Below are 72,089 nucleotides of genomic sequence, written 5' to 3' on the forward strand. Positions count from 1 at the left end.
ATAGGATGAGATCTGATCTCTTCCACCTTAGAGTTGGTGCATACATCAAATCCTTCTGTTGAGTAGAGACGTCTGCATTTTTTCACCACAGCAAGGATACCCATAGCCAAGATGAAATCTCTTTTTGCACGTCTTGACAAATTTCTATATATGAACTCCAAATTTTGGAAGGGACAGCTACTCCTCATGTAAGATCCTGCATGCCTCTGCTCCTCAGCTATATTGCTCTATAAACCGATGCACTTTGTTGGAAACGGAGGCAAACCTAGGCTCGAAACCTCTCTAAAAAGACTGTTGTGCTGTGCTACGGCTTTCCACAAATTGTGAATGACCACACTAATTATTTTTGCGTAACAGTGTATGAAACCAAGCATAAAAGTTCACATCAGATTAAAATTACCCACAGATCTGAGTACCCGCTGTGTTTACCGTGCAGACAAAGCTCCAGGTTTAACACCTGGAGCTTATAAATTATTCTGCGGTAAACTCTGTGTGTAACACACGGTAACCCATAGATTCTGCAATAAGTGCCAGAACCTGCGGGTTTACCAACATCTTAAGTCCTATTAGTATTTAATTCAGAGTTTTTCTTCGCAGCCAAGCCCCTCTGGGATTTAATGTGTGGTGATGCAGCACATAACTGAATTGTTCAGGGCAGATTAATTCGCTGTAGGTAATTGAGGCCCAGATTTATCAAGACTTGGAGGGTGATAAATTGCACGGTGATAAAGTTCCAGCCAATCAGCTCTTAACGGTCATGTTTCAAACACAGCCTGTAACACGGCAGTTAGGAGCCGATTGGTTGGTAAATTATCATCATGCTATTTATCACTCTACAAGGCTCGATAAATCTGGGCCTGAATCTTTTCCTTAGGATATTGTAAATATTTACATGACATTAGTACAACAACAATTGTCCAACAATGCAGCTTTATTTAGTAAAGAACATAGGAAGGCAGTAATTCATATTATAACATTAATGGAACCTCAAAAAACTTAAACAATGAGGCTGCAATTTACATATTACATCATATGCTAATTTATGTTAATGCAAAGATACAGTGTGTGCACATCCCAGGTTCACAGCTGGCTTGGCGAGACTGGGCACACACGGTACACAAACACATCGGGGCAGCTGTTTTGCTTTCCTGACATATCTGTACGTGGTAATCAGCCATGAAATGTATTCAACGTTCCTTCATTTATCACCAATGCTACTAGTTATTGTAAATGCAGTATTTATAAATACAGAAACAGTTACTGGCGTTTTAAAACTACCCAACTCCAAGCATAAAATAGACCGAGTTATTAACCTCCACATATTACACATAGAATGATACAATGACAAAGACTGTATGGTCACAGTGACCGTCTCCGAGTGGACACACAAAAAATAACGTCTTTCTAATAAAAACGCCTTGAAATGGATTATTCAACTTTTTTAAAGCAAAGTTTGCCATCCAGTGTTATCCGAAATCCAGGAGACATCGTGCAAATTCCAGGGGTACTTCTATAGGGGTTGCTTGGTAAGTAAAGGATTCAAGACACAGAAGCGTCAAGAAACCATGCTCTAATGGGAACTGTTCATATTTCAGTGGAATGTGTTTTGTAGAGCGCCTTGTGCGGAAAAAGATAGATGACCTACTGTAGTAATACGGGTAAATCTGCATTCCTTCCTTCAGCAATAAATAATCTATACATAAACAACAATAATATAAAGTGTCTGCATATTAAAACACCTGAATATACACATTTGAATAACTTGTCAATGACCCTCAGTGAAGGAACGGGAATACCCACAATTAGCTTACACATGGTAGCATAACATTTATTTAGGTGATGCATGGTGTGGGTTTTTTGTTAATAAAAAGTAAACCACGATTACACGTTGCTTAGAGTCTCACCCCAGGTTATGTCAGTGGCTGAAACGGTCAATAACATCCTTCACATACCCTCAACATTGACAGGCAATCCATTATCTGAGATTAATATTATATTGGGGCTACTTAGTGTAAACATCCATTTCTCCATGAGAAGGTATATTAACATTAAACATTTATATTAATTAAAAGTCACTGTCCCAAAGCAGAACATAGGCGATGGAAGAAATAATAATTAAAAAAAGAAAGAAAAAAAAAAGTGTCTTCATGTAGTCTCCATATTACACGTTGCTACACCCCGACGAGCAGACACAAACACTAACATTAAAACTGAAAAAAAAAAGGTAAACATGTTGTACAGGGCCATCTTAATGTACAGACAGGCACACTGGGTGGCTGCCCAGGGACCCACAATTCTATGGGCCTTTGAGCAGGGGTGGCTGGTGGTTACACAATCAAGACGGCGAAGCATGATGCTCTAACTGCCTCCCAGCCAGACAGTGAATGGCTGTCAGCATGCCGACTGGTGGATGGCTGGAGCTAATCACCAATTAGAGTGTTGACAGCCATTCACTGTATGGTAGCACGTAGAAAGACAGCATGGAGCTGAAGGAAGGGCAAGTCGGGATCCCGTCAGTCGAAATGCTGACGCCGGAATCCCGACATTGATTACTATTCCGGAACCAGGATCCCGAATGAAGATTTGAGGCCCGCCAGAGAGATAAGCCACGGGGAGGGGGGAGTTAGGTTTAGCCATCACTGGGGAGGGTTAGGATCAGGCTGCGGGTAAGGAGGGTTAGGGATTAGGGATAACCTCCTTACCACCTTAGCGTGTTGAGTCTGACCTTAAGGATTTCGCTGTCTGTATTTTGACTGCCGGCATCCCAAGCACTGGGATCCTGATACCATCCCGTGTAGGGGCCCTAGTGCATTGCCCAGGGCCTATTATACGGTTAGGACAGCCCTGATGCTGTAGTGTTAGAACACAAATACAAGGTAAACATGCTGGACTGTTAAAACACTTAAAACCTATTCTTAAAATGATACAATCAGTTTAGATACTGGGATGTCCCTAGCAGAACCGAACTGTATTCGTTTCTATGCAACGCTGGGGAAATTAAACCCCTTACCCAGCACTGACTACAGGATACAGCTATGTGGCACAACCTATAAAATACAGTATGTGAAGGTTACTCCTTCTCTGGCTGTAGCCAATGACAATAACAACTATAGTTAAAGCTGGTGTGTTTGAGAACAGCGGGGCTGATTGTATATTTTAGCACAGCTGCATCTTTGTACCCAGCAGCTGTGCTAAAACATAGAAAAGCCTCAGGAGGAGTCTTATGTAAAAAGACGCCCACTGCCGGCTTCTGTGAACCGCTGCTGCATCTGAAGACGTAACATTGGATCAACTGCGTAAACGTCGGACATCTGAGTAATCGAAGGGTTACATGGGATGCCTTGTGAAATCATGTTACCAGGGCCTGTGAAGTATTGCCTACATACAGCTGCAGTTAGTGGTTAGATAGATATTTAATGAGATTAGTTTCTTGGTTGGAAAAAAAAAACCCCAGTACACATTTATATCAAAACCCATATACACCTAACAGAAAGTAACACTATTGGAAGCAGTGAGTGGAGTCTGGCACTATGATCACTTGAACTGACCCTGTGAAGCAGGGCTCTGGAACATAGTTATATGGACTGTGTATGAACGTGAGCTGGTAAAATAACACTAAGGGGTCATTTCAATTAGCTGTAAGTGCGGCTATATGCCAAACAGCTGTGTACACAAATCTGTGAGTCCAGGGTGAGATGGGGCGAGAAGAAGTGCCATTGCACCACACGCCCCTAACTGAAATGACCCAGAGAATCTTCACGCTGCAATCATTCTGTGAAGCTAGATCTAGGGAAGAAGGGAACGTCATACACCAAAACGCCAAAGACATCAGACACAATCATTAAACAGGCCCTGGAGATGTGCAGGAACCATTAATCCATTTTACGCACACAGAACACGTGAAGCACAGACATGACACACAGATCAGGAGTTGTGCATGGAGAAGCCTTCTTCATTGATAAACTCCTCCAGCACTTTAACCACACTGCTGGCCTCTGGCATCTCACCATGCTCCACCTTGACGATCTGCAGAAGAGTATTTCCGTTACCACAGTTCTTCAGGAAGGTGTAACAACGGAACAGTGCATAATGGCTGTTTTCGGCCTGGCGGATCAGTCTCTTCAGGTTGTTCATGTCTTGAATGGCCTGAGGGGTGACAGGACAATACCAACATTGTGAGTATTCAGTAACATTGCAGATACAGAAGAAGGATACTACAGATCTGCAGCTTCCAGAACCTCTTACTCAGATCTATTGCTGATGCAGCTTAAAAAACATTTGAACTGTCTGCATAGTGTCAATAAATACATCTATGTCTTCTCTAGAATCAGATATATATCTGCACACCTCTAATGTAGTATAAAATAGTGTTATGGGACTAATAGATGGGGAAGCGGTTACACTACTGCTAGTCGGGATCCCGGAGGTCGCAATGCTGATGCAGGAATCCCGACTAGCGATGAAATTCAGCCGCCGGAATACCGGCACCACAGGCTATTCCCCATCTGTGGGTGTCCATGACAGTGAGACCGCGAGGTGCTTTCTAGCGATTGCCCCGCTGCTGGCATACTGGTGGCCGGGATCCCGCTGTCAGTATGACTGCCAGGATCCCGGCTGCCGGTATTACATACTGAACTCAATGGATGAAGCAGAATGGTCTGTCTTATTACAGTAATGTGGGTTCAGTTGATCATTCTGTATCACTAAAGCTGGGCATACACTATACAATTATCTGGCAGATAATCTGTGGTTGGAATGAAAATCTGGTGATATATAAGCAAAATGACATTCGACCATTTGCTCCCAAACACTGGAAAATGGATAAAACCTGTCCGTGATGTAACCAATTTGTATGAACGACAGTTTTTGTATATTTTCCAGTGTTTGTGAGCAAATGGTCGATTGTCATTTGCTTATATATTACCAGATTTTCATTCCAACCACAGATTATCTGGCAGATAATTGTATAGTATATGCCAATTTTAAGGGCCCTACACACTGGGTGATTTTAGCGACCAACGATATTATTGATTTATTTTTTTTTGACAAAGATTTTTGCCTACACACTGGCCAATTTGGATGATATGACAGTACATACATGTATATTGTCCAAATTGACCTGCATGTATAAACGAGGATGGATAAACGATGATCGATTGCATACACACTGACCGATATGTACAGTTTATCGTTCATTTTTTAACAATATCGTTCATATCGATCATCATTATCGGCAGGTGTGTAGGGCACCTAAGGCCCATACACACTAGAAGACTTGAAAGAAGTGAAAGATGAACAATTTAGAAGATGAGTGATTTCCCTTTAACTCCCTGACAAACTATATTGAGTGTACACACTGCGCGATTTTACAAACGATCTGAACAACGAATGATCTGCTCTGCTGGGACTGAAGGGATTGAGCTGCATGCAAGGAAGACTGACGACCTGCTTCAAACGAGCACGGCTGCGCGCATCTTTCATCATTTGCTGTGTACACACTAGACGATTTGAGCGGTAGATCATTCACAACCATTGTTATCGCTCAAAACGATGTGGTATACAAACAAACAATCTTAATTTGTCTAGATAGGAACAAAGACAATGAGCCCGATTTGGCAGTAAAGCAAAAAAGAACAAGTAAATGCACCTGGACAAACAATGTTGCACTGCATGGGGTGCAAATTCATTTATTAACAGTTTCTTATATAGCGCTTCAAATTCCATTGCGCTTTACAACTGGAAATAACAATGATATAAAAAAACTGGGTAATAAGTCATAGAGGTAGGAAGGCCCTGCTCACAAGCTTACAATCTATAGCAACATAGGCATGGATACACAAGGATAGAAAATTTATTTTTTATGTTTTTTTACATGCAGGGTAAATACTGGCTGCTTTTGCATGTAGCCCACATATGATGGATAGCTTTATGTTTACACCACGATTATGATACGAGTTTGGACATTCCCCTACCAAATCTAAATCTCTCTGCATAATTTAAATCTGATCAACCTGGTTTTGCCAAGGTGCACAGTTACTTGTTCTTTTTTATTATCTACTCCCAAGTTAGAATAAAGCCCAATAGGAGTAATTATTATATAAGAAGGGTGGGGGTGGTGGGGCTTTTTGTTCACAGACCAATCTGATATAACTGCCATCAAGAATTCCGAAAAGCAAATGAAAAAGTCAGGTCAACACAAGATAGAAGGCTAAACTGCGAATGGGTAAATTCATTCTCCTACATATTATTATTTCTGGTGTAAACCCACCTTCAGCTTGAAATTCTCCAGTTTTTGCCGGAAGAGAAAGGGGTTGCCCCCATCATAACAATTAACGAACACGTGCATCCAGTCCTCACAGAAACGATTACTAACTGAAAAAGAAGAGGTGAGTGGTCTGTGAACCCTTAATGTTCTCCACACATCATCTTATATCTGGATCAACTATTTACAAAAATATAATTCACCTTTCCTTTTTAGATTTACAATCCTAGTAAAAAGTTATTTCCAGATAGTCCTGTGCTTTCGACCTGATCGCACGGCTGCGAAGAAGCGCAGCGTGCGATCGGGTCAGAATGACCCCCAATATGCACATGGGGAAAAAAATACAAACAATGCCTTGCATCTAGAGGATTGGTATATACTGAACTAGTATATTGGACTCTGCCTACCTCTTCCAACTATCTCCCTCTCGCCTCTCTCCCCTTCCTTTAATCTCTCTCATCCTCTTCTTCCCATCACTCTCTCTCCTCTTCCTCCTATCTCTCTGTCCAACTCACATCTTCCTCCAGTAAGGCAGCCAGTGAGAGATGGTCTCCCTACAGCTACTTATATTACACTAGATGGACAGTAGCCTGCTTAGGCTAGGGCCACACATAGCGGCCGGGAGGGGGGTTTTGTGTTCACAAGGATCCTGTTCTGCGGCATGCCGCAGACAGGATCTGGTCAGTGACACACAGGATTTCATAGAACACAGGGCCTAATTCAGACCTGATCGCTGCAGTGTGTTTTCGCACAGCGGGCGATCAGGTCTGAACTGCGCATGCGCCGGCGCTGCAGTGCACCGGCGCATGCCAGAGATGCGATCGGCATCTCTGCCCAGCGATCGCTTCTGCCTGATTGACAAGCAGAGGCGTTCGCTGGGCGGGCCGGCGGCGTTGGCCCGTCGTTTTAGGGGCACGGTCCAGGCAACGCAGGCGTACCCGGAACATGCTGGGGGCGGGCCGCGTCGGCTGCGTGACATCACACACAGCCGCTGCGACCCGGAGAGCGACGGGTAGCTCCCTGCTAGCACACAGGAGCTGCGCGGGTAGGGAGCTACTCTTCAGGCACGAAAGCATTGCCGCCGTGCGATGCTTTTGTACCTGTGCGGCGGGGGAAGAGCCAGACATGCGGGGCGGACTAGCCCTGTGCAGGGCGTCCCCCCGCATATCAGGGTGGCTGATCGTAGCCGTGCAAAATTTTGGTCTGAATTAGCCCCACACACAGCCGCACTGTGTGAATACATACATTGAATGTATGTGTTCACACTGGAATCCCGGCTTCCTGCCCAACCGCATAGGTGCCCATATGCAGTCTCCATCCGGCCAAGCGGGTCCTGCTGAACGGGACCCACTTGGCCGCTATGTGTGGCTCTACACTTATAGAATAGATACACTAAATGTATTTGGAATATTGGCACTAATGGTTTTATTTGTTGTAATAGGCAAGCTTAATGAACACTTATATGTAGTTCATTCTCCTCATTGTAGCAGGAGGGGGAACAGAGCTATCATTATTTATATTAGATTTTTCACGTGCTGCTCCCTTTCTCTGGAATTCTTTACCTCTCCCCCTCAGACTCTCCACAGAACTTCAAACGGGCTCTTAAAACCCACTTCTTTACCAAACCCAGCCAAATCTCATCCTAACCCCCTGTCCCATGCTCGGTCTACCCCATCTGTGTCACCCCTGTGTGTCTGCCCCTCCCCTTTAGAATGCAAGCTCTCACGAGTAGGGCCCTCTTCCTTCATGCGCTTATCCTTTTCTTACGTTAATAGTCCTCAACTGCCCAAATCCCACAGTTTTCGGCCACCTGGTACTTATCTCAGTGTCGTCTATTGATGTAGTTATGCTTAGTTACCCTGTACTTGTCCTATATTGTCTTCAACTGTAACTCACTGTTTTTCTGTTTATGTGCCTATGTACTCTGTAATTTGGAGCTGTGGAACCATTGTGGCACCATATAAAGGATAATAATAATAATTATTATTAACTATCCATTCCCCTAAGCATACTGTCTCTTTCTGTTTACCTACCTGCATTAATAAGTTCTATCTGATTATCCCTGAAATCCACGGTGACTGTTCGATGCTGTCTCTCGGTCATTGCGATGCACAGAGACGTCATAGTACCTTCCTGTACTAGGCCCTGCAGACTGGCTGAGCTCAGGAACCTGCAATGCATATCAGAGTGAATGGGATGAGGACACAGCTACAGAATAGAACAATAACTATCAGAAACCACAACTCTGATATAAGTCACACTTTTATCAAGAGTAACAAGAAGAGGATATCTGCTCACTTTGGCTCTTTTCTGGGACTCACTAAAATAACTTTAATAATACTAAATACAAATAAATACAATTTTAGCAAAAAATATAATTAAAATACAAATCATTAAAATGTTCTATACATTTCAATTGTACAAAATGTATTGTATTTTCTCTTACTGATAATAATGAGTTGCTCTGTAACCTTACGTGCCTAATAAAAACACCTTATTTAAAAAAATAAAAATAAATGTTCTATACAGTTGCATATCAGTCAGTCATCATTAAAAACCATAAACCAAGCACAACTATAAGCTTCAGGGACAAATTCCTTACAATTATGCAAACAACAGCTGATTGTAACAAAAAGGATGGGCTTAGGTGGGTTGGGCACCGCACTGAACTTCTGATTGCGGAGGATTGTATATATATATCTTCGCAAAGACCAACAATATGTGACAATCGATAGACCCCTGCTGGAGGTATCTGTTGTACATGTATGCGTTGGCGGTGCTCCCAGAGTCAGTAGTACAATTTGTAGTTTGAGAATAAAAAAGAAAGACTGTAAATATGAAATATGTTAAAAACTTAGCTTTTATTGAGGTTGGTCATAAAAAAGGATCAGCACAGGCTTTTGTATAAAAACAATCACCTTAGGTAGGGTTGAATGGTGTTGATATTGGGGTTAAAAATACCCTCAAGACACTAATCGTATTTCTTAGTGTGTAATACCAATTCAAATTCGCCTCAGGTGAAAAATATTAAAATCAGGGAGATATATATGATATCTTTATACATCAGGAGTGTTTTAACAGGTGACAAAAGGAAATTTCTCAGTGATAATAATTATTATATATATATATATATATATATATATATATATATACTTCCTCATGAACAAACCGCGGCATTCTGGAGACTTCTTTAAAGATGGTAAAGTGTAAAATTTAATCCATTTCAAACATCAGGTGACCAACGTTTCGGGGCCGTACACGCCCCTTCGTCAAGGTGATATAAGTGTAAAACAAAAAGTGACATACCTTATATAGTGAGGGAAGACCCGCGAACGGGACACACGCCGCGGGAGGGAGTTAGGAACTGCATCCGTCCCTCATCCATCGCGCTGTGCACACAGTCCGCGTCACTGAGCCGCCGCATTCGTCACTTCCTGGAAGCCGGAGTTTACTTGGTAACCTTGGTGACAAGCGCTCCTTAGCAACCAGGACTCGGCTCGGTGTCAGGGCTGCGGTGAAAAAAATGAAAAATAAAAGTAAACTAAGCAGTGCTGTGCCGTTCCAAAGTACAAGGAATTAGTGTGCAGATTAATGCAAGGGACATAACAAGCAATCACAATAGAAAATTATGGTTAGTAGAAACACAGCCGTCTAGCAATCAGAGACATTTGTAGTTTAAAATCCGGACTGTACAGCATTATGTGTACATAGCGCCGTCATGCACCTAGGTGCCCGTCATAGTGGGCACCCCTGTGCACGAAGGGGCATAGTCTCACATGATCTGAATAAGTATTAGCTTAATAAATGCTGTTCCGCCAAGGAACACAAACAACAGCAACAGGCAGATATGTGAGTATGTTCTAGTCCCATATAAAGTCCTTCAAGTACTGACGTTCATACAGGCTCAGTCCTTGGTATTATTGAAAGACGCTCCATTGGACCTTATCATTGAGGCCCTTGGGTTTAATAGTATCCAGGCTGTACATCCATCGTGCCTCCTTTCGTAGCAGTTGCTACGAAAGGAGGCACGATGGATGTACAGCCTGGATACTATTAAACCCAAGGGCCTCAATGATAAGGTCCAATGGAGCGTCTTTCAATAATACCAAGGACTGAGCCTGTATGAACGTCAGTACTTGAAGGACTTTATATGGGACTAGAACATACTCACATATCTGCCTGTTGCTGTTGTTTGTGTTCCTTGGCGGAACAGCATTTATTAAGCTAATACTTATTCAGATCATGTGAGACTATGCCCCTTCGTGCACAGGGGTGCCCACTATGACGGGCACCTAGGTGCATGACGGCGCTATGTACACATAATGCTGTACAGTCCGGATTTTAAACTACAAATGTCTCTGATTGCTAGACGGCTGTGTTTCTACTAACCATAATTTTCTATTGTGATTGCTTGTTATGTCCCTTGCATTAATCTGCACACTAATTCCTTGTACTTTGGAACGGCACAGCACTGCTTAGTTTACTTTTATTTTTCATTTTTTTCACCGCAGCCCTGACACCGAGCCGAGTCCTGGTTGCTAAGGAGCGCTTGTCACCAAGGTTACCAAGTAAACTCCGGCTTCCAGGAAGTGACGAATGCGGCGGCTCAGTGACGCGGACTGTGTGCACAGCGCGATGGATGAGGGACGGATGCAGTTCCTAACTCCCTCCCGCGGCGTGTGTCCCGTACGCGGGTCTTCCCTCACTATATAAGGTATGTCACTTTTTGTTTTACACTTATATCACCTTGACGAAGGGGCGTGTACGGCCCCGAAACGTTGGTCACCTGATGTTTGAAATGGATTAAATTTTACACTTTACCATCTTTAAAGAAGTCTCCAGAGTGCCGCTGTTTGTTCATGAGGAAGTGTGTATGCTGTCAGAGGGCACCGGAGCAATGCTATCCTTTTAAGGGGAGTGCCAGGTCGATAGAATAATATATATATATATATATATATGTATATATATATATATATATATACACACACACACACACACACACACACACACACACACACACACACACACACACACACACACACACACACATCACATACAGTGGGGTTTGAAAGTTTGGGCACCACAGGCAAAAATTCATTTTAATGTGCAAAAAGAAGCCAAGGAAAGATGAAAAAATCTCCAAAAGGCATCAAATTACAGATTAGACATTCTTATAACATGTCAAAAAAAGTTTGATTTTATTTCCATCATTTACACTTTCAAAAGAACAGAAACAAAAAATGGCGTCTGCAAAAGTTTGGGCACCCTGCAGAGTTAATACCCTGTACTGCCCCCTTTGGCAAGTATCACAGCTTGTAAACGCTTTTTGTAGCCAGCCAAGAGTCTTTCAATTCTTGTTTGAGGTATCTTCGCCCATTCTTCCTTACGAAAGTCTTCCAGTTCTTTGAGATTCCTGGGCTGTCTGTGACGCACTGCTCTTTTAAGGTCTATCCATAGATTTTCAATTATGTTGAGGTCAGAAGATTGTGAAGGCCATGGCAAAATCTTCAGTTTATGCCTCTTGATGTAATCCACCGTTAATTTTGAGGTGTGTTTAGATCATTATCCATTTGTAGAAGCCAGCCTCTCTTTAACTTCTGCTTTTTCACAGATGGCATCAAGTTAGCGTCCAAAATTTGCTGGAATCTTATTAAATCAATTTTTCCTTCTACTCGTGAAATGTTCCCTGTGCCACTGGCTGCAATACAACCCCAGAGCATGATTGATCCACCCCCATGCTTAACAGTTGGACAGAGGTTCTTTTCATTAAATTCTGTGCCCTTCCTTCTCCAAACGTACCTTTGCTGATTCCGGCCAAAAAGTTCTATTTTAACCTCATCGGTCCACAGAACTTTATTCCAAAATGCATCAGGCTGGTCTATATGTTCATTTGCAAACTTCAAACTCTGATTTTTGTGGTGAGGACGTAGAAGAGGATTTTTTCTGATGACTCTTCCATGAAGACCATATTTGTACAAGTATCTCTTTATAGTGGAATAGTGTACCACAACTCCAGTGTCTGCCAGATCTTCCCGGAGCGATCGTGCAGTCAAACGTGGATTTTGACTTGCTTTTCTCACAATCCTGCGAGCGGTTCTGTCTGATATTTTTCTTGGTCTTCCAGATCTTGCTTTACCTTCTACTGTTCCTGATGACTGCCATTTCTTAATTACATTCCAAACAGAGGATATTGGCATCTGATAACGCTTTGCTATCTTCTTATAGCCTTCTCCTGCTTTGTGAGCGTCAACTATTCTCAGTTTCAATGTTCTACACAACTGCTTAGAGGAACCCATGGTGCGGATTGTTGGAGCAAGGTCAGATGAGTCTGGGCTTTTAAAACCTTTGAGATTGACATCACCTGGTCTTTCCAGACGATGATTGAGAACAATCCATGACACTGCCAGGTCTCAGCTGTCCAAAGGGGGCAGTACAAGGTATTAACTCTGCAGGGTGCCCAAACTTCTGCAGACGCCATTTTTTGTTTTCTGTTCTCTTGAAAGTGTAAATGATGGAAATAAAATAAAACTTTTTTTTTTTTTTTTTACATGTTATAAGAATGACTAATCTGTAATTTGATGCCTTTTGGAGATTTTTCCATCTTTCCTTGCCTTCTTTTTGCACATTAAAATGAATTTTTGCCTGTGGTGCCCAAACTTTCAATCCCCACTGTACATACATACATACATACATATACTCCTTGATGGTGGCTCCCTTGGTACTTTGAAATGTTGTTCTAGCAGAGTTTTCTTTTACTGGTATCGGGAGATATCTTGAGGTTTAAATTCTTACGAGTGAGATAGAGGTAGAGACAATGTTTTCTCCACCACTTCTGCTTTTTGTTGATAAATGTGCATTAGAGCTACTGCACCTGATATTCCAAGGTAGTCACCTAACCTTGAACTAATCAGGCCTGTCACTGCTTTGCTTCCAAGATCGGACGGATTTGGGCGTAACCAGTGAAGTGTGGTCGTAGTGACATTGGGGATCATTCTGACCTGATCGCTCGCTGCAGTTCATTGCAGCGATCAAGTCAGACCTGCGCATGCGCCGCAGTGCGCCAGCGCATGGCTGACAGCCGACTGCTGTCGTTGCTTAGCGATTGCCTCTGCCTGATTGACAGGCAAAGGTGGTCGCTGGGCGGGAGGGGGCGGCACAGCGGCGTTTGGCCTCGGTTTTGTAGGCGTGGCCGGACTGTGCAGGGGGCGTGCCACAGCGGCTGCGCGACGTTACACGCAGCCGCTGCGAGCCGGGCAGCGACGAGTAGCTCACGGCCAGCACGTAAAATCTGCGCTGGCCGCGAGATACTCCTGAAGTACAAAAGCATCGCCGCTGTGCGATGCTTTTGTACTTCAGCACGGGGCAGTGACTGACATGCGGGGCGGGCTAGCCCTGCGCTGGGCGTCCACCCGCATGTCTGTGTGACTGATCATAGCTGTGCTAAATTTGGCACAGCTACGATCAACTCGGAATGACCCCCATTGTCCAAACAAATGAGAGAGTGTGTGGTTATGGCATGTGTATCAAAAAGGAATAATTAGGGGTAAGAATGGTTCCAGTTTTGTTGTTACTTAAGGTCACAGATGAATCAATTAGTAAGGTACATGAATTGGTTTGTCAATTAAATGACTTAATTGAACAGTCTCACCAGACTCCACAGGGAAAGTGGTATCGATCATTTGTACTAAAAACAGAGCGTCAACAAACAAGCTTCGTGAGTCTCTGCATATGGCGACTAGCAGTTTGCAAAAAAGATTCAATATTTGCTACAGCAAGATTTTATCTCACTAGCAACAATTTTATATTCAAGTGTAATGCTGCATACGTTGTTATGTGTGAACCCTCAATGTATAGCAACAGTGGGGGTAATTCCAAGTTGATCGCAGCAGGATTTTTGTTAGCAATTGGGCAAAACCATGGTGGTCATTCAGAGTTGTTCGCTCTGTAAATTTCTTCGCATCGCAGCGATTTTCCGCTTAGTGCGCATGCGCAATGTCCGCACTGCGACTGCGCCAAGTAAATTTGCTAAGAAGTTAGGTATTTTACTCACGGCATTACGAGGTATTTTCTTCGTTCTGGTGATCGGAGTGTGATTGACAGGAAGTGGGTGTTTCTGGGCGGAAACAGGCCGTTTTATGGGTGTGTGCGGAAAAACGCTACCGTTTCTGGGAAAAACGCGGGAGTGGCTGGAGAAACGGAGGAGTGGCTGGAGAAACGGAGGAGTGTCTGGGCGAACACTGGGTGTGTTTGTGACGTCAAACCAGGAACGACAAGCACTGAACTGATCGCAGATGCCGAGTAAGTCTGGAGCTACTCAGAAACTGCTAAGAGGTGTGTAATCGCAATTTTGAGAATCTTTCGTTCGCAATTTTACTATGCTAAGATTCACTCCCAGTAGGCGGCGGCTTAGCTTGTGCAAAGCTGCTAAAAGCAGCTTGCGAGCGAACAACTCGGAATGACCACCCATGTGCACTGCAGGGGAGGCAGATATAACATGTGCAGAGAGAGTTAGATGTGGGTGGGGTGTGTTCAATCTGCAATCTAATTTGCAGTGTAAAAATAAAGCAGCCAGTATTTACCCTGCACAGAAATAAAATAACCCACCCAAATCTAACTCTTTCTGCACATGTTATATCTGTCTCCCCTGCAGTGCACATGGTTTTGCCCAATTGCTGACCACTACTTTTCTCTCTTATGAGTAGTACAGTATGCAGTGCAGGCAGAGACACAGGAGTATCAGTTTTCATGAACTATCGATGGAGCTTCCCAGCCAGAGGAGAGATAGGAAGGTGGATAGAGCTGTAAGTGACACAGGGTGGAATCCCTGTGTCACTTACAGCTCTCTCCACACCTGTTGTCTGAATCCTGTGTAACTTGTTATCTAATGAAGAGAGCGAGAGCGAAAGAGAGCGAGAGAGAGCGCGAGCGAAAGAGAGCGAGAGCGACACACAAACACATAGTCCTCCTGAGTCCTGCCCCAGTGTGTAAGTAGTACAGAGGCTGCTGCTATTTTTACATGTGACAAGATAAATTATAGCTTTATTTTTTCTATGTGTATTTTAAGGTTGTTTAATTTGTCTTTGTTCCACTACAAGAACATTTTATAAAATAAATAGTTGTCTTTCAATTAGGTGCTTAGTTTAAATCTAATATACACCATTTGGCTACATTTAATATAAACAATCCATACATCCCAACATGACCCATTCCAGGAGGGACAAAATGCTCTCTACCTGGACTTACTCTTAAGTCATGATTGCAATCACCTGTGTTGAACACACCTCTTATCAATTAAATAGTTCAACACAGGTGACTACAATCATTTATTAAGAGGGAAGTCCATGTAAAGAGCATCTTGTCCCTCCTGGAATGGGTCACGTTGGGAGGTAAGCACAATCTTATGGCGTCCACACACTGAGCGATTCACAAACAATGCAATATAATTTGCGATTTCGCTTGAACTCCCCCCGGGAGCTCCCTGGCAGCCCCCTACTCACGATTTTGGAAAATAGTGGTTTTTAACGAACGATTTATCATACGATCTCTAAAAGACATTTACAGACATTGGCAGATCTTGACTACAGCAGGTAAGATCAGAGGATACATTATACGAGCTGCGGGGACGCGCATCGGAACGTTATCATTAGAAGAGAACATACGATTTCACTTTTGTGAACGAGAAATCGTTATATTTTATCGTTTTTGTCCAAATTGACAGTAAAATCGCTCAGTGTGGGAACCTTTATATACAGCCCCCCCCCCCCCCCCTTCCACCGGGGTCCCCCTGTCTAAAGTGCCCTGGGCACCCTAAAAGCTTAATCCGGCCCTGGCTACAGGCCAGCAGAAGCAGTGGGCCCTGGAGTAGAGATACAGGCCAGCAGAAGCAGTGGGCCCTGGAGTACAGCTAAGGGCCAGCAGAAACAGTGGGTCCTGGGGTAGAGCTACAGGCCTGCAGAAGCAGTGGGTCCTGGGGTACAGCCACAGGCCAGCAGAATCAGTGGGTCCTGGGGTACAGCCACAGGCCAGCAGAATCAGTGGGCCCTGGGGTACAGCCACAGGCCAGCAGAATCAGTGGGCCCTGGGGTACAGCCACAGGCCAGCACAAGCAGTGGGCCCTGGGGTACAGCCACAGGCCAGCACAAGCAGTGGGCCCTGGGGTACAGCCACAGGCCAGCACAAGCAGTGGGCCCTGGGGTACAGCTATAGGTCAGCACAAGCAGTGGGCCCTGGGGTACAGCTACAGGTCAGCACAAGCAGTGGGTCCTGGGGTACAGCCACAGGTCAGCACAAGCAGTGGGCCCTGGGGTACAGCTACAGGTCAGCACAAGCAGTGGGCCCTGGGGTACAGCCACAGGTCAGCACAAGCAGTGGGCCCTGGGGTACAGCCACAGGCCAGCACAAGCAGTGGGCCCTGGGGTACAGCCACAGGCCAGCACAAGCAGTGGGCCCTGGGGTACAGCTATAGGTCAGCACAAGCAGTGGGCCCTGGGGTACAGCTACAGGTCAGCACAAGCAGTGGGCCCTGGGGTACAGCCACAGGTCAGCACAAGCAGTGGGCCCTGGGGTACAGCTACAGGTCAGCACAAGCAGTGGGCCCTGGGGTACAGCCACAGGTCAGCACAAGCAGTGGGCCCTGGGGTACAGCCACAGGCCAGCACAAGCAGTGGGCCCTGGGGTACAGCCACATACCAGCACAAGCAGTGGGTCCTGGGGTACAGCCACAGGCCAGCAGAGTCTGGGACTCCGAGACAGGGCAGTGCCAAATGTCAGCAATATCTCAAATGGTAATTTGCTATTTTCGCAAGATGCAGCCAAGAGAAAGTGCTGGGTCTGTATCTCTGGACAGTTACACTGCCGGCTGGTCATCAGATAGATAATTTCCTCTGTCTTTTAAAAACGTCTCCCTGGCAAACAGGCACCTAATGCCAAGAGCTAAATCAATAACTCTCTCTTACAGAGGATGACACATGGTAACATACAATACCAAAAACCTGCAAAGGCACACTTCTAGGGGAATAACATTTGGTGGAGAAGGGTGGAGGGAAAAATAAGATTTTACTCACCGGTAAATCTATTTCTCGTAGTCCGTAGTGGATGCTGGGGACTCCGTAAGGACCATGGGGAATAGACGGGCTCCGCAGGAGACTGGGCACTCTAAAGAAAGATTAGGTACTATATCTGGTGTGCACTGGCTCCTCCCTCTATGCCCCTCCTCCAGACCTCAGTTAAGGAAACTGTGCCCGGACGAGCCGACATTACAAGGAAAGGATTTTGGAATCCAGGGTAAGACTCATACCAGCCACACCAATCACACCGTATAACTTGTGATAACATACCCAGTTAACAGTATGAAAAACAACAGAGCATCAGACAACCCGATGCAACATAACATAACCCTTATTTAAGCAATAACTATATACAAGTATTGCAGAAGAAGTCCGCACTTGGGACGGACGCCCAGCATCCACTACGGACTATGAGAAATAGATTTACCGGTGAGTAAAATCTTATTCTCTCTAACGTCCTAGTGGATGCTGGGTACTCCGTAAGGACCATGGGGATTATACCAAAGCTCCCAAACGGGCGGGAGAGTGCGGATGACTCTGCAGCACCGAATGGGCAAACACAAGGTCCTCCTCAGCCAGGGTATCAAATTTGTAGAATTTTACAAAAGTGTTTGATCCCGACCAAGTAGCAGCTCGGCAAAGCTGTAATGCAGAGACCCCTCGGGCAGCCGCCCAAGAAGAGCCCACTTTCCTTGTGGAATGGAGTTTTACTGATTTTGGATGCGGCAATCCAGCCGCAGAATGAGCCTGCTGAATCGTGTTACAGATCCAGCGAGCAATAGTTTGCTTTGAAGCAGGAGCACCCAGCTTGTTGGATGCATACAGGATAAACAGCGAGTCAGTTTTCCTGACTCCAGCCGTTCTGGCTACATAAATCTTCAAAGCCCTGACTACATCAAGTAACTTGGAATCCTCCAAGTCACGAGTAGCCGCAGGCACCACAATAGGTTGGTTCAAATAAAAAGATGACACCACTTTTGGCAGAAATTGCGGACGAGTCCGTAATTCTGCCCTGTCCATATGGAAAACCAGATAGGGGCTTTTATGTGACAAAGCCGCCAATTCTGACACACGCCTAGCCGAAGCTAAGGCCAATAGCATGACCACCTTCCACGTGAGATATATTTTAACTCCACGGTTTTAAGTGGCCCAACCCAGTGTGATTTCAGGAAACTCAACACCACGTTAAGATCCCAAGGTGCCACTGGTGGCACAAAAGGGGGCTGAATATGCAGCACTCCCTTTACAAACGTCTGAACTTCAGGAAGAGAAGCCAGTTCCTTTTGAAAGAAAATGGATAGGGCTGAAATCTGGACCTTAATGGACCCCAATTTTAAGCCCAAAGTCACTCCCGGCAGTAGGAAGTGAAGGAAACGGCCCAGCTGGAATTCCTCTGTAGGGGCATTCCTGGCCTCACACCAAGCAACATATTTTCGCCATATACGGTGATAATGTTTAGCCGTCACGTCCTTCCTAGCCTTTATTAGCGTAGGAATAACCTCATCCGGAATGCCTTTTTCTGCTAGGATCTGGCGTTCAACCGCCATGCCGTCAAACGCAGCCGCGGTAAGTCTTGGAACAGACAGGGCCCCTGTTGCAACAGATCCTGTCTGAGAGGCAAAGGCCATGGGTCCTCTGTGAGCATTTCTTGCAGTTCCGGATACCAAGTCCTTCTTGGCCAATATGGAACAATGAGTATTGTTCTCACTCCTCTTTTTCTTACGATTCTCAGCACCTTGGGTATGAGAGGAAGAGGAGGAAACACATAAACCGACTGGAACACCCACGGTGTCACTAGTGCATCCACAGCTATCGCCTGAGGGTCTCTTGACCTGGCGCAATACATTTGTAGCTTTTTGTTGAGGCGGGATGCCATCATGTCCACCTATGGCAGTTCCCAACGACTTGTAATCTGTGTGAAGACTTCTTGATGAAGTCCCCACTCTCCCGAGGTGGAGGTCGTGCCTGCTGAGGAAGTCTACTTCCCAGTTGTCCACTCCCGGAATGAACACTGCTGACAGTGCTTTTACGTGATTCTCCGCCCAGCGAAGAATTCTGGTGGCTTCCGCCATCGCCACTATGCTCCTTGTGCCGCCTTGGCGGTTTACATGAGCCACTGCGGTGATGTTGTCTGACTGAATCAGCACCGGTTGGTTGCGAAGCAGAGGCTCCGCTTGACTTAGGGCGTTGTATATGGCCCTTAGTTCCAGGATATTGATGTGCAGACAAGTCTCCTGACTTGACCACAGACCCTGGAAATTTCTTCCCTGTGTGACTGCTCCCCACCCTCGGAGGCTTGCATCCGTTGTCACCAGGACCCAGTCCTGAATGCCGAACCTGCGACCCTCGAGAAGGTGAGCACTCTGCAGCCACCACAGAAGAGACACCCTAGCCCCGGGGGATAGGGTGATCAGCCGCTGCATTTGAAGATGCGATCCGGACCACTTGTCCAACAGATCCCCCTGAAAGATCCTCGCATGGAACCTGCCGAAGGGAATGGCTTCGTATGACGCCACCATCTTTCCCAGGACTCGCATGCATTGATGCACCGAAACCTGTTTTGGTTTTAAGAGGTCTCTGACCAGAGTCACGAGCTCCTGAGCCTTCTCCGCCGGGAGAAAAACCTTCTTCTGGTCTGTGTCCAGAATCATGCCCAGGAAGGGCAGACGCGTCGTAGGAATCAGCTGCGACTTTGGAATATTCAGAATCCAGCCGTGCTGTTGCAACACTTCCCGAGAGTGTGCTACGCTGATCAGCAACTGCTCTCTGGACCTCGCCTTTATGAGGAGATCGTCCAAGTATGGGATAATTGTGACTCCTTGCTTTCGCAGAAGCACCATCATTTCTGCCATTACCTTGGTAAATATTCTCGGTGCCGTGGACAGACCAAACGGCCACGTCTGGAATTGGTAATAACAGTCCTGTACCACAAATCTGAGGTACTCCTGAGGAGGTGGATAAATGGGGACATGCAGGTAAGCATCCTTTATGTCCAGACACACCATAAAATCCCCCTCTTCCAGGCTTGCAATGACTGCTCTCAGCGATTCCATCTTGAACTTGAACCTTTTCAGGTATATGTTCAGGGATTTTAAATTCAATATGGGTCTGACCGAACCGTCCGGTTTCGGTACCACAACATGGTCGAAAATAACCCTTTCCTTGTTGAAGGAGGGGAACCTTGACCACCACCTGCTGAAGATACAATCTGTGAATTGCAGTTAACACTGTTTCCCTCTCGTGGGGGGAAGCCGGCAGGACCGTCGGTGAGGGGGCATCTTCTCAATGTCCAGCTTGCATTCCTGAGACACAATATCTATTGCCCAGGGATCTAACAGGGAGTGAACCCACTTGTGGCTGAACTTACGCAGGCGTGCCCCCACCAGGCCTAGCTCCGCCTGTGGAGCCCCAGCGACATGCGGTGGATTTTAGTAGAGGCCGGGGAGGACTTCTGTTCCTGGGACCTAGCTGTGTTGTGCAGCTTCTTTCCTCTGCCCCCGCCTCTGGCAAGAAAGGACGCACCTCAGACTTTCTTGTTTCTTTGTTATAAAGGCTGCATTTGATAATGTCGTGCTTTCCTAGGCTGTGCAGGAATATAAGGCAAATTATCAGAATTACCAGCTATAGCTGTGGAGACCAGGTCCGAGAACCCTTCTCCACACAATCCTCAGCCTTCCATATGCCTCTTAAGTCGGCATCATCTGTCCATTGCATATTCTACAGGACACGTCAAGCAGACAGCATCTTTAATATATATATATATATATATACATATATATATATATATATATATATCTACATACAAGGGTCTCAATCTCTGCTGATAAGGTACCTGTCCACGCTGCCACAGCGCTATAAACCCATGCCGACACAATCGCCGGTCTGAGTAGTGTACCAGAATGTGCACGCTATCTGCAGGATCCCTGAGAATAGCTGTTACGACAGGGCTACCTTTTGGGCAAACGTGACACCTCTAGGGGAAGATTCCCATCGTATCCTGGCCCTAGTGGGGAAAGGATACTGCCTGAGAATTCTTTGTGGGAAACTGCAGTCTCTGGTCTGGAGATTCCCGCTCTTTTTCATTCTGAGAGGAGGGAAATTTACCTCAGCTTTCTTCCCCTTAAACATGTGTACCCTTGTGTCAGGGACAGATGAGTCATCAGTGATATGCAAATCATCTTTTATTACAATAATCATATATTGAATACTTTTCTGCCATTTTGGCTGTAACTTTGCATTATCGGAGTCGACACTGGAGTCAATCTCCGTGTCGACATCAGTGTTTATTATTTTGGATAGTGAGCCTTGAGAGATACTGAAGGTCTCTGCGACAGAGGGACAGACATGGGTAGATTTCCTGTCTGTTCTCTAATCTTTTGTGCAATAAATTCACCTTAGCACTTACACATATCCAAACAGGTGTCGGCGTTGTCGACGGAGACACCCTCTCACACACATATTAGCTCCATCTCCTCCTTAGGAGAGCCTTTTACCTCAGACATGTCGACACACACGTACCGACACACCACACACACAGGGGATGCTCTATTTGAAGACAGTTCCCCCACAAGGCCCTTTGGAGAGACAGAGAGAGAGAGTATGCCAGCACACACCCCAGCGCTATATGACCCAGGAATCACACAGTAACTTAGTGTTAACCCAGTAGCTGCTGTATATATTGTTTTTACGCCAAATTTATGTGCCCCCCCTCTCTTTTCACCCTCTTCTATCGTGCTTCTGCAGGGGAGAGCCTGGGGAGCTTCCTCTCAGCGGTGCTGTGAAGAGAAAATGGCGCTGGTGAGTGCTGTGGAAGAAGCCCCGCCCCCTCAGCGGAAGGCTTCTGTCCCGCGATTTTGTGTACAATAATGGCGGGGGCTCATGCATATATACAGTGCCCAGCTGTATATATGCCCTATTTTGCCAGGGGGTACTCAATTGTTGCCCAGGGCGCCCCCCCCCCCTGCGCCCTGCACCCTACAGTGACCGGAGTGTGTGGGTGTAATGTGGGAGCAATGGCGCACAGCTGCAGTGCTGTGCGCTACCTCATATGAAGACAGGAGTCTTCTGCCGCCGATTTTGACGTCTTCTTGCTTCACCCGCCGGCTTCTGTCTTCTGGCTCTGCGAGGGGGATGGCGGCGCGGCTCCGGGAACGGACGACCAAGGTTAAGTTCCTGTGTTCGATCCCTCTGGAGCTAATGGTGTCCAGTAGCCTAAGAAGCGCAACCTAGCCGCAGTTAGTAGGTTTGCTTCTCTCCCCTCAGTCCCACGTAGCAGAGAGTCTGTTGCCAGCAGAATCTCTCTGAAAATAAAAAACCTAACTAAAATACTTTATTAGCAAGCTCAGGAGAGCTCACTAAAATGCACCAGCTCCGTCCAGGCACAGATTCTAACTGAGATCTGGAGGAGGGGCATAGAGAGAGGAGCCAGTGCACACCAGTAGTCCTAATTCTTTCTTAGAGTGCCCAGTCTCCTGCGGAGCCCGTCTATTCCCCATGGTCCTTACGGAGTCCCCAGCATCCACTAGGACGTTAGAGAAAATTACTATCACCATATCCTCTATGTGACATGACAAGTGTTTACCTGTTGATATCATTCAGAGTTCTCTCATCAGAATTTATGATTTCGACAGTACTGTAACTCAGCGCCTGCATATAGAGAGCAAGTTGTAAGTGTATAATATGCACACATTCAGCTGTACTAAAAGTCAACTAAATATTGAAGTTCACTTATACTTTATATATTATGGGCAACAGTTTTCTGCACTTATATCTGTGCTGTACTTCCTATAGATTTACTGACAGGAAGTCTGCAGTTCACACAAATTATTGCTATGCTTTGAACAAACCCTTATCCCAAATCTAATCTCATTTAACTTTTGTATGTATCCGTTAAAAACAGATATCTAATATAATAAAGCATCTCTGTAGGGTTTAGTGACCACTTTACACTTTGAATAAGAATAGCTTACCGCATGCAACAAATATGCAAATTTTTCCTGGAACAGATTCACCACTCTGTGGATTGGCAACACAGAATCTTCAAACCAACTGCTCAGATAAGGTCTGATGTCAGACTCCAGGTTATTCATCTAGATGAAAAATAAATATTCAAATGTGGATTGTACATGTGACTCTAGCATCAGAGCTGGCTGAAATAAGGAATAATAATCAGTAGCAGGCGATACCTATAGTTCTAGAACCAGAATTGAATGCTCCCCCTCCACATGTAAGATCATGACACAGCATGTGCCTGGGAAGCAGCAGAAGAGTTGGAAGCTGGGTGCTGCTTTGATAGAACAGGGTGGTGCTGTGCTGTCGGGGCAGTGACCATTCCCCACCCTCAGCCTTGTGGCACCAGGCAAATACCCCTCGTTATGGTCCTGCCAAAGTGGCTTATAATGAAAGAAGGGTTGCAGTATCCAGGAGGATCATTGATACATAGGGGTAAATTTACTAAGATCGGAGTTCTATTTAAGATGGAATGTTGCCCATAGCAACCAATCAGATTCTACTGCTCATTTATCTAGCACTTTTGAGAAGATAATGCATAGAATCCGATTGGTTACTATTCGCAACATTCCATCTCAAATAGAACTCCCATCGCAGTAAATTTACCCCATACTCTTGTTTCGTGGCCCACAAATTTTTACACTAAACAGCTTAGTCTTAAAGGCCTAGGGCTGGTTAACAATTTCAGATTGGAAGCCCCCCACACCTTTTCTTTTCTTTATTTTCTATTTAGTTTGTTTACCTTTTCTTTTCTTAAGGGCCTGCACAGATCGTTGGGACCTGTGCAGCACTTGTAAACTGAAGCAGGTTAGGGATTTAGAAACAGATTGGGATTTACAATGTGTTCTGTTTAGAAGGTCAAAACAATCTTTAAGAGATGCTGTATATTAGGCATAGAACTGCGGTGGGTCCCATCGGTTTGCAAAACTCTGCAAAACCAATGTTTAGTGAATTTCCAAATACATATAACTCTAAACATGGATCTGGCTGAATTGTGGGATCATTTTTTAAATACAGATAATACATGTAACACTGGAAATGGAGTTACTGGAGAACAGCAGACAATAGATGTTGACACTCCAGCACAGTCATCTTACCTGAGGCTTCAGCTTGGTCTTCAGGCCTTTTACATGTTGGTCCAGCTCCATTCTGAAGGTAAAGTCTTAAAGAAGCAAACTGAGGAAACGCAGGGGACGTGTATCACGGAAACTGCACTGTTACGTGATATACTATGAGTAGCAGATTTGAAGTGGTTCATACAGAGGTAGTTAGGAAACAAGTGAAATACAGACATTTACATTTTGTCAATGGTGGGGCAGGGTGTGTGGGGTGGTCAAAACAATGGCACAGATAAAAATGGGAGGGTGGTGAAAAAGGAAGGGTATAGTTAGAGAGAAGGTACCCAGGACGGTGTCTTACAAAGGTGGAATGACACGCTATTTGAGGGAGGCAAGTAAATGCATACTGCTGTATTCCCTTAGATGTTAGATATATAGGGGTATATGCAATAGCGGGCGAATCGCGGCATTAGATCCGCCTCTGTATGATTCGCCCGCTATCGCCAGCCGCAGCCCTGTCGCCGGGACCCTGGTTTCACTATATTCAATGTAAAACAGATTCGCCCCTCCCGCAGGCGGATTCCGGCCAATCGGCGAGCAGTGGGCGTGCTGAATTCGCCTTCCTGCCCAATTGCTGGAACGGTAAAATCTGTGAAAAAAATGGCGTGGGGTCCCCCCTCCAAAGCATAACCAGCCTCGGGCTCATTGAGCTGGTCCTGGTTCTAAAAATACGGGGAAAAAATTGACAGGGGATCCCCCGTATTTTTAAAACCAGCACCGGGCTCTGCGCCTGATGCTGGTGCAAAAATTACGGGGGACAAAACGAGTAGGGGTCCCCCGTATTTTTAACACCAGCATCGGGCTCCACTAGCTGGACAGATAATGCCACAGCCGGGGGTCACTTTTATGCCGTGCCCTGCGGCCGTGGCATTAAATATCCAACTAGTCACCCCTGGCCGGGGTACCCTGGGGGAGTGGGGACCCCTTCAATCAAGGGGTCCCCCCCCCCCAGCCACCCAAGGGCCAGGGGTGAAGCCCGAGGCTGTCCCCCCCCATCCAATGGGCTGCGGATGGGGGGGCTGATAGCCTTTGTGTAAAAAAAAAAGATATTGTTTTTTCCATTAGTACTACAAGTCCCAGCAAGCCTCCCCCGCAAGCTGGTACTTGGAGAACCACAAGTACCAGCATGCGGGAGAAAAACGGGCCCGCTGGTACCTGTAGTACTACTGGGAAAAAAATACCCAAATAAAAACAGGACACACACACCTTGATAGTAAAACTTTATTTCATACACCGACACACACATACTTACCTGTGTTGACACGCCGACTGCAACGATCTCCGACGATCCGAGGGTACCTGTCAAAAAATTATACTCACCTTCCAGCGTCCGTCCAGAGGTCCAGGTCCAGGGGTATATCCACGTACTTTGTAAAATAAAAAAACGATCACGGTCCACCGGACTAGAAAGGAGTGTAATGTTTTCACATTACACTCCTTTCTCCCGAATGTCGGGACGTCACGTGACTCCCTGTCACTGACGTCCCTTCAGCCAATCAGGAAGCGCTACTGCCGTGGCGCTCAGCTGATTGGCTGGACGCCGTCTGTACACTGACAGCGCCTCGCACAGCTCCCTCCATTACTTTCAATGGTGGGAACTTAGCGGCTAGCGGTGGGGTCACCCGCCGGTCAGCCGCTGACCGGCGGGTGACCTCACCGCTAGCCGCTAAGTTCCCACCATTGAAAGTAATGGAGGGAGCTGTGCGAGGCGCTGTCACAGCGAGCAGCCAATCAGGTGAGCGCAATTGCGCTTCCTGATTGGCTTAGAGACCTGTCAGTGACAACTGTCACTGACAGATCTTAATCGTGGAAAGGTGTCCCATGTGTCAGCATGGGACACCTTTCAGTCCGTTATGGAGCGGGTAAATGCGTTTTATTATTTTGCCAAGTCCGTGGATTTATCTCTGGAGCCTGGTTAAGGTGAGTATATTGAACTTTGCTTTTCAGGTACCCCGGGATTCTACATGGAGAAGAGGACCGATGTCGGCGTGTGAACATAGGTAAGTATGTGTGTGTCGGCAGTGTGTAATAAAGTTTTACTGTCGACGGTGTCTGTGTCCTGTTTTTATTTGGGTATTTTTTTTCCAGTAGTACTACAGGTACCAGCGGGCCCGTTTTTCTCCCGCATGCTGGTACTTGTGGTTCTCCAAGTACCAGCTTGCGGGGGAGGCTTGCTGGGACTTGTAGTACTAATGGAAAAAACAATATCTTTTTTTTGAACACAAAAAGGCTATCAGCCCTCCCATCCGCAGCCCATTGGATGGGGGGGGACAGCCTCGGGCTTCACCCCTGGCCCTTGGGTGGCTGGGGGGGGGGACCCCTTGATTGAAGGGGTCCCCACTCCCCCAGGGTACCCCGGCCAGGGGTGACTAGTTGGATATTTAATGCCACGGCCGCAGGGCACGGCATAAAAGTGACCCCCGGCTGTGGCATTATCTGTCCAGCTAGTGGAGCCCGATGCTGGTGTTAAAAATACGGGGGACCCCTACTCGTTTTGTCCCCCGTATTTTTGGCACCAGCATCAGGCGCAGAGCCCGGTGCTGGTTTTAAAAATACGGGGGATCCCCTGTCATTTTTTTCCCCGCATTTTTAGAACCAGGACCAGCTCAATGAGCCCGAGGCTGGTTATGCTTTGGAGGGGGGACCCCACGCCATTTTTTTTTCTGATTTTACGTTCCAGCAATAAAAAAAAAAAAATATTATTTTAAAAAATATATAAATAATATTTGTGCCTCCCCCCCAAAAAAAAAAAAAACCTAATCCCTTCTAATATAAATAGATCTGCTATTCCTAAAAAAAAAAACACAAAAAAAAACATGTTTAAAATTTTTTTATTTGTTTTCACCCTCCAAAGTGTGGCGGAGTGAAAATCGCGAATTTGCTGTCTAAAAGCACTGCAGGCGAATTTCCAAACTTGAATTGAATATGCTGGAGGCGAATTGCAGCATCTGTACCATTGCAGAAAAGGCGAATTCGGAAAAACGCGAATTGAGAAAAGGCGAATTTTGACGGGCCGTTTTTTTTGCGATAAAGTACTGCACTGCATAGGCGAATTGATTTTTTGCGGCGAAAACGGCCCGCAATTCGCCTTTTTCTGAAATTCGCCCGCTATTGCATATACCCCATAGCAGTAAGAACATTAGGGGCCGGATTCAAATCTTAACGCGCCCCCTATCTCCCATCTAAAGCGACGGGAGATAGAGGGTCCATATTCAAATGGCCCGTTATTGCCCCTATTGCGCTCAGTACAGTCGAGTTTAGGCGCGCAAAGCACCTACACCCAAACGGGTCTTTGTACGCGCATTTCAGTTCGCTACCTCCGGGAGTAGCGAACTGAAATGAACCTGTTGCGCCCGTTGGCAGTAACATTAGAATACCGGCGGCGGACACGATCACGGCCGGGAGGGGAAGGTAGCATTTGAATCCAGCCCTAGGTCTCAGTAGGGATAGAAAATGGAAAGGAATCAGTGAAGCTTTACATTTAGGAAGGGTTTCAGGGGTATAATAAGGAAGATCGATCCATGGGTCCTTCTGAATGATAGGTAGATAGTCAAAAATCAACACCAAATGGGCGACATGCACAAAAGGCCAACACAAAAATGGTCAACACATGAAAAGGTCAACATGAACTTTTCATGTTTCTTGGGTATCAAATTTTACCTTCCAGCATGTGGAACCCCAATGAGTGTGCCTCAATTAGGTTACCAATGTAGGGGGTAATTCCAAGTTGATCGCAGCAGGAATTTTGGTAGCAATTGGACAAAACCATGTGCACTGCAGGGGAGACAGATTTAACATGTGCAGAGAGAGTTAGATTTGGGTGGGGTGTGTTCAATCTGCAATCTAATTTGCAGTGTAAAAATAAAGCAGCCAGTATTTACCCTGCACAGAAACAAAATAACCCACCCAAGTCTAACTCTTTCTGCACATGTTATATCTGCCTCCCCTGCAGTGCACATGGTTTTGCCCAACTACTAAAAAAAATCCTGCTGCGATCAACTTCGAATTACCCCCCAAGTCCATGTAGATGGTAAAGTATGAAAAAATGAAAAAGAAATCAAAAAAACTCATGTCGACCGTGTGAACCTGTCAACCATTTGGTATTGACCAATCATCCGGATCCCCTTCTGAATGGGTGCTTCCAGCACGGAGTTTTGGCGGTAATTCAGAGCTGATCGTAGCAGCAAATTTGTTAGCAGTTAGGCAAACCATGTGCACTGCAGGGGGGGGGGGGGGGGGGGGGGGGGGCGGGGCAGATATTAGTTGTGCAGAGAGAGTTAGATTTGGGTGTGTTATTTTGTTTCTGTGCAGGGTAAATACTGGCTGCTTTACAATGCAATTTAGATTTCAGTTGGAACACACCCCACCCAAATCTAACTCACTCTGCACATGTTACATCTGCCCCCCCTGCAGTGCACATGGTTTTACTCAACTGCTAACAAATTTGCTGCTGCGATCAACACTGAATTAGGCCCATTATAGGAGAAGACCACCATATGCAGAGTTTCCATGAGGCCACAGTTCCTACAGTAGCATCTGGGATCTGCACTAGGATGCATCCTATGCAGCTTGTATGGTGTGTAATACCAACTGCAATTATTCTTGAAGGATGTCTCCTCGAGTCTAGCAGATGAAGAACTTTTTGCAATTCCCTCTATCAAATTACCCCTTGCCTAATCATGGGACGAGGTCTCTCTCCCATTCAGCCCTGTGGTTTCTTTGGGTAGGCTAAAGTGATTTTAGGAGACGGTCATAGATTTGAAATGCAGGGGTATGGCTTAAGGGTTGTCCTCGTATAGAGTCTTGTTTTGATATAGAGTCTCAGAGGTGGATGGGACATCGATAGAAAACATTGGAAGGACCAATGATTTTAACATTAGCTACAAAACATTAGGGATCATTCAGATCTGATCGCTGCTGTGCGTTTCCGCACAGCGGGTGATCAGATCCTAACTGTGCATGCGTATGCACCGCAATGCGCAGGCGTGTTGGACAACAGGAACAGGCATTGCTGGCCAGCGATGAGATGGTGCGAAAAATCCGATCGCACGGGTGTTCGCAAGGTGATTGACAGGAAGAGGCAGTTTGTAGGTGGCAACTGACCGTTTACAGGGAGTGTCCGGAAAAACGCAGGCGGACTCGAGCGTTTTCAGGGAGGGTGTCTGACGTCAGCTCCGGCCCCGATCAGCAGGAATCAATCGTACTGGAAGAGTAAGTCCTGGGCTGCGCAGACACTGCACAAACTGATTTTTAGCAGCTCTGCTACACATAGGATCGCACACTTGCACAGTGAAAATACACTCCCCCTGTAGGCGCCGACTATCTGAACGCAGGACAGCTAAAAACGCAGCCCAGCGATCAGATCCGAATGACCCCCATTGTTTAATCCTAAACATTGGTTCTCTGGAACAGATGTTAACCAAGGTTTCTTTTTTCTTTTTAAATAAACGTACTACATATATAATATACTAACAAACTCCTGAAATCATCCTTCTATTATGTTTATCTTGATGGGGGGCTTACAGAAGAATTTTTTTTATTTTTTATATTTCAGTGGTTTATGTAAGGTGGTACGGGCCAATACGCCGTACCATGTTACCTACCGGCCCAGCCGCTCAAGTACCTGCTTGCCTTACTGCCAAGCGGTAATTTATCCAGTGGGCTGTCAGGGTGATCAGCTCCCTGTTCTACCCCATTACCCAAGTAGCCTGGCTGCCACCGGTATCACAGGCAGCGGCACAGACGTCATATGATGGCAACCAGTGGCAGAATCTGGAGTAGTAGAGGAGCTCAAGAGGACCTAGGCATGTAGGGTAAGCTATCCACAGATAGGGGGAAAAAAAAAAAAGAACAATTCAAAATGAAGGGGGGGAGGGGGGGGGGGCAGAGGATAAGCAAAACATAGTGAGTGAGAGGACAATACCTAGAGGCGACATATCAGTGAGACCTGGCAATGCCAGGATGTCAGGGACAGTGCCAGATTAAGAGCATCATGGGCCTAGAGCTGAATTATATGAAGGGCCCACTGTATGCCGCTGCAGTGGGAGTAACCATCACCGTGGGGTGTGACTGTTGTGGGGGTGTGACCAGTATTGTGGGGGAGGGGTGGCCTGTGCTATGGGAGTGTGACTAGAACTTTGTGGGCCCCTTAGCAACAATTTGAAGGGACCCCCTAGCTTATAGAGAAACACCTCTCTCAGCAGTCCTCCACCAGAGTATTAGTAATGTACTATATATTGAGAGAAAGCTCCCCTTACATTCTTTGTTATAGTACATATCCATTGTTTATATTATTAGTGCATTATATTAGGCGGGGCACAATCATGTGGGCACAGGGATGGTGGTCAGTAACCATCTTTTTATGCTGTGACTTCTGATCACATGTAAAGTATCACAGTGTCAGTGAGGTAGGATTTGTTGGTGTGTGACGAATCCCACCCCACTCTTGATACTATGGTGCTGCATGTGGGATTACAAATCACAGCACAAAAAGATGGTCACACACCCTGTCTCAGTGCCTTGTGCTGCAATATGATATCTGTGTGAAGTGCTTGCCACAGTGTTCTCTGTACTGCTTCAGGCTGACACTGCAGTGGACTCACTTCTACAGAAAACATATTTTCTTTCTTCTGAGGTCACAGCCTCTGGCTCCTCAGTGATCCTGGGAGGATTTGTGCACATCATGTAGTACAGTGGTTCTCAAACTCGGTCCTCAGGACCCCACACAGTGCATGTTTTGCAGGTAACCCAGCAAGTGCACAGGTGCATTAATTACTCACTGACACATTTTGAAAGGTCTACAGGTGGAGCTAATTATTTTACTTGTGATTCTGTGAGGAGACCTGCAAAACATGCACCGTGTGGGGTCCTGAGGACTAAGTTTGAGAACCTGTGATGTAGTAGATCCCAGCAGGGCAGGTAGCTGGGTTTTGTAATGTGACTGGGTGCAAGGGTGGCTTAGATAAGAGATGTGGTCATGGAAAATACTCTGAGTGGCCCCTTGTTATAGGTATGTACAATATGTTATTAGGTGGGGTGAAATCAACAGGAGATGGAGCTGTAACTGTAGGTACTATGAAGCAAACAGCCAAATGTGAGAGTAACGGAAGAAGTAAACTTATGTTTAGTAGGGTGGCTTACCACTGCCAGGAGAGGAGGAAAGTAGAGCTGAGCCCTGTCAACCAGGGCCTGGCACCTGTGCAATGGATCTGGCAGGTGCACAGACCGGTGCATGTGCAGATGCCACAGTGTTACTACATGCGCAAATCCCCAGCTTCTATGGACTGTATCCGCTGCAGTCCATAGATGCCATACTGGGCTGTGCCAAAGGCAGGGAGTGGCTTCCTACAGAAAGCCAGCTTTCTGCTTGCTGCAGCACGGTCTGGCAGTCCCAGAGGGAGGAAATGCCTCCCAATGGGACTGCCTTGTGCATCTGTGACTGACAGGTAGGACTTCCAATAGGAAGACACGGTCTGTCACAGTGAAGCCAGTGCAGTCACGTACTGCACCTGGCTCACTGACACAGAGCTGGGTGGTGGATTTTACCTGGGGGGTTGTAGTCCTGCAGCCAATAGGAAACATCTGCCACTGATAAAAGTACAATGTCATGTAAATTGACAAATCTAGAGACAATGCACAGCAATAAAACAGACTACATGGGAAAAAGTCAGGTGATTAGAGTATGAAAATGCAAGCACCATCACCCCAGCAGTGATACCACCACCACCACCTTTCTGTATGTGCAGTTTTTTATTTTACCTGTACTGTAGATGTGACCCCTGCTCTTACATATGTATTAATTTCCCCCATCATAGTGTATGTCATACCATGTAACACACAAGTTTCCCACCAAATACACATATACTGTATCATGTACACAATAATACATCCACAGTCCTCGTAGCATTTCTTCTGCCTACTCATTACAGTGTTTCCACCTTTTGGGTACAATCATATGTTAGAAAGTAGAAGATCTACTGTATATACTCTAGGTGCTAAAATCTGATGATGCTAATGCATGTTTGTGCGGGATCTGGTCAGGAGCCCGGCAGTTGGGATCCTGGCAGTCGAAATACCGATGCCGGAATCCCAACCTCACTGTGAATGCCGACACCAGCATCCTGAATAGGGTCAAAAGCTGGAATCCCGAATGAGCCTGTGCCGGGGAGCAGGTTTACGCACCCCCGGGGAGCGTTAGGTTTAGGCTGCTGCAAGGGAGGGCCATTTGGGGAAAGTAAGTCTACTTACCTTCCCTCTGTGGAGATTCTGAATAGCTGGATGCTGTGGTCGGTATTCTGACTGCTGGCAACCCGCCCACCGGCATTTCAATCCCAACCCATTTGTGCTATGCTTACACAGATACTTTCATTTCACTGTGTCACAACTGAATAACCAACACAAAAGGATTCCTTCTTTACTTACATAAAGGATCTCTTTAACATTAATTGGTATCTTGTTTTATTTGATGTACTGTGTTTTACAAATAATCTGAAGAATAGAACATGATCATAGGGCATGCCCATTTCACATGCTGTGGTCATTAAATTGCTCAGCAGATGACCGTATTGTCAAAAGTATTGCCCTTTCACCCCAAGAGATAAGCTCACTGACCTTTCCATTCTCTGTACATTCCTCTCATCCATCATGTTCCGTGGGAGTCGACTACCACCCCTTTCACATCGCACAAGTAACCCGGTATCGACACAGGTCAGTGTGCAGTGTGAAAGGGCTATGTCCGAATTACTGGGTCACCTGACTCGGTAATTCACCCCGAGAAAAAGGCAGTGTTATTCCCGGGTTGAATACCAGGTCAGTGGCAGCGTAAATGGATTCCCAGGTCGAGGCAATCCGGGACCCGTTTACTACAAGGAGAGGTGACGCGGAGATGAGCTCATCTCCCAGCGCCGGCTCCGCCCCCACTGCTATGGCAACCGACTCAGCAATTTGCCAGGTCGGGAAGCCAGCACATAGTCTCCAATGCCGGAACCCACCCGGGAAGAACCCGTTTCCAATTCCCGGGTGGGATCCGGCATTGGAGATGTGAAAGGGGTATCCGAGTTACAAGTGCTTCCTGGGCCTGGATTCCTTCAGCAGCAAATAGTTTAATGCATATGCATGACACAAGGAGTGATAAATCACACAGTGTCTGGGGAGAGGCCAGCCAGCCACCAGCAAGTAAGAGTATTCGGAGGGAAGACCTGGGTGGCCAAGCTCCAATACATCCCCTGGCATTTAGTCACTTGCCAGGCGTCAGGAAAAAGTGTTAAGTGGGAAGCCCATGTCGTGACTGGATACAGTGAGAGGTGGGACCTGGAGGTGGAATGGGACTGTAGCAGCCGAGCCCCTGGTGTGACATCACACGCTGAGGAGGAGGTGCTGAGACCCTATGCGGTGCAGTAACGACTTGTAAAGCCTTCCATTGCGCCGCAATTAGTATCATGTAAGGGATTCTGACACTTTTCACGACTGACAGGGGATGGGGGAGGGATTTTGTGGCGACTGGCAGATTGTACATGGTGAAATGCTATGCAAGTGGAAATAAAATCCTATCCCCGAGTTCAACACATAATGTGGGCAAAGGGCCTATTTTCATTGGAGGGCCTGGAGCTGCAGCTCCATCCGCCCCATTGTTAATCCGGCCCTGGTCAGGGATGGTAATGTGGAGGAACTGGCAGCGACAATGAGTCAGGGTTTGCAGAGCATACACGACAGCACAAAATGCAGGATATACAGATGGAGGGGCACACACAATTTACTGATGTAGAGTGGGCAGACAGAAGAACGCAGGACTGACTGCTGGGGAGGGGCTGGAAAGCACAATGCAGAACATATCAATGGGGGGCAGCACAATACAGAACATACAGATAGGGACTGGGAAGGCAGGCAGAACATTGAAGGACAAAGAGTTGGGGAGGGAATGGACAGCACAATGCATTACATATCAGACGGAGTAGAGGGCAGGATGGGGCAAAGTAAGAGGCAATGAGTGAAGTGACCTGGCGTATGTTGGGTCCAATAGCATATATATATATATATATATATATATATATATATATATATATATATATATATATATATATATATATATATATATATATATATATATATATATATATATAATAAGAATTTACTTACCGATAATTCTATTTCTCATAGTCCGTAGTGGATGCTGGGGACTCCGTAAGGACCATGGGGAATAGCGGCTCCGCAGGAGACTGGGCACATCTAAAGAAAGCTTTAGGACTAACTGGTGTGCACTGGCTCCTCCCCCTATGACCCTCCTCCGAGCCTCAGTTAGGATACTGTGCCCGGACGAGCGTACACAATAAGGAAGGATTTTGAATCCCGGGTAAGACTCATACCAGCCACACCAATCACACCGTATAACTTGTGATCTGAACCCAGTTAACAGTATGATAACAGAGGAGCCTCTGAAAAGATGGCTCCCAACAATAATAACCCGATTTTTGTAACAATAACTATGTACAAGTATTGCAGACAATCCGCACTTGGGATGGGCGCCCAGCATCCACTACGGACTATGAGAAATAGAATTATCGGTAAGTAAATTCTTATTTTCTCTAACGTCCTAAGTGGATGCTGGGGACTCCGTAAGGACCATGGGGATTATACCAAAGCTCCCAAACGGGCGGGAGAGTGCGGATGACTCTGCAGCACCGAATGAGAGAACTCCAGGTCCTCCTCAGCCAGGGTATCAAATTTGTAGAATTTAGCAAACGTGTTTGCCCCTGACCAAGTAGCTGCTCGGCAAAGTTGTAAAGCCGAGACCCCTCGGGCAGCCGCCCAAGATGAGCCCACTTTCCTTGTGGAACGGGCTTTTACAGATTTTAGCTGTGGCAGGCCTGCCACAGAATGTGCAAGCTGAATTGTACTACAAATCCAACGAGCAATAGTCTGCTTAGAAGCAGGAGCACCCAGCTTGTTGGGTGCATACAGGATAAACAGCGAGTCAGATTTCCTGACTCCAGCCGTCCTGGAAACATATTTTCAGGACCCTGACAACATCCAGCAACTTGGATTCCTCCAAGTCCCTAGTAGCCGCAGGCACCACAATAGGTTGGTTCAGGTGAAAACGCTGGAACCACCTTAGGGAGAAACTGAGGACGAGTCCTCAATTCCGCCCTGTCCGAATGGAAAATCAGATAAGGGCTTTTACAGGATAAAGCCGCCAATTCTGACACGCGCCTGGCCCAGGCCAGGGTCAACAGCATGACCACTTTCCATGTGAGATATTTTAACTCCACAGATTTAAGTGGTTCAAACCAATGTGACTTTTGGAACCCAAACTACATTGAGATCCCAAATTGCCACTGGAGGCACAAAAGGAGGCTGTATATGCAGTACCCCTTTTACAAACGTCTAAACTTCAGGGACTGAAGCTAGTTCTTTTTTGGAAGAAAATTGACAGGGCCGAAATCTGAACCTTAATGGACCCCAATTTCAGGCCCATAGACACTCCTGTTTGCAGGAAATGTAGGAATCGACCCAGTTGAATTTCCTCCGTCGGGCCTTACTGGCCTCGCACTACGCAACATATTTTCGCCATTGCGGTGATAATGTTTTTGCGGTTACATCCTTCCTGGCTTTAGATCAGGATATGGATGACTTCATCCGGAATGCCTTTTTTCCTTCAGGATCCGGTGTTCAACCGGCATGCCGTCAAACGCAGCCGCGGTAAGTCTTGGAACAGACAGGTTCCTTGCTGGAGCAGGTCCCTTCTTAGAGGTAGAGGCCACGGATCCTCCGTGAGCATCTCTTGAAGTTCCGGTTACCAAGTCCTTCTTGGCCAATCCGGAGCCACGAATATAGTGCTTTCTCCTCTCCATCTTATCAATCTCAGTACCTTGGGTATGAGAGGCAGAGGAGGGAACACATACACTGACTGGTACACCCACGGTGTTACCAGAGCGTCTACAACTATTGCCTGAGGGTCTCTTGACCTGGCGCAATACCTGTCGAGTTTTTTAATCATGTGGACGACTTCTGGGTGAAGTCCCCACTCTCCCGGGTGGAGGTCGTGCTGAGGAAGTCTGCTTCCCAGTTGTCCACTCCCGGAATGAATACTGTTGACAGTGCTATCACATGATTTTCCGCCCAGCGAAGAATCCCCGCAGCTTCTGCCATTGCCCTCCTGCTTCTTGTGCCACCCTGTCTGTTTACGTGGGTGACTGCCATGATGTTGTCCAACTGGATCAACACCGGCTGACCTTGAAGCAGAGGTCTTGCTAAGCTTAGAGCATTGTAAATGGCCCTTAGCTTCAGGATATTTATGTGAAGTGATGTATCCAGGCTTGACCCTAAGCCCTGGATATTCCTTCCCTGTGTGACTGCTCCCCAGCCTCGCAGGCTGGCATCCGTGGTCACCAGGACCCAGTCCTGAATGCCGAATCTGCGGCCCTCTAGAAGATGAGCACTCTGCAACCACCACAGGATGGATACCCTTGTCCTTGGTGACAGGGTTATCCACTGATGCATCTGAAAATGCGACCCGGACCATTTGTCCAGTAGGTTCCACTGGAAAGTTCTTGCGTGGAATCTAACGAATGGGATTGCTTCGTAGGAAGCCACCATTTTTACCCAGAACCCTTGTGCATTGATGCACTGAGACTTGGTTCGGTTTTAGGAGGTTCCTGCTAGCTCGGATAACTCCCTGGCTTTCTCTTCCGGGAGAAACACCTTTTTTTTTTTTTTTTTCTGGACTGTGTCCAGGAACATTCCTAGGAAACAGAAGACAAGTCGTCGGAACCAGCTGCGATTTTGGAATATTGAGAATCCAATCGTGCTGCCGCAACACTACCTGAGATAGTGCTACACCGACTTCCAACTGTTCCCTGGATCTTACCCTTATCAGGGAATCGTCCAAGTAAGGGATAACTAAAATTCCCTTCCTTCGAAGGGATATCATTTCGGCCATTACCTTGGTAAAGACCCGGGGTGCCGTGGACCATCCCTACGGCAGCGTCTGAACTGATAGTGACAGTTCTGTACCATAACCTGAGGTACCCTTGGTGAGAAGGGTAAATTTTGACATGAAGGTAAGCATCCTTGATGTCCCGAGACATCATGTAGTCCCCTTCTTCCAGGTTCGCAATCACTGCTCTGAGTGACTCAATCTTGAATTTGAACCTCTGTATGTAAGTGTTCAAAGATTTTAGATTTTAGATTTAGAATCGGTCTCACCGAGCCGTCTGGCTTCGGTACCACAATAGTGTGGAATAATACCCCGTTCCCTGTTGCAGGAGGGGTACCTTGATTATCACCTGCTGGGAATACAGCTTGTGAATGGCTTCCAAAACTGCCTCCCTGTCAGAGGGAGACGTCGGTAAAGCCGACTTTTGGAAACGGCGAGGGGGAGACGTCTCGAATTTCAATATGTACCCTTGAGATATTACCTGAAGGATCCAGGGGTCTACTTGCGAGTGAGCCCACTGCGCACTGAAATTCATTGAGAACGGGCCCCCACCGTGCCTGAGCTTGTAAGGCCCTAGCGTCATACTGAGGGCTTTGCAGAGGCGGGAAAGGGTTTCTGTTCCTGGGAACTGGGTAATCTCTTCACCCTTTTTCCTCTCCCTCTGTCACGAGCAGAAAAGAGGAACCTTTTGTCCGCTTGCCAACAAAGGACTGCGCCTGATAATACGGCGTCTTATTTTGAGAGGCGACCTGGGGTACAAACGTGGATTTCCCAGTTGTTGCCGTGGCCACCAGGTCTAAAAGACCGACCCCAAATGTCCCCTTTCAAAGGCAATACTTCTAAATGCCGTTTGGAATCCGCATCACCTGACCATTTTACTGGTAGAATTGGACAACGCACTTATACTTGATGCCAGTCGGCAAATATTCCGCTGTGCATCATGCATATATAGAAATGCATCTTTTAAATGCTCTATAGGCAATAATATACTATCCTTATCTAGGATATCAATATTTCCAGTCAGGGAATCCGACCATGCCAACCCAGCACTGCACCTCCAGGCTGAGGCGATTGCTGGTCGCAGTATAACACCAGTATGTGTGTGAATACATTTTTGGATACCCTCCTGCTTTCTATCAGCAGGATCCTTAAGGGCGGCCATCTCATGAGAGGGTAGAGCCCTTGTTCTTACAAGCGTGTGAGCGCCTTATCCCCCCTAGGGGGTGTTTCCCAACGCACCCTAACCTCTGGCGGGAAAGGGTATACAGCCAATACTTTTTAAGAAATTATCAATTGTTATCGGGGGGAAACCCACGCATCATCACACACCTCATTTTATTTCTCAGATTCAGGAAAACTACAGGTAGTTTTTCCCTCACCGAACATAATACCCCTTTTTGGTGGTACTCGTATTATCAGAAATGTATAAAACATTTTCCATTGTCTCAATCATGTAACGTGTGGCCCTACTGGAAATCACGGTTGTCTCTTCACCGTCGACACAGGAGTCAGTATCCGTGTCGGCGTCTGTATCTGCCATCTGAGGTAACGGGCGCTTTAGAGCCCCTGACGGCCTATGAGACGTCTGGACAGGCACAAGCTGAGTAGCCGGCTGTCTCATGTCAACCACTGTTTGTTTGTTTTTTATACAGAGCTGACACTGTCACGTAATTTTCAACAGTACATCCACTCAGGTGTCGACCCCCTAGGTGGTGACATCACTGTTACAGACACTCTGCTCCGTCTCCACATCATTTTTCTCCTCATACATGTCGACACAAACGTACCGACACACAGCACACACACAGGGAATGCTCTGACAGAGGACAGGACCCCACTAGCCCTTTGGGGAGACAGAGGGAGAGTATGCCAGCACACACCAGAGCGCTATATATATATATATACAGGGATAACCTTATATAAGTGTTTTTCCCCTTATAGCTGCTGTATGTTTTAATACTGCGCCTAATTTGTGCCCCCCTCTCTTTTTTTAACCCTTTCTGTAGTGTAGTGACTGCAGGGAAGAGACCGTGAGCTTCCCTCCAACTGAGCTGTGAGGGAAAATGGCGCCAGTGTGCTGAGGAGATAGGCTTCGCCCCCTTTTCGGCGGCCTTATCACCCGTTTTTCTGTGTATTCTGGCAGGGGTTAAATGCATCCATATAGCCCAGGAGCTATATGTGATGTATTTTTTTGCCATGTAAGGTATTTTTATCCTGTTTTATTGCGTCTCAGGGCGCCCCCCCCAGCGCCCTGCACCCTCAGTGACCGGAGTATGAAGTGTGCTGAGAGCAATGGCGCACAGCTGCAGTGCTGTGCGCTACCTTATTGAAGACAGGAACGTCTTCTGCCGCCGATTTTTCCGGACCTCTTCGCTCTTCTGGCTCTGTAAGGGGGCCGGCGGCGCGGCTCCGGGACCCATCAAGGCTGGGCCTGTGATCGTCCCTCTGGAGCTAATGTCCAGTAGCCAAGAAGCCCAATCCACTCTGCACTCAGGTGAGTTCGCTTCTTCTCCCCTTAGTCCCTCGATGCAGTGAGCCTGTTGCCAGCAGGTCTCACTGAAAATAACAAACATAAACTAAAACTTTCACTAAGAAGCTCAGGAGAGCCCCTAGTGTGCACACTTCTCGTCGGGCACAGAAATCTAACTGAGGCTCGGAGGAGGGTCATAGGGGGAGGAGCCAGTGCACACCAGTTAGTCCTAAAGCTTTCTTTAGATGTGCCCAGTCTCCTGCGGAGCCGCTATTCCCCATGGTCCTTACGGAGTCCCCAGCATCCACTTAGGACGTTAGAGAAATTATATTATATATATATATATATATATATATATATATATATATATATATATATATATATATATATATATATATATATAAAAGGAATATTCGGCACTCGTACCTGTAAAAAAATTCACCTCACCGGGTGCCCTCCAAGCTTAAAAAAGCTGTACAGATAGATGTGATGGCGGCACTCTCGGATTTCTACAAAGCAGTAACGGAGACCACTCGGTTCTGCTTAGACTAACGTTTCGGTTTTAATCAACCGTCATCAGAGGATACAAAATACAATATAAAACAATCTTACCTTTATACTCTAAAGAACACCCTCGTGCACCGTCCCCGGCTTGCGCCGCCGGACTTACTTCCGGGTACGTCATCACACAGAGACCACAGGGTCAACGTGACGACGTTTGCCCGCCCAGTGAACAAAACCATCACCATGGTAACAGTAAAACATAACAGGATCATTTGCGGAGCTGGAAATTAGGTTACAATCATAATTTAGATACTTTGTGAAATTCTACATACCGCAATGTTGAAAAGTCATGTAAACCTAACTCAACCATACCAAAATTACAGTTATGATGGTTATTGAAGAAATGCATATATAAAATTTTACAGGAAACAAGTAAGTGACAGCGTCTCATTGAGGCCATTAGGAGCCACCGTGTTAAGCCGGTGTATCCAACGTGCCTCCTTCTGCAACAGTATCTTCTGTCTATCCCCCCCTCGTTTAGTTAAAGGGACCTGCTCCAACATTTTATACCGAAGGGTGGCAAGACTGTGCTGGTGTGCTCTAAAATGTTTAGCAACCGGTTGGTCCACTTGCTTACCCTCCAGTATCTGTTTTATAGCACTCCTGTGTTGACCCATGCGCACTTTAAATGGGCAGGACGTTTTGCCTATGTAATAGAGCCCACATGGGCATTTAATGCAATATACTATAAAATCACTTGTACAGGTGAGAACTTGTTTAATCTTGATTTTAACGCCGGTGTGCGGATGTGTGATGTAATCACCGGTCTCCAGATACTGACAAGTCACGCAGCCAATGCATTTATAATTCCCTGGTTTTTTGGTCAGAAAAGTGGCCGTCTCTGCAGCAGCATATCGTGAGATGTCATTGTGTACAACAGCATCTCGTATGTTGCTGCCCCTCCTATAGCATGACATCAATTTGCTAGAACTAATGCTAGAGAGATCTGGGTCCCTCTGTATTATAGGCCATAATCTTTTGGCTGTTTTATTAATTATGTGACTCGATGTAGTATAATCAGTCACACAAACAAACACATCCTGAGCCTGTTTTTTAGGTGCTGTAACTGTGACGGGAATTTTAGGTTGAGACATGGCCTTTTGTCTGGCTGATCGTAACAATTCACTGTTATACCCCCTCTCCAAAAATCTGGAAGTCATAAGTTCCATTTGCCTATGCTCTTCTTCTGTACTGCTACAAATACGATGTACCCGTAGGTACTGTGAGTACGGGAGACCACTTTTCAAGGGTTTTGGATGATGGCTGGAGGCTAATAGTAGACTGTTAACATCAGTCGGTTTTTGGTAAATGGAGGTGATAAATAAGCCATTCTTTCTAACTATTTTCACATCCAGGAAATTAATGGTTTCTGCCTGTATATCAAAAGTAAATTTGATCGAATCATCCATCAAATTTACTTGGTGCATCATCTCTATAAAAGGTCTCACGTGTCCCTGTCCATAGCATGAATACGTCATCAATATAGCGAGTATACATCGCTATATTGGATTTATACTGGGGATTAGAAAAAAATAATGCCTGTTCCACACAGAACATAAAGGCATTAGCATATGCCGGTGCGGCACAAGACCCCATCGCACAGCCTTTTATTTGTTGAAAAAATTCATTATTAAATAAAAAGTAGTTCCTGTTAAGTATAAGATGCATTAGATCCATAAAAAATTGGATCACAGGACCTGTAAATTTGGGATTACCATCTATGAGGTTGCTTACTGCTTCCAGTCCACGGCTATGTGGAATGCTGGTGTACAGGCTAACAACGTCAGCCGTACATAACCAACAAGTTTCTGGGAGATTATTTACCTCACGTAATTTTTGTAAAAAAGTGGAGGTGTCTTTTAAGTAGGTTACCTCACTCTGTATTACAGGCTGCAAAAAAATAATCAACATATTTAGATACATTAGTATACAAAGAGCCCCTAGCTGATATTATCGGCCGTCCCGGGGGACGGACTGGGTCTTTATGTAACTTGGGGATTGTGTAAAAAACTGGCACACAGGGTGCCGGAACCATGAGTGCTGAGCGTGTGCTGTTGGAAATAACCCCCTCCTTCACAGCTTTATCTAATATCAAACTAAGCTCATTTGTGTATTTACTCGTGGGATCAGATACCAATCTGACATAGACAGAGGTGTCATTTAACTGTCTATAAGCTTCATGCTTATAGTCGACAAGATCCTGTACCACTATGCCTCCCCCTTTATCTGCGGGGCGCACAGTGATATCAGGATATGTCGAAAGATGATGTAGAGCCTCCCGTTCAGCTGGTGTAATGTTAGAGGCATAATTTTTACTGTTAACATCACAGGTATCTATACAATCAGATAGAGTTTTAGTAAATACCTTAATGGCCGCATTGGTGGAGTATGGATCAAAGGTTGATTTTGGCCTCACGGGACAATCATCCAACTTTGATACATCAGGCTTAGAATTAAAGAATTCCTTGAGGCGTAATTGCCTGTTAAATCTATATAGATCCACCTTACTATCAAAAGTCTTGTGTGGATTAGTGGGCACAAAATTCAGTCCTTTAGATAGTATGCTGACTTCAGCATCAGTTAATGTCCGTGAAGACAGATTGTATACTACTTCTTGGACTTTGTTCCTCTTCCTCCCTTCCCTTTCACATTGCCTGCCTCGTCTGGTTCTTGTTCGACCGGTCCTTCTCGTTGTGCCCTGGTTTTCACTCCTAAAGGGACTTGCTGCGTTCGTGGACGTCGCTGTGAAGAGGCAGCGTCAGATTCGCTGTTAGAGGTGCCACTGGAGGTTTCCCCTTCCAGCGGGAAGCGACGAGATCTTCTGTATGGCCGTTGTCGATACGGGTGGGTTTTAACTGATGGATTGTTGGCCCACATGTAGACTTTATTTTCCACATAGTCCTTTGTGACAGTAGCCAGCTTCTTGGTCTTAAATTTAATAAGGTCATTTTTGTATTTCTCCACCTGTTGTGTTAACTTGGACATCCAATCACCATTACTGTCAGCATGCAAGATTGGCAGAGTGGTTGATTCCAATTCTCTGATCTTTATCCGGGTCTGTTCTAACTCCCTGGTGGCCTCTTCCACCACTAACAGGATAAGGTCAAACGAGGCCTTATTGAGCACTGCGGCCCACTTTCTACAGAACTCCGGATTATATCTCCCTATTGTGGGAGTATTGCGTATCCGGAATCCCCTTGGTAGCATCCTGTCGCGGTAATAATCTGAGAGGCAGACCCCATGTAGATAAAAATCAGTCTCTCGGTTTTTTAATTTCAAAAGTTGTGCAAACAACTGTTCCGCCGAGTCATCCGCTGTAGTGGATTTGAATTTGTCTTTAATGAGGATACGCTCTGCATCAATGTCCGACAATGAGAGAAACTCCCCCTGTGGCAAACGCGTTTGCCGGAATCCAGGTACGTCCTCATGCAAAGTATCCATAATGTCTTACTGACAAACAAATCAAATGATGTAGTTGTCAGAATAGTGCTGGTGGTAAATATGCAATGGTGGTGCCTTAATAGAGCTTCGTTATGGCAAACGAACTCATATCATAGAAAAGGAATATTCGGCACTCGTACCTGTAAAAAAATTCACCTCACCGGGTGCCCTCCAAGCTTAAAAAAGCTGTACAGATAGATGTGATGGCGGCACTCTCGGATTTCCACAAAGCAGTAACGGAGACCACTCGGTTCTGCTTAGACTAACGTTTCGGTTTTAATCAACCGTCATCAGAGGATACAAAATACAATATAAAACAATCTTACCTTTATACTCTAAAGAACACCCTCGTGCACCGTCCCCGGCTTGCGCCGCCGGACTTACTTCCGGGTACGTCATCACACAGAGACCACAGGGTCAACGTGACGACGTTTGCCCGCCCAGTGAACAAAACCATCACCATGGTAACAGTAAAACATAACAGGATCATTTGCGGAGCTGGAAATTAGGTTACAATCATAATTTAGATACTTTGTGAAATTCTACATACCGCAATGCATACTAAAACTCTATCTGATTGTATAGATACCTGTGATGTTAACAGTAAAAATTATGCCTCTAACATTACACCAGCTGAACGGGAGGCTCTACATCATCTTTCGACATATCCTGATATCACTGTGCGCCCCGCAGATAAAGGGGGAGGCATAGTGGTACAGGATCTTGTCGACTATAAGCATGAAGCTTATAGACAGTTAAATGACACCTCTGTCTATGTCAGATTGGTATCTGATCCCACGAGTAAATACACAAATGAGCTTAGTTTGATATTAGATAAAGCTGTGAAGGAGGGGGTTATTTCCAACAGCACACGCTCAGCACTCATGGTTCCGGCACCCTGTGTGCCAGTTTTTTACACAATCCCCAAGTTACATAAAGACCCAGTCCGTCCCCCGGGACGGCCGATAATATCAGCTAGGGGCTCTTTGTATACTAATGTATCTAAATATGTTGATTATTTTTTGCAGCCTGTAATACAGAGTGAGGTAACCTACTTAAAAGACACCTCCACTTTTTTACAAAAATTACGTGAGGTAAATAATCTCCCAGAAACTTGTTGGTTATGTACGGCTGACGTTGTTAGCCTGTACACCAGCATTCCACATAGCCGTGGACTGGAAGCAGTAAGCAACCTCATAGATGGTAATCCCAAATTTACAGGTCCTGTGATCCAATTTTTTATGGATCTAATGCATCTTATACTTAACAGGAACTACTTTTTATTTAATAATGAATTTTTTCAACAAATAAAAGGCTGTGCGATGGGGTCTTGTGCCGCACCGGCATATGCTAATGCCTTTATGTTCTGTGTGGAACAGGCATTATTTTTTTCTAATCCCCAGTATAAATCCAATATAGCGATGTATACTCGCTATATTGATGACGTATTCATGCTATGGACAGGGACACGTGAGACCTTTATAGAGATGATGCACCAAGTAAATTTGATGGATGATTCGATCAAATTTACTTTTGATATACAGGCAGAAACCATTAATTTCCTGGATGTGAAAATAGTTAGAAAGAATGGCTTATTTATCACCTCCATTTACCAAAAACCGACTGATGTTAACAGTCTACTATTAGCCTCCAGCCATCATCCAAAACCCTTGAAAAGTGGTCTCCCGTACTCACAGTACCTACGGGTACATCGTATTTGTAGCAGTACAGAAGAAGAGCATAGGCAAATGGAACTTATGACTTCCAGATTTTTGGAGAGGGGGTATAACAGTGAATTGTTACGATCAGCCAGACAAAAGGCCATGTCTCAACCTAAAATTCCCGTCACAGTTACAGCACCTAAAAAACAGGCTCAGGATGTGTTTGTTTGTGTGACTGATTATACTACATCGAGTCACATAATTAATAAAACAGCCAAAAGATTATGGCCTATAATACAGAGGGACCCAGATCTCTCTAGCATTAGTTCTAGCAAATTGATGTCATGCTATAGGAGGGGCAGCAGCATACGAGATGCTGTTGTACACAATGACATCTCACGATATGCTGCTGCAGAGACGGCCACTTTTCTGACCAAAAAACCAGGGAATTATAAATGCATTGGCTGCGTGACTTGTCAGTATCTGGAGACCGGTGATTACATCACACATCCGCACACCGGCGTTAAAATCAAGATTAAACAAGTTCTCACCTGTACAAGTGATTTTATAGTATATTGCATTAAATGCCCATGTGGGCTCTATTACATAGGCAAAACGTCCTGCCCATTTAAAGTGCGCATGGGTCAACACAGGAGTGCTATAAAACAGATACTGGAGGGTAAGCAAGTGGACCAACCGGTTGCTAAACATTTTAGAGCACACCAGCACAGTCTTGCCACCCTTCGGTATAAAATGTTGGAGCAGGTCTTTTTAACTAAACGAGGGGGGGATAGACAGAAGATACTGTTGCAGAAGGAGGCACGTTGGATACACCGGCTTAACACGGTGGCTCCTAATGGCCTCAATGAGACGCTGTCACTTACTTGTTTCCTGTAAAATTTTATATATGCATTTCTTCAATAACCATCATAACTGTAATTTTGGTATGGTTGAGTTAGGTTTACATGACTTTTCAACATTGCGGTATGTAGAATTTCACAAAGTATCTAAATTATGATTGTAACCTAATTTCCAGCTCCGCAAATGATCCTGTTATGTTTTACTGTTACCATGGTGATGGTTTTGTTCACTGGGCGGGCAAACGTCGTCACGTTGACCCTGTGGTCTCTGTGTGATGACGTACCCGGAAGTAAGTCCGGCGGCGCAAGCCGGGGACGGTGCACGAGGGTGTTCTTTAGAGTATAAAGGTAAGATTGTTTTATATTGTATTTTGTATCCTCTGATGACGGTTGATTAAAACCGAAACGTTAGTCTAAGCAGAACCGAGTGGTCTCCGTTACTGCTTTGTAGAAATCCGAGAGTGCCGCCATCACATCTATCTATATATATATATATATACATACATACATACACACACACACACATACATACACACATACATACATACATAACATAACTAAACACAACCCTGCGGCATTGGTCACACACCCTTCTGCAGCACACAGTAGGCATATCTGTCTATCATGGTCACTCCCTGAATTCACAATAGCTGCCAACCAGCCCGCCCCCTGTCCTATGTGCTGCTGCTGATTGGCTGACCAGAGTGGCTTTCACTTTTTCAACCACCATCCACAGCAACACACACACACACACACACACACACACACATCGCGGGAAAACATTGGGGGGGAAAACCTAGCGATGTTGAGGAAACATTGGTTCCCCGCCATTGCAGGGTTAAACATTGACCATCGAAACCACTGTATGTAGCATTTGAGAAAGTCAATTTGCATAAACTCAGTATTACAGTTATATATATGGGATGTAGTTATGTGACCGGCAGGTGGGAGACCGCAGGTCACTATACTGACATCGTGATCCCGACCGTTTGCCAGCCCGACATGCCGACTAACAGGGAGCGATCCACCAAACCTTCAAGGCGCTTCGTTGTGCTCGCCCCCCAAAGGATGACACAAACACAATTTACTTAATTTATTTTTCTAAATTTCTCAATAAGACCATTTTGGCCTAGAGGTGCTGTGACAATAATTCTGATAATCTACGACGCCATAATTAAAAAAAAGTTTAATCTCAACACTGTAAAGAATAATCAGCATTATCTGCTGAAGTAACAGCACAGATAGGGTATGTACGGTATAGGTCAAGAGCAAGTGTGCCCATCTGCTTCTGCTATGTGTCCATGTGTGAAAACAGTGAACAGCAGGTTAGAAAGCTAGGTGGCTGGCCTGGGATGAGGGAAGAATTATGTTTTTGCCATTAGGGACAACAATGGACACAGACCCTGGTATCAATGGACATCGCAGAGAAAGGACAGCATGTATTCTAATGAGAGAACATAAGAGATACCTGTAGAAGTGTGGTGGATACTTGGAGATCTAGCCCTATCTGCCCAGAAATGGATGCTGTGAGGCTGGAACTTGGTGACCGCCCAAAGATAGTACAGCTGGAATAAGTCCAGGCAGAGGCAATCCCAGCAAGTGACAGGTCCAATATGCTAGTATACACACACACACACACACACACACACACACACACTAACTGACAATTCAAAATGCTGCAGGTAAACAACACAATCACAGCAGAGAGATGTGATTATAATAGCATAAAAAAGAAAGCACTCAAAAGTGACTTTAAAATAAAATTCACATATTTTAAACTCATCCGTTAAGACGGATGATGGGATAAATATAGTACCTCTTAAAACACAACCAAAGGATATAGATCCAGTCCTTTCTCCGAGCCCCCGAGCAAGCAGACAACATACTCCAGGGTGGGGAGATCAGCCTCTGAGTTACTTGCTTGACACGGCTTGTCTTGTTCTATCAGGCAATAGTAGCAGCCCAGCGTGTATTCTAGGTAACTGGAAATAGACAGATGTGTCACATATCACAGAGACTGAAATTATAACTTCTCAAAAAGCTCAATCTGAACCTGTCTCTGCCTATTGTTAATGAGTAGTCATATGAATGCTAGGATTCTTATTTTTATTTTTTTGGGTGTAGCGTAGCTGTAGTGAAACAACACATCTAAAATTAGGCCAATCAAAATGAAAATATGCCCTCCTCACTAATCAGCACCCTGCACCTACAGTGAACACTATGACCTACAGTCAAAGCCTTTCCTTTGTGTGCTGCGCGTAATCTTGTAGGCAGTACAGCATTGCAGAATAGCCAGTTATATTTAGAAGACATCTTTCAGTGTAGTTGATTATGTATAAATGGAAACTTGTCCTCTCTCTGATACACAATAAACAGACCAGTTTCTCCAACCACAGCCTTCGGTCTGTGCGTTATTTACTAAACTCGACAGTCTGAGTTCCACCTGCGCTACTGTTTCAGCTCGCAAGGATGTCAAATTGATTACGAATCTCAAAGATGGGAAGCTCTTAGCTACCCGGCAGTCGATATACCGACACCAGGATCCCAAAGGAGGGTGCAATCCCGGCATCTAGATACCAACGCCGCAGGGATACCTGCGTCACAATACTGGCAGCCGGAATCCCGGTCGTCCTGATAGCGGGACGCGCTGGCATCCTGCCGCACGGGGAAGGGGGGGGGGGGGGGTAGGTTTAGGCAGAAGGGGGTGGGGTTAGGGTGCAGGGCGGGTTAGGTTTAGGTACATAGAAGGGGAGGTTACGGTTAGGCATCAAGCTCGGAGGGTTAGGTTTAAGCAGCAGGGAAGGGAGGATTATGGTTAGGCACCATCTGGGAGGGTTAGGGTTCGGTTAGGGTTAGGCACCCACAAGGGAGGGTTAGGGTTAGGTACCCACAAGGGAGGTTAGGGTAGGGTGCAGAAGAGAGTTAGGAGACTTTAGAGGGGGCTGGCGGGATTCAGATGGGCGGCATGCTGCTGTCGGTATTCTGATCGCTGGAATCCCGTACATTGGTAAATCATACTGAACCCTCACAGACATGCAACGAAAAACCCCATGGACCCATCTCTCATGAAATAGACATGGGCTTGGACAGCAACTCAGTGCTATTTAATGGCTACGCACCGTATACAGCAGAGTCTACGCACAAGCTACTAAGGTAGATTTTTCTAATCTACTTAAAAAATAAATCTATTACAATAAATAATGTACGACTTTACAACAATTCATTTTTTTCTTGATTATATTTTATTGACAATAAAACGGAACTTACTTACAAAGTAAGTTATAGGAAAGAGGAGGAGCCATCTTATATAGTCAAATAATGTCAGCTATTCTGTTCACGTGAACGCAAAAGGGCATCAAATCATACAAAACGGACTGTATACATTTTGTCCAACCAAAACTAGTCTTTACATATTGGAAACAGATTCTTTGTTAGTGGTCTCCAATGTAAAACAGTCACTTATTGAGTAGCTAGACAGATTACATTTACTGATCTTGTGGAATTTTGGTCTAAAGATAGAATTATGGGATAAATGTATTATAGTGGCACGATTCTGCTCGCCTCATTACCAAGGCGAAGCAGGAAGGGACATCAACGAGATGTATAAACATCTTGTCTGTCGAAGCGGGGGAGCCCTCCGGCGATGCCCCCAAGCACACAGCGCATCGCTGTGTCTCCCTGCTTAGCCGGCTGCACTGCGCAAGCGCGGGATCTCGCTGCTCACGCAAGATCCCCTGTGCAGTCCGCAGCCGGCACCCGCCACAGCCTGTGGAGAGAGGGCATCAACAACTGCAGGTGTTGGAATGGTTTCATACATTGCCCCCTCATATTGGCGTGATGTTAGATAGTAGCGCCGATATGGGCTGTGCCCGTTCCGCAGCTGTCATACATGTGGGTGCATAACACGCGCTGATACTGCTTCTCCCCCATAACCGAGGTAATACATTTACCCCTATTCCTCATTCATGTAGGGCCTAATTCAGATGTGGCTGGAGTTGTTATCACTGCTGCATCCTTGGAAGCAGCAGTGACAGAGCTGCTTGGTGATGCAGCAGGAGGTTTCTATTACAAGCAGATGCTTCCTGCTGCAGTAGTAATCCAAGCTGGATTTGCAGGAACTCTTTGCATTATGGGGGTAATTCTGAGTTGATCGCAGCAGCAAGTTTGTTAGCAATTGGGCAAAACCATGTGCACTGCAGGAGAGGCAGATATAACATGTGCAGAGAGAGTTAGGTTTGGGTGGGTTATTTTATTTCTGTGCAGGGTAAATACTGGCTGCTTTATTTTTACACTGCAATTTAGATTTCAGTTTGAATATACCCCACCCAAATCTAACTCTCTCTGTACGTTATATCTGTCCCCCCTGCAGTGCACATGGTTTTGCTCAACTGCTAACAAATTTGCTGCTGCGATCAACTCAGAATTAGCCCTATATCAGTGATGGCTAACCTTGACACTCCAGCTGTTGTTGAACTGCACGTCCCAGCATGCCCTGCTACAGTTTTGCTATTTGGCCATGCTAAAACTGATGCAGGGCATGCTGGGATGTGTAGTTCGACAACAGCTGGAGTGTCAAGGTTAGCCATCACTGCCCTATATTCTTAGTATGTTGCAACAAATCTTATGTTGAGCTGAACAGGTAAATCACCCTTTGGTCATCCTAGTCTCTGGTCCTGTCAATTGGACCAAGAGCAGATCAGTCCATAAGTGACCAACATTATCACATAAACTGAAATTAGATGAAAATAGATACACACTGGCTATTTATGGTCACATAATATTACACTGACAAGTTTACATCTCCCGAAGAGTGTATGCATTCATTAAAATTTGTTCAGTACAGTGATTACACAAAATAACATAGTTGATTTAATAATAATTTGTGTCATTGAAATAACATTATTTCTGCTTTTTCATGTTGTGTGACAATGAATACTACGCAAACTGTGACAGGCAAAAATCTCAATCACTAACAAGACTTCTCGTGCACAGTCTTACCTGAGTTCCACTGATGCTAAGTTACCCATCCCCTCAAACATGGCTCCCCGTGATAAACGCTTTGCGATAAAGTTCTTGAGTTCTGGCTCTGCTTCAGCTGGTAGGTTTGTGTCCACCAAAGACAGGCTTAAAAAAAATAAAAAATAAAAATTATATATATATATATATATATATATATATATATATATATATATATATATATATATATATATATATATACACACACACACACACACACACACACACACAGTAATTATACCAACTGGGGTCAGAAGAAAGAAAGTGCGGAGATATGGTTGGTCAGTCACATGAGACCCTAATTTAAATACAGCTGGGGTTGGCATTTTGGCAACATTAAACTGGCTGACTTTAACAGTCAACGCTATAACTGTTAGTAAATGTTTTGCACAGGAGTGAATGTGTGTTGTTATGACATTTACATAATTGTGATCGACAGACAAAGACTTTAGTGTTCAATACAATCTTAATAAAGAGCCTAATTCAGACCTGATCGCTCACTAGAGGTTTTTTGCACTGCTGCGAGCAGATAGTCGCCGCCCACAGGGGAGTGTATTTTTGCTTTGCAAGTGTGCGACTGCATGTACAGCCGAGCGGTACAAAAAAGTTTTGTGCCGTTTCTGAGTTGCTCAGAACTTACTCATCGGCTGCGATCACTTCAGCCTGTCCAGTCCCGGAAATTGACGTCAGGCACCCGCCCTACAAACGCTTGGACACGCCTGCGTTTTTCCAAACACTCCCAGAAAACGGTCAGTTGACACCCACAAACGCCTTCTTCCTGTCAATCTCCCTGCGATCGGCTGTGTGAATGGATTCTTTATAAAACCCATCGCACAACAACGATCCGCTTTGTACCTGTGCAACGCGCCTGTGCATTGCGGTGCATACGCATGCGCAGTTCTGACCTGATCGCAGAGAAGAGAAAAAAACTAGCGTACGATTAGGTCTGAATGACCCCCTTAGATAGCTGAAAATCTGTACTGGGAGGACAACTGCATCTGTCATTTAGACACAATCTATAATCTGCTATGAGCAGACTCTCCAATATTTTCTATATCTATTTATTACAGCACACAAACATGCAATAGTCTATAAAACCTGGCATATGTTATTACTCTCTTCCTGTGCCATATTACTGGCAGGCCAGCATAATGCCAGATAATAAGGAGAAGTGAATATTGGACACACAACTTTGATCTTACCTGAAGTTCTCCCCGGATGGGGTATCATCAGTAGCAGCAGTCCCTGGACTCCCATTATCTGCTGAGTGTTGGGACACACTGGAAGAGGCATTACATAACAGGTATTAACGGACTCATTTCTGAAATGCCCTAGCTATGACCCACTCTATCATGATTATTCAGTACAATAAACATTACTTTAATAAAGATACATGGCTATTTAACACACTGTCTAGTATGCATCAGGCATTTGTTACTCCCCCAGTTACTCCTGGTTTCATTTTTTTGTGCACTATACACTCTATAACAAGGCAAGATACAATGGGGTATATCACAGTAAAGAAAAGAAAAGGTGGTTATCCATACTCTGTTGGCACTGAACAGGGAGTCTCAACATTACATAGGAAGTATATGAAGATCTCAATTTGCACAGGGTCTAGCACTGTGTAGCAGGATCTGAGCATTGCTATAGGCATCTCAGAACTGTACAAATGGTTATAAGCATTGTAATGAATTAATGTCTCAGGACTGTTTATGGAGGGGGGGCGGGGAATCAGCTATGTACAGGTGAGTGTCAGGATTGTATATAGAGGTATCTGCATTGCACAGATTATTTTAGCGCTATGTAGGGGTGTATGTGTTGCTTAGAAGATCATGGGGGATTCAGCTATGAACAAGGAAGTTCCAGCAATGTATATAGGGCCACAGTATATTAGTGTTTCAGAAGCCTTGGTCTTGGAAAGAGGATATATTATGCACTGTATATAAGGGAGGCAGCATAGCAACGTAACTTGAGATCTCTCAGCGCAGTATGATGGGGTGTTCTCACCTCCCAGCCTGATAGATGTACAGGGAGTAGTAGTTGTTACATTGTCTCTCGCCCTTCCTCTCCTCCCCGTCCTCACTCCTCAGCTCATCCCCGTCCACAGATTCGGCCAGTGATGTTTGAGCCGGTAACATCTCCAGTAGAGATGCCAGCACAGCCGATATGACAGCCTGATAGGTAAACAAGCAGAGGTCCGCTCCTATATCCGTCCGACGCGGCAGCTGCCTGAAAGACGGTTCCGGGTGGGACTCAAAGGTTCCTACGCCCACGGTTTTACCTCGTGTTATTTTATAATTGGCAGCTGTGCTTACATGCACGATTGGTAGTACATACATAATTATGGCGCTATTACCACAGGGTGAAGGCTTGTCCTTCTATTTTATGTTTTACGCAGATTGAAACAATGGTTTCCAGGTACGTTGTGGGTTCTACTTACTACTATACTTGCCCACAAGTCAGATTCAACTACTTCTGCACTGCGGTGGCACCAGTTATTTCTATATCGAGGGCAAAGCACGTTTTCCGTGGACAAAGCGCAAGGTTGTATCTACCATATATAAAGCTAATCACAGTTAATTAGCCAGGAGGAATTATACCTGCATTGTGAAACAAACCTAAGTATATGCATGCAGTGGCGGAACAAGCAAGCGGTGGGCCCAGGTGCGACAAAATGCTTTGGGCCCCCCCCCCCATCCCATCCAAGTCCACCCCATGGGCAGTGCGCGCCGTAGGCGCGCGCAAAAATACATAGTGGCGTGGCTTCGTGGGGAAGGGGTGTGTCCACAAAATAATACCAATTCATAAAACGGTGCACTGTAGTCTCCATTCTTCAAATTACGCCGCACAGTAGCACCACTACACCAGGTAGAGACCCTTTTACACCTTACAGCGGACAGATTCCCCTTTTTACACATAACGGCAGACAGCGTGCACCTTTTACACATAACGGCAGACAGCGTGCCCTCGTTACACATAGCGGCAGACCGTGCACTTTTTACACATTACGGCAGACAGCGTCCCAATTTTACACATTACGGCAGACAGCATACACTTTTTACACATAGCGGCAGACAGCGTGCCCTCGTTACACATTGCGGCAGACAGCGTGCCCTCGTTACACATAGCGGCAGACAGCGTGCACTTTTTACACATTACGGCAGACAGCGTCCCCATTTTACACATTACGGCAGACAGCATACACTTTTTACACATAACGGCAGACAGCATACACTTTTTACACATAACGGCAGACAGCATCTCTATTTTACACATTACGGCAGACAGCATACACTTTTTACACATAACGACAGACAGCGTGCCCTTTTTACACATTACGGCAGGCAGATTCTACCTTTTTACACATAGCGGCAGGCAGATTCCCCATTTTTATACATAGCGGCAGGCAGATTGCCCATTTTTACACATTGCGGCAGGCTGATTCCCCCTTTTTACACATTGCGGCAGGCAGATTCCCCATTTTTACATTGCGGCAGGCAGATTCCCCCTTTTTACACATTGCGGCAGGCAGATTCCCCATTTTTATACATAGCGGCAGGCAGTCCCCCCTTTTTACACATTGCGGCAGGCTGATTCCCCCTTTTTACACATTGCGGCAGGCAGTCCCAACAAATAAAAAAAGAAAGAGACAGACAGACAGACAGACAGACAGACAGACAGAAAGAAAGAAAGAAAGAAAAATTATACTTACCCTCTCTGTTGGCTCAGGCTCCTTGTGCAGCTTCCCGGGCAGTAGAGAAGAAGGAGGAGGGAGGTGGAGGAGGGAGCCGCAGCAGCGCTGTGTTATTGGTGGAGGCGCTGCTGCTGCTGCCCCTCTGCTTCACTATAGGCTGTTCTCAGAGACAGCCTATAGTGAAGCAGAGGAGCAGCAGCAGCAGCGCCTCCACCAGTAACAAAGCGCTGCTGCGGCTCCCTCCTTCACCTCCGTCCTCCACCTTACCCCGTACCGCTGCAGTGAGCGCCACTCCTCTCCTCTCTCTCCGGGCGGCTGTGCGCTGCGGGCAGCGGTTGCCCGCAGCGCACAGCGGCATGTAATGAGTCAGTTTGACTCATTACATGCTTGGGCCCCTGAACAGAGGCGGGCCCCAGTGCAACGCACTGCTTGCACTGCCGGTAGTTCCGCCTCTGTATGCATGGTATACCCACTTTTTGGTCACAAGAAATACCTCTGCACTAATCACTTTAAATCATGAACCAACTGTGAACAAGGATGCACTTTATATATGATTAATTTAATACATGCTACATTAAACGAGGCTGAAGTTAGCTTCTTATTCGGCTCCAGCTTCTTATTCGGCTCCAGCTTCTTATTCAGAAATTATTATATTAAAATAAATTAAATAAGGATAGATCACTAAGTTAACATTGCATAAACTTCAAATAGTGTCCCTTACACCAATTTACATGACATTTTGCATTAAACAAAAATGATCTGGGCATGAAAATGGTGGTAAAGCGGGCACAGACACCAGATTTCATCATTTTGAATAAGAAGCTGTAGCTGTGCAAGGGTTAAACAGCGTTGGTCAAAAGATTTGATACTTGAAACTCACACAGGGTGGTCACTTACATATCACCCACTTGCAGTTTGTCTTGACCAACAAGCATTTGGGCATGAAAATGGTGGTAAAGCGGGCACAGACACCAGATTTCATCATTTTGAATAAGAAGCTGTAGCTGTGCAAGGGTTAAACAGCGTTGGTCAAAAGATTTGACACTTGAACCTCACACAGGGTGGTCACTTACATATCACCCACTTACAGTTTGTCTTGACCAACAAGCATTTGGGCATGAAAATGGTGGTAAAGCGGGCACAGACACTAGATTTCATCATTTTGAATAAGAAGCTGTAGCTGTGCAAGGGTTAAACAGCGTTGGTCAAAAGATTTGATACTTGAAACTCACACAGGGTGGTCACTTACATATCACCCACTTGCAGTTTGTCTTGACCAACAAGCATTTGGGCATGAAAATGGTGGTAAAGCGGGCACAGACACCAGATTTCATCATTTTGAATAAGAAGCTGTAGCTGTGCAAGGGTTAAACAGTGTTGGTCAAAAGATTTGACACTTGAACCTCACACAGGGTGGTCACTTACATATCACCCACTTGCAGTTTGTCTTGACCAACAAGCATTTGGGCATGAAAATGGTGGTAAAGCGGGCACAGACACCAGATTTCATCATTTTAAATAAGAAGCTGTAGCTGTGCAAGGGTTAAACAGCGTTGGTCAAAAGATTTGACACTTGAACCTCACACAGGGTGGTCACTTACATATCACCCACTTGCAGTTTGTCTTGACCAACAAGCATTTGGGCATGAAAATGGTGGTAAAGCGGGCACAGACACCAGATTTCATCATTTTGAATAAGAAGCTGTAGCTGTGCAAGGGTTAAACAGCGTTGGTCAAAAGATTTGATACTTGAAACTCACACAGGGTGGTCACTTACATATCACCCACTTGCAGTTTGTCTTGACCAACAAGCATTTGGGCATGAAAATGGTGGTAAAGCGGGCACAGACACCAGATTTCATCATTTTGAATAAGAAGCTGTAGCTGTGCAAGGGTTAAACAGCGTTGGTCAAAAGATTTGACACTTGAACCTCACACAGGGTGGTCACTTACATATCACCCACTTGCAGTTTGTCTTGACCAACAAGTATTTGGGCATGAAAATGGTGGTAAAGCGGGCACAGACACCAGATTTCATCATTTTGAATAAGAAGATGTAGCTGTGCAAGGGTTAAACAGCGTTGGTCAAAAGATTTGACACTTGAACCTCACACAGGGTGGTCACTTACATATCACCCACTTGCAGTTTGTCTTGACCAACAAGCATTTGGGTATGAAAATGGTGGTAAAGCGGGCACAGACACCAGATTTCATCATTTTGAATAAGAAGCTGTAGCTGTGCAAGGGTTAAACAGCGTTGGTCAAAAGATTTGACACTTGAACCTCACACAGGGTGGTCACTTACATATCACCCACTTGCAGTTTGTCTTGACCAACAAGCATTTGGGCATGAAAATGGTGGTAAAGCGGGCACAGACACCAGATTTCATCATTTTGAATAAGAAGCTGTAGCTGTGCAAGGGTTAAACAGCGTTGGTCAAAATATTTGACACTTGAACCTCACACAGGATGGTCACTTACATATCACCCACTTGCAGTTTGTCTTGACCAACAAGCATTTGGGCATGAAAATGGTGGTAAAGCGGGCACAGACACCAGATTTCATCATTTTGAATAAGAAGCTGTAGCTGTGCAAGGGTTAAACAGCGTTGGTCAAAAGATTTGACACTTGAACCTCACACAGGGTAGTCACTTACATATTACCTACTTGCAGTTTGTCTTGACCAACAAGCATTTGGGCATGAAAATGGTGGTAAAGCGGGCACAGACACCAGATTTCATCATTTTGAATAAGAAGCTGTAGCTGTGCAAGGGTTAAACAGCGTTGGTCAAAAGATTTGACACTTGAACCTCACACAGGGTGGTCACTTACATATCACCCACTTACAGTTTGTCTTGACCAACAAGCATTTGGGCATGAAAATGGTGGTAAAGCGGGCACAGACACTAGATTTCATCATTTTGAATAAGAAGCTGTAGCTGTGCAAGGGTTAAACAGCGTTGGTCAAAAGATTTGATACTTGAAACTCACACAGGGTGGTCACTTACATATCACCCACTTGCAGTTTGTCTTGACCAACAAGCATTTGGGCATGAAAATGGTGGTAAAGCGGGCACAGACACCAGATTTCATCATTTTGAATAAGAAGCTGTAGCTGTGCAAGGGTTAAACAGTGTTGGTCAAAAGATTTGACACTTGAACCTCACACAGGGTGGTCACTTACATATCACCCACTTGCAGTTTGTCTTGACCAACAAGCATTTGGGCATGAAAATGGTGGTAAAGCGGGCACAGACACTAGATTTCATCATTTTGAATAAGAAGCTGTAGCTGTGCAAGGGTTAAACAGCGTTGGTCAAAAGATTTGATACTTGAAACTCACACAGGGTGGTCACTTACATATCACCCACTTGCAGTTTGTCTTGACCAACAAGCATTTGGGCATGAAAATGGTGGTAAAGCGGGCACAGACACCAGATTTCATCATTTTGAATAAGAAGCTGTAGCTGTGCAAGGGTTAAACAGTGTTGGTCAAAAGATTTGACACTTGAACCTCACACAGGGTGGTCACTTACATATCACCCACTTGCAGTTTGTCTTGACCAACAAGCATTTGGGCATGAAAATGGTGGTAAAGCGGGCACAGACACCAGATTTCATCATTTTAAATAAGAAGCTGTAGCTGTGCAAGGGTTAAACAGCGTTGGTCAAAATATTTGACACTTGAACCTCACACAGGGTGGTCACTTACATATCACCCACTTGCAGTTTGTCTTGACCAACAAGCATTTGGGCATGAAAATGGTGGTAAAGCGGGCACAGACACCAGATTTCATCATTTTGAATAAGAAGCTGTAGCTGTGCAAGGGTTAAACAGCGTTGGTCAAAAGATTTGACACTTGAACCTCACACAGGGTGGTCACTTACATATCACCCACTTGCAGTTTGTCTTGACCAACAAGCATTTGGGTATGAAAATGGTGGTAAAGCGGGCACAGACACCAGATTTCATCATTTTGAATAAGAAGCTGTAGCTGTGCAAGGGTTAAACAGCGTTGGTCAAAAGATTTGACACTTGAACCTCACACAGGGTGGTCACTTACATATCACCCACTTGCAGTTTGTCTTGACCAACAAGCATTTGGGCATGAAAATGGTGGTAAAGCGGGCACAGACACCAGATTTCATCATTTTGAATAAGAAGCTGTAGCTGTGCAAGGGTTAAACAGCGTTGGTCAAAAGATTTGACACTTGAACCTCACACAGGGTGGTCACTTACATATCACCCACTTGCAGTTTGTCTTGACCAACAAGCATTTGGGCATGAAAATGGTGGTAAAGCGGGCACAGACACCAGATTTCATCATTTTGAATAAGAAGCTGTAGCTGTGCAAGGGTTAAACAGCGTTGGTCAACAGATTTGACACTTGAAACCCACACAGGGTGGTCACTTACATATCACCCACTTGCAGTTTGTCTTGACCAACAAGCATTTGGGCATGAAAATGGTGGTAAAGCGGGCACAGACACCAGATTTCATCATTTTAAATAAGAAGCTGTAGCTGTGCAAGGGTTAAACAGCGTTGGTCAAAAGATTTGACACTTGAACCTCACACAGGGTGGTCACTTACATATCACCCACTTGCAGTTTGTCTTGACCAACAAGCATTTGGGCATGAAAATGGTGGTAAAGCGGGCACAGACACCAGATTTCATCATTTTGAATAAGAAGCTGTAGCTGTGCAAGGGTTAAACAGCGTTGGTCAACAGATTTGAGACTTGAAACCCACACAGGGTGGTCACTTACATATCACCCACTTGCAGTTTGTCTTGACCAAAAAGCATTTGGGCATGAAAATGGTGGTAAAGCGGGCACAGACACCAGATTTCATCATTTTGAATAAGAAGCTGTAGCTGTGCAAGGATTAAACAGCGTTGGTCAAAAGATTTGACACTTGAACCTCACACAGGGTGGTCACTTACATATCACCCACTTGCAGTTTGTCTTGACCAAAAAGCATTTGGGCATGAAAATGGTGGTAAAGCGGGCACAGACACCAGATTTCATCATTTTGAATAAGAAGCTGTAGCTGTGCAAGGATTAAACAGCGTTGGTCAAAAGATTTGACACTTGAACCTCACACAGGGTGGTCACTTACATATCACCCACTTGCAGTTTGTCTTGACCAACAAGCATTTGGGCATGAAAATGGTGGTAAAGCGGGCACAGACACCAGATTTCATCATTTTGAATAAGAAGCTGTAGCTGTGCAAGGGTTAAACAGCGTTGGTCAAAAGATTTGACACTTGAACCTCACACAGGGTGGTCACTTACATATCACCCACTTGCAGTTTGTCTTGACCAACAAGCATTTGGGCATGAAAATGGTGGTAAAGCGGGCACAGACACTAGATTTCATCATTTTGAATAAGAAGCTGTAGCTGTGCAAGGGTTAAACAGCGTTGGTCAAAAGATTTGATACTTGAAACTCACACAGGGTGGTCACTTACATATCACCCACTTGCAGTTTGTCTTGACCAACAAGCATTTGGGCATGAAAATGGTGGTAAAGCGGGCACAGACACCAGATTTCATCATTTTGAATAAGAAGCTGTAGCTGTGCAAGGGTTAAACAGTGTTGGTCAAAAGATTTGACACTTGAACCTCACACAGGGTGGTCACTTACATATCACCCACTTGCAGTTTGTCTTGACCAACAAGCATTTGGGCATGAAAATGGTGGTAAAGCGGGCACAGACACTAGATTTCATCATTTTGAATAAGAAGCTGTAGCTGTGCAAGGGTTAAACAGCGTTGGTCAAAAGATTTGATACTTGAAACTCACACAGGGTGGTCACTTACATATCACCCACTTGCAGTTTGTCTTGACCAACAAGCATTTGGGCATGAAAATGGTGGTAAAGCGGGCACAGACACCAGATTTCATCATTTTGAATAAGAAGCTGTAGCTGTGCAAGGGTTAAACAGTGTTGGTCAAAAGATTTGACACTTGAACCTCACACAGGGTGGTCACTTACATATCACCCACTTGCAGTTTGTCTTGACCAACAAGCATTTGGGCATGAAAATGGTGGTAAAGCGGGCACAGACACCAGATTTCATCATTTTAAATAAGAAGCTGTAGCTGTGCAAGGGTTAAACAGCGTTGGTCAAAATATTTGACACTTGAACCTCACACAGGGTGGTCACTTACATATCACCCACTTGCAGTTTGTCTTGACCAACAAGCATTTGGGCATGAAAATGGTGGTAAAGCGGGCACAGACACCAGATTTCATCATTTTGAATAAGAAGCTGTAGCTGTGCAAGGGTTAAACAGCGTTGGTCAAAAGATTTGACACTTGAACCTCACACAGGGTGGTCACTTACATATCACCCACTTGCAGTTTGTCTTGACCAACAAGCATTTGGGTATGAAAATGGTGGTAAAGCGGGCACAGACACCAGATTTCATCATTTTGAATAAGAAGCTGTAGCTGTGCAAGGGTTAAACAGCGTTGGTCAAAAGATTTGACACTTGAACCTCACACAGGGTGGTCACTTACATATCACCCACTTGCAGTTTGTCTTGACCAACAAGCATTTGGGCATGAAAATGGTGGTAAAGCGGGCACAGACACCAGATTTCATCATTTTGAATAAGAAGCTGTAGCTGTGCAAGGGTTAAACAGCGTTGGTCAAAAGATTTGACACTTGAACCTCACACAGGGTGGTCACTTACATATCACCCACTTGCAGTTTGTCTTGACCAACAAGCATTTGGGCATGAAAATGGTGGTAAAGCGGGCACAGACACCAGATTTCATCATTTTGAATAAGAAGCTGTAGCTGTGCAAGGGTTAAACAGCGTTGGTCAACAGATTTGACACTTGAAACCCACACAGGGTGGTCACTTACATATCACCCACTTGCAGTTTGTCTTGACCAACAAGCATTTGGGCATGAAAATGGTGGTAAAGCGGGCACAGACACCAGATTTCATCATTTTAAATAAGAAGCTGTAGCTGTGCAAGGGTTAAACAGCGTTGGTCAAAAGATTTGACACTTGAACCTCACACAGGGTGGTCACTTACATATCACCCACTTGCAGTTTGTCTTGACCAACAAGCATTTGGGCATGAAAATGGTGGTAAAGCGGGCACAGACACCAGATTTCATCATTTTGAATAAGAAGCTGTAGCTGTGCAAGGGTTAAACAGCGTTGGTCAACAGATTTGAGACTTGAAACCCACACAGGGTGGTCACTTACATATCACCCACTTGCAGTTTGTCTTGACCAAAAAGCATTTGGGCATGAAAATGGTGGTAAAGCGGGCACAGACACCAGATTTCATCATTTTGAATAAGAAGCTGTAGCTGTGCAAGGATTAAACAGCGTTGGTCAAAAGATTTGACACTTGAACCTCACACAGGGTGGTCACTTACATATCACCCACTTGCAGTTTGTCTTGACCAAAAAGCATTTGGGCATGAAAATGGTGGTAAAGCGGGCACAGACACCAGATTTCATCATTTTGAATAAGAAGCTGTAGCTGTGCAAGGATTAAACAGCGTTGGTCAAAAGATTTGACACTTGAACCTCACACAGGGTGGTCACTTACATATCACCCACTTGCAGTTTGTCTTGACCAACAAGCATTTGGGCATGAAAATGGTGGTAAAGCGGGCACAGACACCAGATTTCATCATTTTGAATAAGAAGCTGTAGCTGTGCAAGGGTTAAACAGCGTTGGTCAAAAGATTTGACACTTGAACCTCACACAGGGTGGTCACTTACATATCACCCACTTGCAGTTTGTCTTGACCAACAAGCATTTGGGTATGAAAATGGTGGTAAAGCGGGCACAGACACCAGATTTCATCATTTTGAATAAGAAGCTGTAGCTGTGCAAGGGTTAAACAGCGTTGGTCAAAAGATTTGACACTTGAACCTCACACAGGATGGTCACTTACATATCACCCACTTGCAGTTTGTCTTGACCAACAAGCATTTGGGCATGAAAATGGTGGTAAAGCGGGCACAGACACCAGATTTCATCATTTTGAATAAGAAGCTGTAGCTGTGCAAGGGTTAAACAGCGTTGGTCAAAAGATTTGACACTTGAACCTCACACAGGGTAGTCACATACATATTACCTACTTGCAGTTTGTCTTGACCAACAAGCATTTGGGCATGAAAATGGTGGTAAAGCGGGCACAGACACCAGATTTCATCATTTTGAATAAGAAGCTGTAGCTGTGCAAGGGTTAAACAGCGTTGGTCAAAAGATTTGACACTTGAACCTCACACAGGGTGGTCACTTACATATCACCCACTTACAGTTTGTCTTGACCAACAAGCATTTGGGCATGAAAATGGTGGTAAAGCGGGCACAGACACTAGATTTCATCATTTTGAATAAGAAGCTGTAGCTGTGCAAGGGTTAAACAGCGTTGGTCAAAAGATTTGATACTTGAAACTCACACAGGGTAGTCACTTACATATCACCCACTTGCAGTTTGTCTTGACCAACAAGCATTTGGGCATGAAAATGGTGGTAAAGCGGGCACAGACACCAGATTTCATCATTTTGAATAAGAAGCTGTAGCTGTGCAAGGGTTAAACAGTGTTGGTCAAAAGATTTGACACTTGAACCTCACACAGGGTGGTCACTTACATATCACCCACTTGCAGTTTGTCTTGACCAACAAGCATTTGGGTATGAAAATGGTGGTAAAGCGGGCACAGACACCAGATTTCATCATTTTGAATAAGAAGCTGTAGCTGTGCAAGGGTTAAACAGCGTTGGTCAAAAGATTTGACACTTGAACCTCACACAGGATGGTCACTTACATATCACCCACTTGCAGTTTGTCTTGACCAACAAGCATTTGGGCATGAAAATGGTGGTAAAGCGGGCACAGACACCAGATTTCATCATTTTGAATAAGAAGCTGTAGCTGTGCAAGGGTTAAACAGCGTTGGTCAAAAGATTTGACACTTGAACCTCACACAGGGTAGTCACATACATATTACCTACTTGCAGTTTGTCTTGACCAACAAGCATTTGGGCATGAAAATGGTGGTAAAGCGGGCACAGACACCAGATTTCATCATTTTGAATAAGAAGCTGTAGCTGTGCAAGGGTTAAACAGCGTTGGTCAAAAGATTTGACACTTGAACCTCACACAGGGTGGTCACTTACATATCACCCACTTACAGTTTGTCTTGACCAACAAGCATTTGGGCATGAAAATGGTGGTAAAGCGGGCACAGACACTAGATTTCATCATTTTGAATAAGAAGCTGTAGCTGTGCAAGGGTTAAACAGCGTTGGTCAAAAGATTTGATACTTGAAACTCACACAGGGTAGTCACTTACATATCACCCACTTGCAGTTTGTCTTGACCAACAAGCATTTGGGCATGAAAATGGTGGTAAAGCGGGCACAGACACCAGATTTCATCATTTTGAATAAGAAGCTGTAGCTGTGCAAGGGTTAAACAGTGTTGGTCAAAAGATTTGACACTTGAACCTCACACAGGGTGGTCACTTACATATCACCCACTTGTAGTTTGTCTTGACCAACAAGCATTTGGGCATGAAAATGGTGGTAAAGCGGGCACAGACACTAGATTTCATCATTTTGAATAAGAAGCTGTAGCTGTGCAAGGGTTAAACAGCGTTGGTCAAAAGATTTGATACTTGAAACTCACACAGGGTGGTCACTTACATATCACCCACTTGCAGTTTGTCTTGACCAACAAGCATTTGGGCATGAAAATGGTGGTAAAGCGGGCACAGACACCAGATTTCATCATTTTGAATAAGAAGCTGTAGCTGTGCAAGGGTTAAACAGTGTTGGTCAAAAGATTTGACACTTGAACCTCACACAGGGTGGTCACTTACATATCACCCACTTGCAGTTTGTCTTGACCAACAAGCATTTGGGCATGAAAATGGTGGTAAAGCGGGCACAGACACCAGATTTCATCATTTTAAATAAGAAGCTGTAGCTGTGCAAGGGTTAAACAGCGTTGGTCAAAAGATTTGACACTTGAACCTCACACAGGGTGGTCACTTACATATCACCCACTTGCAGTTTGTCTTGACAAACAAGCATTTGGGCATGAAAATGGTGGTAAAGCGGGCACAGACACCAGATTTCATCATTTTGAATAAGAAGCTGTAGCTGTGCAAGGGTTAAACAGCGTTGGTCAAAAGATTTGATACTTGAAACTCACACAGGGTGGTCACTTACATATCACCCACTTGCAGTTTGTCTTGACCAACAAGCATTTGGGCATGAAAATGGTGGTAAAGCGGGCACAGACACCAGATTTCATCATTTTGAATAAGAAGCTGTAGCTGTGCAAGGGTTAAACAGCGTTGGTCAAAAGATTTGACACTTGAACCTCACACAGGGTGGTCACTTACACATCACCCACTTGCAGTTTGTCTTGACCAACAAGTATTTGGGCATGAAAATGGTGGTAAAGCGGGCACAGACACCAGATTTCATCATTTTGAATAAGAAGCTGTAGCTGTGCAAGGGTTAAACAGCGTTGGTCAAAAGATTTGACACTTGAACCTCACACAGGGTGGTCACTTACATATCACCCACTTGCAGTTTGTCTTGACCAACAAGCATTTGGGTATGAAAATGGTGGTAAAGCGGGCACAGACACCAGATTTCATCATTTTGAATAAGAAGCTGTAGCTGTGCAAGGGTTAAACAGCGTTGGTCAAAAGATTTGACACTTGAACCTCACACAGGGTGGTCACTTACATATCACCCACTTGCAGTTGGTCTTGACCAACAAGCATTTGGGCATGAAAATGGTGGTAAAGCGGGCACAGACACCAGATTTCATCATTTTGAATAAGAAGCTGTAGCTGTGCAAGGGTTAAACAGCGTTGGTCAAAAGATTTGACACTTGAACCTCACACAGGGTAGTCACTTACATATCACCTACTTGCAGTTTGTCTTGACCAACAAGCATTTGGGCATGAAAATGGTGGTAAAGCGGGCACAGACACCAGATTACATCATTTTGAATAAGAAGCTGTAGTTGTGCAAGGGTTAAACAGCGTTGGTCAAAAGATTTGACACTTGAACCTCACACAGGGTGGTCACTTACATATCACCCACTTGCAGTTTGTCTTGACCAACAAGCATTTGGGCATGAAAATGGTGGTAAAGCGGGCACAGACACCAGATTTCATCATTTTGAATAAGAAGCTGTAGCTGTGCAAGGGTTAAACAGCGTTGGTCAAAAGATTAGACACTCGAACCTCACACAGGGTGGTCACTTACATATCACCCACTTGCAGTTTGTCTTGACCAACAAGCATTTGGGCATGAAAATGGTGGTAAAGCGGGCACAGACACCAGATTTCATCATTTTGAATAAGAAGCTGTAGCTGTGCAAGGGTTAAACAGCGTTGGTCAAAAGATTTGACACTTGAACCTCACACAGGGTGGTCACTTACATATCACCCACTTGCAGTTTGTCTTGACCAACAAGCATTTGGGCATGAAAATGGTGGTAAAGCGGGCACAGACACCAGATTTCATCATTTTGAATAAGAAGCTGTAGCTGTGCAAGGGTTAAACAGCGTTGGTCAAAAGATTTGACACTTAAACCTCACACAGGGTGGTCACTTACATATTACCTACTTGCAGTTTGTCTTGACCAACAAGCATTTGGGCATGAAAATGGTGGTAAAGCGGGCACAGACACCAGATTACATCATTTTGAATAAGAAGCTGTAGTTGTGCAAGGGTTAAACAGCGTTGGTCAAAAGATTTGACACTTGAACCTCACACAGGGTGGTCACTTACATATCACCCACTTGCAGTTTGTCTTGACCAACAAGCATTTGGGCATGAAAATGGTGGTAAAGCGGGCACAGACACAAGATTTCATCATTTTGAATAAGAAGCTGTAGCTGTGCAAGGGTTAAACAGCGTTGGTCAACAGATTTGAGACTTGAAACCCACACAGGGTGGTCACTTACATATCACCCACTTGCAGTTTGTCTTGACCAAAAAGCATTTGGGCATGAAAATGGTGGTAAAGCGGGCACAGACACCAGATTTCATCATTTTGAATAAGAAGCTGTAGCTGTGCAAGGATTAAACAGCGTTGGTCAAAAGATTTGACACTTGAACCTCACACAGGGTGGTCACTTACATATCACCCACTTGCAGTTTGTCTTGACCAACAAGCATTTGGGCATGAAAATGGTGGTAAAGCGGGCACAGACACCAGATTTCATCATTTTGAATAAGAAGCTGTAGCTGTGCAAGGGTTAAACAGCGTTGGTCAACAGATTTGACACTTGAAACCCACACAGGGTGGTCACTTACATACCACCCACTTGCAGTTTGTCTTGACCAACAAGCATTTGGGCATGAAAATGGTGGTAAAGCGGGCACAGACACCAGATTTCATCATTTTGAATAAGAAGCTGTAGCTGTGCAAGGATTAAACAGCGTTGGTCAAAAGATTTGACACTTGAACCTCACACAGGGTGGTCACTTACATATCACCCACTTGCAGTTTGTCTTGACCAACAAGCATTTGGGCATGAAAATGGTGGTAAAGCGGGCACAGACACCAGATTTCATCATTTTGAATAAGAAGCTGTAGCTGTGCAAGGGTTAAACAGCGTTGGTCAACAGATTTGACACTTGAAACCCACACAGGGTGGTCACTTACATATCACCCACTTGCAGTTTGTCTTGACCAACAAGCATTTGGGCATGAAAATGGTGGTAAAGCGGGCACAGACACCAGATTTCATCATTTTGAATAAGAAGCTGTAGCTGTGCAAGGGTTAAACAGCGTTGGTCAAAAGATTTGACACTTGAACCTCACACAGGGTGGTCACTTACATATCACCCACTTGCAGTTTGTCTTGACCAACAAGCATTTGGGCATGAAAATGGTAGTAAAGCGGGCACAGACACCAGATTTCATCATTTTGAATAAGAAGCTGTAGTTGTGCAAGGGTTAAACAGCGTTGGTCAAAAGATTTGATACTTGAAACTCACACAGGGTGGTCACTTACATATCACCCACTTGCAGTTTGTCTTGACCAACAAGCATTTGGGCATGAAAATGGTGGTAAAGCGGGCACAGACACCAGATTTCATCATTTTGAATAAGAAGCTGTAGCTGTGCAAGGGTTAAACAGCGTTGGTCAACAGATTTGAGACTTGAAACCCACACAGGGTGGTCACTTACATATCACCCACTTGCAGTTTGTCTTGACCAAAAAGCATTTGGGCATGAAAATGGTGGTAAAGCGGGCACAGACACCAGATTTCATCATTTTGAATAAGAAGCTGTAGCTGTGCAAGGATTAAACAGCGTTGGTCAAAAGATTTGACACTTGAACCTCACACAGGGTGGTCACTTACATATCACCCACTTGCAGTTTGTCTTGACCAACAAGCATTTGGGCATGAAAATGGTGGTAAAGCGGGCACAGACACCAGATTTCATCATTTTGAATAAGAAGCTGTAGCTGTGCAAGGGTTAAACAGCGTTGGTCAAAAGATTTGACACTTGAAACTCACACAGGGTGGTCACTTACATATCACCCACTTGCAGTTTGTCTTGACCAACAAGTATTTGGGCATGAAAATGGTGGTAAAGCGGGCACAGACACCAGATTTCATCATTTTGAATAAGAAGATGTAGCTGTGCAAGGGTTAAACAGCGTTGGTCAAAAGATTTGACACTTGAACCTCACACAGGGTGGTCACTTACATATCACCCACTTGCAGTTTGTCTTGACCAACAAGCATTTGGGTATGAAAATGGTGGTAAAGCGGGCACAGACACCAGATTTCATCATTTTGAATAAGAAGCTGTAGCTGTGCAAGGGTTAAACAGCGTTGGTCAAAAGATTTGACACTTGAACCTCACACAGGATGGTCACTTACATATCACCCACTTGCAGTTTGTCTTGACCAACAAGCATTTGGGCATGAAAATGGTGGTAAAGCGGGCACAGACACCAGATTTCATCATTTTGAATAAGAAGCTGTAGCTGTGCAAGGGTTAAACAGCGTTGGTCAAAAGATTTGACACTTGAACCTCACACAGGGTAGTCACATACATATTACCTACTTGCAGTTTGTCTTGACCAACAAGCATTTGGGCATGAAAATGGTGGTAAAGCGGGCACAGACACCAGATTTCATCATTTTGAATAAGAAGCTGTAGCTGTGCAAGGGTTAAACAGCGTTGGTCAAAAGATTTGACACTTGAACCTCACACAGGGTGGTCACTTACATATCACCCACTTACAGTTTGTCTTGACCAACAAGCATTTGGGCATGAAAATGGTGGTAAAGCGGGCACAGACACTAGATTTCATCATTTTGAATAAGAAGCTGTAGCTGTGCAAGGGTTAAACAGCGTTGGTCAAAAGATTTGATACTTGAAACTCACACAGGGTAGTCACTTACATATCACCCACTTGCAGTTTGTCTTGACCAACAAGCATTTGGGCATGAAAATGGTGGTAAAGCGGGCACAGACACCAGATTTCATCATTTTGAATAAGAAGCTGTAGCTGTGCAAGGGTTAAACAGTGTTGGTCAAAAGATTTGACACTTGAACCTCACACAGGGTGGTCACTTACATATCACCCACTTGCAGTTTGTCTTGACCAACAAGCATTTGGGCATGAAAATGGTGGTAAAGCGGGCACAGACACTAGATTTCATCATTTTGAATAAGAAGCTGTAGCTGTGCAAGGGTTAAACAGCGTTGGTCAAAAGATTTGATACTTGAAACTCACACAGGGTGGTCACTTACATATCACCCACTTGCAGTTTGTCTTGACCAACAAGCATTTGGGCATGAAAATGGTGGTAAAGCGGGCACAGACACCAGATTTCATCATTTTGAATAAGAAGCTGTAGCTGTGCAAGGGTTAAACAGTGTTGGTCAAAAGATTTGACACTTGAACCTCACACAGGGTGGTCACTTACATATCACCCACTTGCAGTTTGTCTTGACCAACAAGCATTTGGGCATGAAAATGGTGGTAAAGCGGGCACAGACACCAGATTTCATCATTTTAAATAAGAAGCTGTAGCTGTGCAAGGGTTAAACAGCGTTGGTCAAAAGATTTGACACTTGAACCTCACACAGGGTGGTCACTTACATATCACCCACTTGCAGTTTGTCTTGACAAACAAGCATTTGGGCATGAAAATGGTGGTAAAGCGGGCACAGACACCAGATTTCATCATTTTGAATAAGAAGCTGTAGCTGTGCAAGGGTTAAACAGCGTTGGTCAAAAGATTTGATACTTGAAACTCACACAGGGTGGTCACTTACATATCACCCACTTGCAGTTTGTCTTGACCAACAAGCATTTGGGCATGAAAATGGTGGTAAAGCGGGCACAGACACCAGATTTCATCATTTTGAATAAGAAGCTGTAGCTGTGCAAGGGTTAAACAGCGTTGGTCAAAAGATTTGACACTTGAACCTCACACAGGGTGGTCACTTACACATCACCCACTTGCAGTTTGTCTTGACCAACAAGTATTTGGGCATGAAAATGGTGGTAAAGCGGGCACAGACACCAGATTTCATCATTTTGAATAAGAAGCTGTAGCTGTGCAAGGGTTAAACAGCGTTGGTCAAAAGATTTGACACTTGAACCTCACACAGGGTGGTCACTTACATATCACCCACTTGCAGTTTGTCTTGACCAACAAGCATTTGGGTATGAAAATGGTGGTAAAGCGGGCACAGACACCAGATTTCATCATTTTGAATAAGAAGCTGTAGCTGTGCAAGGGTTAAACAGCGTTGGTCAAAAGATTTGACACTTGAACCTCACACAGGGTGGTCACTTACATATCACCCACTTGCAGTTGGTCTTGACCAACAAGCATTTGGGCATGAAAATGGTGGTAAAGCGGGCACAGACACCAGATTTCATCATTTTGAATAAGAAGCTGTAGCTGTGCAAGGGTTAAACAGCGTTGGTCAAAAGATTTGACACTTGAACCTCACACAGGGTAGTCACTTACATATCACCTACTTGCAGTTTGTCTTGACCAACAAGCATTTGGGCATGAAAATGGTGGTAAAGCGGGCACAGACACCAGATTACATCATTTTGAATAAGAAGCTGTAGTTGTGCAAGGGTTAAACAGCGTTGGTCAAAAGATTTGACAATTGAACCTCACACAGGGTGGTCACTTACATATCACCCACTTGCAGTTTGTCTTGACCAACAAGCATTTGGGCATGAAAATGGTGGTAAAGCGGGCACAGACACCAGATTTCATCATTTTGAATAAGAAGCTGTAGCTGTGCAAGGGTTAAACAGCGTTGGTCAAAAGATTAGACACTTGAACCTCACACAGGGTGGTCACTTACATATCACCCACTTGCAGTTTGTCTTGACCAACAAGCATTTGGGCATGAAAATGGTGGTAAAGCGGGCACAGACACCAGATTTCATCATTTTGAATAAGAAGCTGTAGCTGTGCAAGGGTTAAACAGCGTTGGTCAAAAGATTTGACACTTGAACCTCACACAGGGTGGTCACTTACATATCACCCACTTGCAGTTTGTCTTGACCAACAAGCATTTGGGCATGAAAATGGTGGTAAAGCGGGCACAGACACCAGATTTCATCATTTTGAATAAGAAGCTGTAGCTGTGCAAGGGTTAAACAGCGTTGGTCAAAAGATTTGACACTTAAACCTCACACAGGGTGGTCACTTACATATTACCTACTTGCAGTTTGTCTTGACCAACAAGCATTTGGGCATGAAAATGGTGGTAAAGCGGGCACAGACACCAGATTACATCATTTTGAATAAGAAGCTGTAGTTGTGCAAGGGTTAAACAGCGTTGGTCAAAAGATTTGACACTTGAACCTCACACAGGGTGGTCACTTACATATCACCCACTTGCAGTTTGTCTTGACCAACAAGCATTTGGGCATGAAAATGGTGGTAAAGCGGGCACAGACACCAGATT

At 45.1% G+C, this 72,089-nt stretch overlaps 1 protein-coding gene across 1 annotated transcript; it reads right to left on the reverse strand.

The window, feature by feature from the left end:
* Positions 1–913: 913 nt before the first annotated feature.
* Positions 914–53,649, reverse strand: C3H17orf75 (chromosome 3 C17orf75 homolog). Its single transcript, XM_063960900.1, has 10 exons — positions 53,409–53,649; positions 52,601–52,678; positions 51,381–51,506; positions 48,224–48,364; positions 24,435–24,492; positions 23,298–23,417; positions 22,910–22,974; positions 8,296–8,432; positions 6,269–6,372; positions 914–4,146 (listed from the first exon to the last, which is right to left on the reverse strand). Exons 1-10 carry the CDS (start codon positions 53,537–53,539, stop codon positions 3,925–3,927), a joined length of 1,182 nt encoding a protein of 393 aa, XP_063816970.1. The 5' UTR covers positions 53,540–53,649; the 3' UTR covers positions 914–3,924.
* Between the last annotated feature and the right edge of the window lie 18,440 nt (positions 53,650–72,089).

Source organism: Pseudophryne corroboree, chromosome 3, assembly GCF_028390025.1.
Source record: "Pseudophryne corroboree isolate aPseCor3 chromosome 3, aPseCor3.hap2, whole genome shotgun sequence".
NCBI lineage: Eukaryota > Metazoa > Chordata > Amphibia > Anura > Myobatrachidae > Pseudophryne > Pseudophryne corroboree.

What these genes read in the sequence shown, in the direction of transcription:
- C3H17orf75 (XM_063960900.1), bottom strand. Translation starts at nt 53,539, where the DNA reads ATGTTACCGGCTCAAACATCACTGGCCGAATCTGTGGACGGGGATGAG. An exon ending in AGACCAAGCTGAAGCCTCAG is followed by an intron (nt 23,418 to 24,434) that starts GTAAGATGACTG and finishes TTTTTCATCTAG; the next exon opens with ATGAATAACCTGGAGTCTGA. An exon ending in TGGAGAATTTCAAGCTGAAG is followed by an intron (nt 4,147 to 6,268) that starts GTGGGTTTACAC and finishes GTCACCCCTCAG; the next exon opens with GCCATTCAAGACATGAACAA.